We start from the raw sequence: 67,771 nt of genomic DNA, 5'->3' as shown, positions 1-67,771 counted from the left end.
GATTTCTACATGACATTGGCCTTTCGAGAAAATGCCTGTTTGGTTTGGAGACAGGGTCCACCTACCAGGCTGGAGTGCCGTGGGTGCGATCTGGCTCACTGCAATCTCCTTTCCCTGATTCAGGTGGTTCTCCTGCCTCAGCCTCCTGAGTAGCTGGGATTACAGGCGGCCGCCACCACACCCGGCAAATTTTTGTATTTTTCGTTAAGATGGGGTTTCGCCATGTTGGCTAGGCTGGTCTTGAACTCCTGACCACAGGTGATCCACTCGCCTCGGCCTCCCAAAGTGCTGGGATTACAGATGTGAGCCACCATGCCCAGCCTACTGCAGGATTATTATCTTCCAAATTACAGACAAACAAACCGAGGCACAGAGAGGGGCAGTGACTTGCCCCAGGCCACGCAGCAATGGAAGCCAGAGACCTGAGCCTCCAGCTTCCCTTGGCCCCACGAGCAAAAGCTTGCGTGTGGGAATCGTGTCTCTGTCTTGCGGAGGAAAACAGGAGGGAAGTTAATATGCGGGGCTCAGGGAATCACCTGGAAAAGATGCCGGCTTGCTGGGGGGATGTGGGAGAGAGAGAGACACCCCAAACCCACGTCCACGTCCAGAAGATGGGGGTGAGAGACCCACGAGGGTGCAGGCGTGGGCTGGGGCTGGTCCTAGCTCTGTCTGGGAGGGGAAGTCAAGGCAGGCTTGGTCAGAAGCCACCCAGACATGAGGCATGAGGATGGCTTGGTCCCGTCCTGGTTTTAGGGGTCCTCTCTTGGGTTTCCAGCCACCAAGGAGATGGGTGTTACTTTAGCTGGGTCTTGGCTGCCTGAGCAGGAAGGGCCTCTTCTGAGGTCTCCCCTGCCCTCCCCGCAGGGCACCCCATAAACGAGACAGGATTCATGGAAAGCTTGGAGGTTGCACCTGGTTCATGTCAGGCACTCAGAGCATTGCACAGGGAACGGGCGGCTCTCCTGGACGGGGACTCTGAGGCCCACAGGACAATAGTTTCACCTGCCTTTGCTGCAGGAGAGAATGGGAAATCAGTCCCCACGGGAGAGTCCCACAGCCTAGAGCCCCCCTCACCCTCCAGCTGCCTTGAAACCAGGCATGGAGAGAGGGATGCCTCACAGTCCCTGACGGGCCTCTGTTCTGCCCCCGAAGGGCAGGGAAATAAAGGAACCTTAGTCCTAGGTTCAAACGGGGGAACCGGGGTCCAGAGCCCGACACTGGGCTGTGGCGAGTGGGAGGCTGCTCTTGGCTGGGACTTGTGCACTCTGGTTCCGTCCACCTCCTTCCTGAAAAAACACGAGCTTCTCCCTGTGCCTTCCTGGGTGGGTGGGGTTTGAGCCTTCACGCCCACTGTGCCTCAGTTTCCCCACCTGTCGCCTCTCCGTGCCTCGGCTTCCCCATCTGTTGCCGCTCTGTGCCTCAATCTCCCCATCTGTCAGTGAGGACTGGCGCGGGCTAAAGCACTTTATTAATCTCACTTCCAAAGCCAAGACTCCCGGGTTTTTCTGGGAGCCCTCAGAGACAGGCAGGGCAGACGTGGGACCCTGTCAGCAGCACCCAGACTCCCCGACAGGCCAATTCCAGAAGGCACAGCGGGGACCCATGTCTTATTTCTTCCCTGGCCTGAGGCTGGGGAAGGAGTTTCTCAACGGCCCAGCTTTGCCCACTCTTCTCAGCCCCCACCTGTCCCTAGCTGGGGTCTCAGAGCGGCTTCCCTCCATTCTCTGCCCCTCGCTCGACCCATCTGTAAAATGGGTTCATTAACAGGATCCACCCAGCTCGCAGGGCTGGCCCTCAGTGTGAAAGGAGGCAACACACACAGCGCCTGGGACAGCGCTGGGAACAGCATGGGTGCTGCAGAAGTGTGGCCTATCACACGTCACTAGTGGCGTGGAATTCTCTCAGGGTTGGCTTCCCCTGGGGACCCCAGCAGCCCCTCATCCCTCAGCCCTGCCCCCTGTTGCTCCCATGGGAGTAAGAACAAAATCTGAAGTTTGTTATTAAATCGGTTCCATTTTTATTGGATTTGAACCAAATACAGCAGGATGAGGGGTGGGAGACTGAGGGGTCTTGGTTCATGTTGGGATGGGGTGGGGAGCTCAGGGGGCTGGGAAATCCTAATATACGGATGCTCTGTGAACCCTAACATGACCGAGAATGCACCCCCTCCTGTCTTTGATAGGCTAAAGGCACTTGGATATCAATTTTGGGGAGGCCCTTGGGGTTGTCATGGTAAGCAGAGTCAGGCAGGTGCGAAGAAAATAATTGGTTGTGCCCAATTCAGGGGTGGCGGTTGGGGTTACAGGAACTTCACCCTCACTCATGTCGAGCCCCCTGGACCATCTCTACACCGTGGTGCAGGCCTGGGCCCTCCGGCCACAGCTCAGGGAGAATGGGCCGGCATCACCTTCCAGCTCTGTCTGAAACCTTTGCTCAAACCCTCCAGGGCTGAGCCGGCTTTCTCTCTGTTTCTCTCTGACTGATCTCAGAGCAGTCTTGAGGGATCCAGGATCCAAGTCAAGCCATCAGGCCCATCTGCAGGACTGGCCTCTAAATACAGGGTAATAGGTTTGACCCTCAGACCCATTTTACAGATGAGGACACTGATGGTCTAGGTGATCTTCAGTCACCAGCTGAGATCGTACAGCTGGGCAGCAGCAGAGCTGCTCTTGAGCCCTTCCTGCAAAGTCCTGGAGGGTCTGTCCTAACCTCTCGGTTGGCAGCCAAGCCCTTTCTGACTGAGGTTTTGGCCCAACAATGGTTCCTGTCCCTGCCCCCAGCAATGTCCTAACTGTCCTCTGGAGGATGTGGAGGGGGAGGGGCAAGAACTGGCTATGAGGAGGCCAGGTCACAGATGGTCCCTATGGTCCCTGTCTAGTGTCTGAATCCTTCTGCAAAACCTCAGCTCCTCCTTGTTTACCCCCCGTGACGGGGAGCTCACCATCTGCAGAGCAACAGGGCGGTGACTTCGGGGAAGCTTTTCCTTGACCTGAGCTGCAGTCAGCCTGTGACCCCAGCTTTGGTCCTAGATCTGCCCGACCACTGCAGGTGCAGAGACCAAGGTTCTTCCATCACCTTCTTCCAAGGACCCGGGTCCAGGCCTTCCTGCAGGGTGAAGCCCTTGTTTCGGCCTTGTTCTTGTCACTGCCTCTGCAATCCACATAGCAGGGACCCCCCGGGAACCCCCTGTGCTCTTTGGTCTTGTTCCCCACCTGAGCCATGAGTCAGCAGAGCCGGGCATGATGGGGCCACGCTCAGGGCTTGTCTGAGGCTGGCTCAGGGGTCAATGCGTACCTAGAGGCAAAGGTCCCTCCAGTATACCCATTTAGAGGGACACTCAGGACCCCAGAAGCCATGGTCCTGGGCCGGGGCCAGGGTGGCTACCTCTCCCTTGTGGGGTGGCCCTTTCTTGCCAACTGTTCTGAGAAGCAAGTGGCAGCGGAGGGAGGTGGAGGGCTGGGGCAATGGCTCCTCCTTGCGGACAGCCCTGCTGGGCTGTGGGGAGGACAGAAGACAGGGCGTGGGGCCCCTGACTGTAACCACTGTGTGTGCTGGGTCCTCAGCAGACCTGAGCCCAGGCCCTGAGGTCGGCTGGGAGATGCTCAGCTGAGCAGGTGCTGGGGTGGGCTGTGTGTCCCAGGTGTGAGTTGTGTCTCAGTTGTGAGTTGTGCCTGTCTCAGGTGTGAACTGAGCATGTCCCAGGTGTGAGCTGTGCTCTCACGAGAGCCCTGCCTGCCTCTGTGGTCAGTTCTGGTGCCCAGGGCCTGGTTTTAGTGTCGGCTGGGTGTGAGGTGTGTGTCTCAGGTGTGGTGAGCTGTGTGTGTCCCAGGTGTGAGCTCTGTGTTCTGGGTGTGAGCTGAGTGTGTCCTGGGTGTCAGCTGTGTGTTCTGGGTGTGAGCTGTGCCTGTCCCAGGTGTGAGCTGAGTACATCCCAGGTGTGAGCTGTGTGTTCCAGTGTGAAGCTGAGTGTGTCCCAGGTGTGAGCTGTGTGTTCTGGGTGTGAGCTGTGTGTCCCGGGTGTGAACTGTGTCCCGGGTGTGAGCTGTGTGTTCTGGGTGTGAGCTGTACCTGTCCCAGGTGTGAGCTGTGTGTCCTGGGTGTGAGCTGTGTGTCCCGGGTGTGAGCTGTGTGTCCCGGTTGTGAGCTGTGTATTCTGGGTGTGAGCTGTGCCTGTCTCAGGTGTGAGCTGTGTCCCAGGTGTGAGCTGTGTCTCGAGTGTGAGCTATGCCTGTCCCAGGTGTGAGCTGTGTCCCAGGTGTGAGCTGTGTCTCAAGTGTGAGCTGTGCCTGTCCCGGGTGAGAACTTTGCTCTCATGAGAGCCCTGCCTGCCCCTGTGGTCAGCTCTGGCGCTCCGGGTCTGGTTTTAGTGTCGGCTGGGTGTGAGGTGTGTTCCACCTGTGTGATTGGGTTCCAGGTGTGAGTGTGTCTCTGGGTGTGAGGTGCAGGAGGCCCAGGTGTGAGCAATGCAGACTTTCTGCGCACCCTCCCCTTGGGGCTGTAGGGCCCTTTGTGGGTCTTGGGTGTCCACCGTCTCCCTGGTGTGATCTGTGGGTAAAGGGCTGGGGGAGCGGAAGCCCAGGGCTTGGGGGCAGCAGACTTGTGCCTCCTGGGTGTGAATTGCGGGCCCTGAGGATCTTGGGGTCTCTCAGCACCCCCAGTCATTCCAGGTTGGTAGATGGGAGCCCATCACCCCACCTTGCAGCCCGCACCCCCACCGCCAACTCAGCCACCATAGCAGGGACAGGAAGACGGGTTGAAACCTTTAGAAAACGCTTGAGAAACTGCAAAAAGACGCATGCTGATGAAAAACAGTCCTGCGGTTGGGCGTCTACAAAAAAAGGGGAAGTTGTGCCAGGGGAGCCGCCGTGCAGCCGCCCCCGCCCCCTCCGGAAAATGCATAGGTGGACACGCGAGCGGCCGGCCCGCGAGGGGTGGGAGGGGAGGGCCCGCCCCTGGGGACCCCTCAGATCATCTTCATGTTGAACTTGCGCGCGCCGCCCTGGCCCGCCGCGGCGGCCGGCCCATCCACCTTGCGGAAGGAGTACTCCACCGAGAAATTGTTCTTGTGCTGCCCGCGGCCGCGGCTCCACACGAACAGCAGCACGAAGCAGAAGAGGACCACGCCCAGGAAGGTGATGCAGCCCATGGCGGTGGACACCAGGATGGTGGTGAGGTCCAGCGGCGCGCGCAGGGCCGCCAGCGTCTCGTTGTGGGCCTCGCCCGGGGTCCGGTTGGCGGCCGGCTCGGGGCGCACGGTCAGCGTGGCGAAGTACGTGTCGTTGCCGCCCGCGTTGCTGGCCACGCACGTGTAGGTGCCGCTGTCCTGCGGCCGCGCGTCCTGGATCTCCAGCGTCCCCCCGGGGAGCACGTGCGCCCGGCCTGCGCTGGTGGCAGTCACTGGCCGGTGCTGGGGGGTCACCCAGGCCACCGTGGGCGCCGGCTCGCCCTCGGCGCGGCAGAGGAAGCGGACGTCTTCTCCCGCGGTGGCCGTGACGCGCTGCAGCCGCCGCTCCCGGATCTTGGGTTTGCGGCACACGAAGTACTCGAACAGCACGGAGTCCGGCAGGTTTCGCAGCGCGTCGCCGCGCACCTCGGCCGGGGTGGCGCAGGCCGGCAGCCGCCCGTCGAAGTTGAGGGTCTTGCGACGCTGCACGATCCACAGCAGGCGACAGTCGCAGGCCAGGGGGTTCCCGTCCACGCGCAGCGTCTCCAGCGTGTTCACCGAGTGGAAGGTGCTCTCCTCCAACGTGGAGAGCAGGTTGTTGGAGAGGTTGAGCAGGCGGATCTGGCGCAGGCCCAGGAAGGCCTGAGGCTCCACCACGGCCAGCAGGGCCCCGGCCAGGTGCAGCTCGCGCAGGCGGACCAGGTCCCGGAACGACCCCCGCGGCACCGTGCTGATGGGGTTGTGCGACAGATTGAGGCAGGTGAGGTGCGCCTGGTGCCGCAGCGCGGCGGCCGGCACGGCAGTGATGTTGGTGTGGGTGACTGACAGCGACGTCAGGTTCAGGCCCCGCAGGCTGCCCGCGGCCACCTCCTCCAGCAGCGGCCAGTTGTCAATCTCCAGGTGCAGCAGCCCGGGTAGCCTGCGGAAGTTCTGGTCCTCCAGGGCGGCGATGGCCAGGTGGCGCAGCCGCAGGGCGCCCAGGCCGCGCAGGTGGCCCAGCGACTCCCCGGACAGAGCCGTGAGGTTGCAGCGCTCCAGGGTCAGCTCCTCCAGGGCCAGCAGCCCCGCGAAGGCGCGGCGCGAGATGAACACCAGGTCGTTGTCACCCACCTCCAGCCGGCGCAGGCTGTGCAGGTCCTGGAACGTGTAGTCCAGCAGGATGACCAGCTTGTTCTCGCTCAGGTCCAGCAACGTGAGGTTGTCCAGGCGCGTGAAGACCCCGGGCGGGATGAGCTTCAGCTGGTTGCCACGGAGACGCAGGACGCGCAGGCGCGGCAGGTTGGCGAAGGCGCCGGGCTCCACGTGCGCGATGGCGTTCTCGCTCAGGTCCAGCTCCTCCAGCGCGGGCAGCGCGGCCAGGTCGCCCGGGTTCAGGCAGCGGATGCGGTTGCGGCTGAGCTCCAGCAGGCGCGTCTCGGCCGGGATGCCTTCGGGCACGGCGGTCAGGCGGCGGCGCGTGCAGGCTACGGCGCGGGTCTGCGCGGTGCACTCGCAGCGGGCCGGGCAGCCTCCAGCCGGGGGCGGTGCCGCAGGCAGCAGGAGCAGGGGCAGGCTCAGGACGCACAGCCAGCAGGTCATGGTGCGGAGCGTGGGCCTAGGGCCGCGCCACCATCCTCCTGCGCACCTGCGGGCGGGTGAGGAGCGGGCAGCGTTAGCACCGTTAGCACCGTTAGCACCGGGTTCCCCTCCGCGGCGCCTCCGCACCCAGCCCACCCCTAACGCGCCCCAGCACAGCGGCTGGCGCCTGTAATCCCAGCATTTTGGGAGGCTGAGATGGAATAATTGCTTGAGTTCAAGAGTTCCAGACCAGCCTGCGCAACATAGCAAGACTCCCATCTCTGCAAAAAAAATAAAAGATGAGCCGCATGTGGTGGTGTAGGCCTGTGGTCCCAGTTACTCAGGAGGCTGAGGCAGGAGGATCACTTGGGCCCAGGAGGTGGAGGCTGCTGCAGTGAGCTATGCTCGTGCCACTGCACTCCAGCCTGGGCAACACAGTGAGACCCCTGTCTCTACAAAAAATAATAATAATAATAAAAATTAGCTGGTTTGCAAGTAATTGTGAAATATTAAGAAGTTTACCCAGGCATGGTGGCCTGCACCTGTGGTCCCAGCTACTCAGGAGGCTGAGCCAGGAGGATTCCTAGAGCCCAGGGGGTCAAGGCCACAGTGAGTTGTGATTGTGCCACTGCGCTCCAGCCTGGGAGACAAGAGGGACAGAGGAAGACCCCCCCCCCAAAAAAAAAAAGAGCAGCACGATGATCCACCGTGTGGCTGCAATTCCAGTCTCCTGGAGTTTTGTTTTGTTTTTGCTTGTTTGTTTTTTTGAGATGGAGTCTCGCTCTGTCATCCAGGCTGGAGTGCAGTGGCTTGATCTCGGCTCACTGAAACCTCCACCTCCCGGGTTCAAGAGATTCTCCTGCTTCAGCCTCCCATATAGCTGGGATTACAGGTGCCTGCCACCACGCCTGGATAATTTTTGTGTTTTTAGTAGAGACGGGGTTTCACCATATTGGCCAGGTTGGTCTCAAACTCCTGACCTCAGGTGATCCACCCGCCTTGGCCTCCCAAAGTGCTGGGATTACAGGTGTGAGCCACCACGCCCGCCCACTCCTGGGTGTCTTCACACAAGAGAATGGAACACACAGTGCACGGAAAACCTGGGAACATTCACAGCCGCATCTGTAACCGCCAAACAGTGGGAAAGGCTGGAGTGTGCACCAAGGAATGGATGGGTCAGCACAGTGCAGCCGGCCACACACGAACACGACTCAGCCACCAAAGGGAGCCAGGCTCTGACCCAGGCCACAGTGAGGATGCACCTTGAGGATGCCATGCTCAGTGAGAGATGTGACAAAAGGCCACATTGTGTGATCCTCTTTCTTTCTTTTTCCCTTTCTTTCTTTCTTCCTTTTTCTTTCTTTCTCTTTTCTTTCTTTTTCTTTCCTTTCTTTTTCTTTCTCTTTCTTTTCTTATCTTTCCTTCCTTCCTTCCCGCCCTCCCTCCCTTCTTCCTTCTTCCCTCCCCTCCCCTTCTCTTTCCTTCCTTCCCTCCCTCCTTCTTTTTTTCTTTCTTCTTTCTTTTTCTTTCTTTTCTTTCTTTTCTTCTCTCTCTTTCCTTCCTTCCTTCCCGCCCTCCCTCCCTCCTTCCTTCCCTCCCTCCCTCTCTCTTTCCTTCCTCTCTCCCTCCCTTTCTCCCTCCCTCCCTCTCTCTTTTCCCTCTCTTTCTTTCTTTCTTTCTTTCTTTCTTTCTTTCTTTCTTTCTTTCTTTCTTTCTTTCTTTCAAGACGGAGTCTTGCTCAGTTGCTCAGGCTGGAGTGCAGTGGCTGTGATCTCAGCTCACTGCAAACTCCACCTCCTGGGTTCATGCCATTCTCCTGCCTCAGCCTCCCAAGTACCTGGGACTACAGGCGCCTGCCACCACACCCAGCTAATTTTCGTATTTTTAGTAGAGACTGGGTTTCGCGGTGTTGGCCAGGCTTGTCTTGAACTCCTGATGTTAAGTGATCCACCCGCCTTGACCTCCCAAAGTGTGGGGATTACAGGCTTGAGCCATCGCGCCCGTCCGTGTGATCTCATTTCTATGAAATATCCAGGACAGGCCCATCCACAGACAGGGAGATGACATTTGATCTCAGACCCTGTTGTGGGTGGAACTGTGTTCCTGCAAAAGATATGTTCAAGGCCAGGCACGGTGGCTCACACCTGTAATCCCAGCACTTTGGGAGGCCGAGGTGGTGGATCACCTGAGGTCAGGAGTTCGAGACCAGCCTGGGCAACATGGGGAAACTCTGTCTCAACTAAAAATACAAAAATCAGCTGGGCGTGGTGGTGTGCATCTATAGTCCTAACTGGGGGGTCTGGGGTGGGAAGATCACTTGATCCCAGGAGTTGAGGCTTCAGTGAGCCGTGATCACACCACTGCACTCCAGCCCCTGGGCAACAGAGTGAGACTGTCTCAAGTGGGGGGTAAAAAAAAAGGTATGTTCAAGTCCTACCCTCCGTGCCCACTGTGCACGGGACCTCGTTTGGAATCAGGGTCTTTACAGATGCACTCAAGTTTAGATGAGACTGTGGTGGGTTACAGTGAGCCTTTTCCAACGACTCCTGTCCTGACAACAACAGGGAGACTTGGCCACACACCTAGCCCCTTACAGGGGAAATACAGCCGTGTGAAGACGGAGGTAGAGGCTAGGGTGACACAGCCACAAGCCAGGGATTGCTGAGAGCCCCGGGAAGCTGGGAGAGGCAGGAAGAACGCTCACCGGAAGCTTCCAGAGGGCCCCAGCCCTGCGGACACCTTGATTTTGGACTTCTGCCTCCAGAGCTGGGAGAGCGTATGTTTCGGTTGTTTTAAGCTCCCTGGGTTTGCGGCGCCTTGTTGTGGCAGGAAACAGGCCGACCCAAAAGTTGAATAGAACAGAGCCCGTGGTTTTCTGGAGGGAGGGTGTGTGGGCTGGGGGAACAGCCAGTGGAAGGGCCCTGAGGTGTGGCGGACATCTGCAGAAGCTAAGGGAGAGGGTAGAGCGGGGCGGGGAGCTGGGCCTCTGGGTGGGGGGCAGATGGCATGGAGCCATGGTGGCCCAGAGGAACAGGTACCAATGCTCCGTGGGTCCCGATGGCTGTGCGTCCTGGGCTCTTCCCATCTCTCCTGGGAGCCTGCTGCACCCCTACCAACTCCTCTTGGCTGCAGCCCGGATTCTGGGGGCTGGGGTGGCAGGTGGAGGTGGGGTTGGAGGGAGCGGGAGGACGGAGCTGGAGCTACCAGGCGGCACTGCCCAGCCCCTTCTGCTTGGCTGCTTCGCCCGCCAGCCAGCCGGCTATTTTTGGCATCTTAGCAGCTGAGCCCCGCTAGGCATCCCCCCAGGCCCCTTGGCCCAAACCAGGCCGTGTGTCTCTTCACGGTTCCCATTGGCCGTCGATCCTCATCTGCTAAATATCTGCGAAGGCAGCTCCTGCCTTCCCAGCGCCTTTCAAGAATTTAAGCGGAGAGCGAACAGACGCGGAGCCCCGGGAGACTGCTTAATGTCAGAGATGAATCGTACGTAAGTGAGGACAGTTTGTATCTTGCAGCTGTAATTCATTAAGATGAGGTCGGCCGGGCGCGGTGGCTCAAGCCTGTAATCCCAGCACTTTGGGAGGCCGAGGCGGGTGGATCACGAGGTCAGGAGATCGAGACCATCCTGGCTAACATGGTGAAACCCCGTCTCTACTAAAAATACAAAAAACTAGCCGGGCGTGGTGGCGGGCGCCTGTAGTCCCAGCTACTCGGAGGCTGAGGCGGGAGAATGGTGTAAACCCGGGAGGCAGAGCTTGCAGTGAGCCGAGATCGCGCCACTGCACTCCAGCCTGGGCGACAGAGCGAGACTCCGTCTCAAAAAAAAAAAAAAAAAAAAGATGAGGTCACGCAGGAGTAGGGGGAGCCCTATTTCAATGACTGGTGTCTTTATAAGAGGGAAATTTGGACACAGAGACACAGGCGAAGGCCAAGTCACCACACAGGCAGAGACTGGAGTGATTCATCCACAAGTCAAGTGACACCAGGGATGGCCAGCTACCACTGGAAGCTGGAAGAGTCAGAAAGGGTCTCCCCGAAAGCCCCCAAAGGAAGTTGGACCTGCCTGAGCTTGGACTTCCAGACTCCAGAACTGTGAGAGAAGAAGCTCCTCTTGCCAGGCGTGGTGGCTCACGCCCGTCATCCCGGAACTTCGGGAGACCGAGGCGGGCGGATCACTTGAGGCCAGGAGTTCGAGAGCAGCCTGACCAACATGGAGAAACCCTGTCTCTACTAAAAAAAATACAAAAATTAGCCAGACGTGGTGATGGGCACCTGTAATCCCAGCTCCTTGGGAGGCTGAGGGAGGAGAATCGCTTGAACCCGGGAGGCGGAGGTTGCGGTGAGCCGAGATCGCGCCACTGCACTCCAGCCTGGGCGACAAGAGGGGAGACTCCGTCTGAATAAATAAATACATAAAGTGAAACGCCAGACTGAATTCTGGATTTAGGTGGACACGGACACGTATATACAGATGCCAAAACTGGGTGTTCACAGGCCGCGTGGAACAGCAGGGAGCTTGGCAGGAAGGAAGGTGTCACAGGCGAGAATGCGGTCCCACCGAGAGAAAAGCGAGGGGTCTCTGGTTTCCAGGAGGCCTTGGTCCTCCTGCCTCCAGCTTGGGAACACAGGGAACTGGAGGGAGGGAGGGAGGGAGGGAGGGAGCGAGAGAGGGGGCATGGCCCCTCCCCCGCTCCCCAGAATCCTGTTTAATCCCAACCTGGACAATTTACAGGGAAGGCAACCCTTCCCTCCAGCAAGCTCCCTCCCAGCGCTGTTTTCTGGGTCATTTTCTCCCGAGCTGCCGCCCTGCCGACAGCACACTCAGGGGCTGTGTCACAGGAGGGGACGAGAGCGCTAGGGCAGTGATGGCACTATCTGTCCCCCGCGCCGTACCTCCCCGCTTACTGTCCACTCCACAGTGTTTATAAAACCACTGGTGAAATCCTGCCCACGGACTGGGCGCAGTGGCTCACACCTGTCATCCCAGCCCACAGGCCGGGCACAGTGGCTCACGCCTGTCATCCCAGCACTTCAGGAGGCCGAGGCAGGGGGATCACTGGAGCCCAGGAGGTCCAAGGATGCAGTGAGCTGAGATCGCACTGCTGCGCCATAGATTGGCCAACACAGCGAGATCCTGTCTTTGTTCCTTTTTTTTTTTTTTTTTCCTTTTTTTGAGACAGGGTCTCGCTCTTGTCGCCTGGGCTGGAATGCAGTGGCATGATCTCAGCTCACTACAACCTCCACCTCCTGGGTTCAGGTGATTCTCCTGCCTCGACCTCCCGAGTAGCTGGGGTTACAGGCACCCGCCACCACACCCGGCTAATTTTTGTATTTTTAGTAGAGACGGGGTTTCACCATGTGATCCAGGTTGGTCTCGAAGTCCTGACTTCAAATGATCCATCCGCCTCGGCCACTCAAAGTGCTGGGATTACAGGTGTGAGCCTCTGCGCCTGGCTGCAAGACCCTGTTTTATTTATTTTTATTTATTTATTTATTTTTTGAGACGGAGTCTTGCTCTGTCGCCCAGGCTGGAGTGCAGTGGCGCGATCTCGGCTCACTGCAAGCTCCGCCTCCCGGGTTCACGCCATTCTCCTGCGTCAGCCTCCCGAGTAGCTGGGATGACAAGCACGCGCTGCCAGGTCTGGCTAATTTTTGTATTTTTGGTAGAGGCGGGGTTTCACCATGTTGGTCAGGCTGGTCTCGAACTCCTGACCTTGTGATCCGCCCGCCTCGGCCTCCCAAAGTACTGGGATTACAGGCGTGAGCCACCATGCCCGGCCCAATAATTTTTTTTTAAAGCAGTTCCCACAAAGCACAGATAAGGGCAAAATCAGGAAGTTTCCTAGAGAGATGACAGGTCTGGAATCGCCAGGTCACAGTCACACTGATCCAGTGGCAGAAGTGCCGGCGGGAGGCCTCAATTCGGATAAGCTGTGTGACCTCTGTTGAGAAGCCTACCCTCTCTGGGCCGCGCCTGTCACGGCACAGGCACAAGAGCCCTCCGGGGCACCCTCCAAGCTCTGGCTCTATAATTACTCCTGGGATGAGAGGACAGATGATCCCTCGCGCCCGGCAGGGGCCACTCAAGCGGTGACCTAGTTTTACAACCCTGACTGCCCCCCTCAATGGCCTGGCCCTATCATTTCCTCTGCGGGGTGCTGCTGGGGAGGCGGGAGGGGGGATCTGGTGGCTGGACTCAAGCTTCTGACATGTCCCCTAAGGGTCTGGTGCTCCCCAACTTGGGAGCAAGAACTGGTTCCTGGAGAGGGGACCTGGGAGACTCGATTCTGTCTACACGGCCTGCCTCTGCTCACCGTGTGCCCTGAACGCATCTGGTTGAGCTCCCTGGTCTCTTTTTATTTTTATTTTTTGGGATGGAGTCTCGCTCTGTCGCCCAGGCTGGAGTGCAGTGGCCGGATCTCAGCTCACTGCAAGCTCCGCCTCCCGGGTTTACGCCATTCTCCTGCCTCAGCCTCCCGAGTAGCTGGGACCACAGGCGCCCGCCGCCTCGCCCGGCTAGTTTTTTGTATTTTTTAGTAGAGACAGGGTTTCACCGTGTTAGCCAGGATGGTCTTGATCTCCTGACCTTGTGATCCTCCCGTCTCGGCCTCCCAAAGTGCTGGGATTACAGGCTTGAGCCACCGCGCCCGGCCTAGTTTTGTGTTTTTAATAGAGATGGTTTCACCCTGTTGGCCAGGCTGGTCTGGACCTCCTGAGCTCAGGTGATCCGCCTGCCTCGGCCTCCCAAAGTGCTAGTATGACAGGTGTGAGCCACCGCACCCGGCCACCAGGCTGATTCTTTAGGAGCCTCTGTCCCCTCCCTTGTCCTCAGGCTGCAGCCCTGGGGGAGGCAACACTTTCAGGGCTCTCTGTCTCCATCCTCAGAGGTCCCTCGGACCACTCCTCTCCCAGGAAACGGCCACCCACCTGGAGCATCACCTCCCGCCGTCCCAGCATGGAAACCCCATCTGTTCACAGACACCTCCCGATGGTGTGTCCCGGTCACCTGAACTGCCACCCAGGGCCCCAGCCCCATCCCTGACGTCTCCCAGGGCGATCCGCAGAGCCCCAGCGTCACCCCGGCCACACGGAGCCAACCTCAGTTCCACCCTTCCTCTCCCACAGGCCAGACTCCTCCCTTGCCCTGGGCCTCCCGCCACTGCCAGGCCTCTGTCCCCCACCCCGAACTCCCCTCCTTCCAGCCGGGCTCCGGTTCGCCCCCCACATTCAATACGCTCCTCCCGTTCTGGCCTCGGTGTTCCCAGCTGCCAAATGGAAATGGGATGGGGGGTGGATCAGGCCAGCCCCTGCAAACCTGGGCCTCTCTGGGCTCTGTGAATGTTGGGGGCCTGGTCGTTCTCTGGGGTGGGGCTGTCCTGGACCCTGCAGGGTGCTGAGCAGTGTCCCTGGCCTCCACGCACTCCATGCCAGGAGCACCCCCTGTCGAGACAACCACAGATGTCCCCAGACATTACCAAATGTCCCCTGGGAGCAGAATCATCCTGGTTCAGACCCCCTGGGTTAGGGGATTCCACGGACCCCCAAGAGACTCTGCAGCCCACCATCCTCAGCCCTGCTGAGGTCCCAGGAGGCTGCACACGTTGAAATCCATGCCCTGAGTAGGAGGGAGAGAGGAGGTGAATCCCAGGAGCTGGGGACCCCTGCTTTACACCGTCTGCCCTTTCGGAGTTGATCCTGGTGTCTGGTGTGAGCAGGGGACAGATTTAGCATTTTTTAAAAAAATTTAAATAATTAATGCAGGTCTCTCTTGGCACCGTGGACATCTCATGGGGATGATTCTCTGTCCTGGGCACTGCAGGGTGCTGAGCAGCATCCCTGGCCTCCACCCACTCCAAGCCAGGAGCACCCCCTTCCCAGTCGTGACAGGCACAAATGTCCCTGGACACGACTCAGAGTCCCCTGCAGGGCAGAACCTCCCCGAGTGAGTTCTTGCTGTAGAGGATGCTGGCACACAGCCCGCCTCTAGTTCATGCCCCAGGAGGAGCCAGGGTGATTCAGCCTGTTTTACACGGGGAGGTGGAGAGCCAGAGAGGGACGGCAACGTGCTCAGGGCCACACAGCAGGCAGGAAGCAGGTACAAGATGTGATCCCGGGCCTGCACACCCTGTGTTCCTCCCGTGGTTCTGCTAGGGTTTCGGGGGGACCTCACGCCCCATGGGACCTGACTCCTGCCTATCTCGTGCCAGCCTGGCCGAGCCAGGAGGCATCTGGGAGCTCCACGCCTGCCAGGCGGCCCCATCACAAAAGCTGCAGCGTCCCCGAGCCCAGGCCCCAGACTAGCAGATGTTTAAGAGACATGGACGACCCAGCACTTTGGGAGGCCGAGGCGGGCGGATCCCGAGGTCAGGGGATTGAGACCATCCTGGCTAACACGATGAAACCCTGTCTCTACCAAAAATGCAAAAATTAGCGGATGTGGTGGCGGGCACCTGTAGTCCCAGCTACTCGGGAGGCTAAGGGCAGAATAAGCGCTTGAACCAGGAGGCAGAGCTTGCAGCAAGCGAGAGATCGCGCCACTGCCTCCAGCCTGGGTGACAGAGCTGAGACTCCGTCCTGAAAAAAGAAACAGGACAAGGCGGACAGTGGCTCACGCCTGTAATCCCAGCACTTTGGGAGGCGAGGCAGGCAAGATCACCTGAGGTCAGAGAATTGAGACCAGCTACAGTAACATGGTGGGGAAACCTTGTCTCTACCAAAAATACAAAAAATTAGCCAGGCGTGATGGCAGATGCCTGTAATCCCAGCTACTTAGGAGGCTGAGGCAGAAGAATCACTCGAACCCAGGAGGCGAAGGTTGCAGTTAGCTGAGATCGCGCCACTGCACTCCAGCCTGGGCAACAAGAGCGAAAATCCATCTCAAAAAAAAAAAAAAAAAAGAGAGAGAGACACGATGGGAGCCGGGGAGCCCCTAGGCCAGCCTGCACCTGAATTTCCTCAGCCCCAGCCCTGGGCACCCCCTTCCTGGACTGAAGGTGTGGGTCAGTGTGGGGGTTGGGGGTCCTCATCGCCCACAAGGGCCCCGCTGTGTGGCTACTGATTCCTGGTGAAGGCCTTTGCTGACATGAACAGTGCCTCTAGAATCCCAGCGCCTGCTCTAAACAGCTCATAGACCCAGACCCCCCCAACACACAAAGCCCCTTGCAGGACCGGATGAATGTTTGTGAAAACATGAAAAAAGTAGCCCAGCCTGGTGGTGCGCACCTGTGACCTCAACTACTTGGGAGGCTGAGGCAGGAGGATCGCTTGAGCCCAGGAGGTGGAGGCTGCAGTGAGCCACGATCACAATGATCACACCACTGCACTCCAGCCTGGCCAGCAGAACAAGACACTGTCTCAAAAGAAAAGAAGAAAAGAAGAAAAGAGAAAAGAGAAAAGAAAGAGAAGAGAAGAGAAGAGAAGAAAAGAAAAGAAAAGAAAAGAAAAGAGAAAAGAAAGGAAAAGAAAGGAAAAGGTACCAGTTGCCCTTCTGTGAACTGGAAACACAACAGAGAACAGAGGCCAGAAAATCCCCGTCCTTTTATTTTTATTTATTTATTTGTGTTTTTTCTTTCTTTTCTTTTCTTTTCTTTTTTTTTTTTTTTTTTTTTTTTTGAGACAGAGTCTCACTCTGTCACCCAGGCTGGAGTGCAGTGGCACAATCTCGGCTCACTGCAACCTCCGCCTCCTGGGTTAAAGTGATTCTCCTGCCTCAGTCTCCCAAGTAGCGGGGATTACAGACATGCGCCACCGCACCTGGCTAATTTTTGGATTTTTAGTAGAGACGGGGTTTTGCCATGTAGCCCAGGCTGGTCTCGAACTCCTGACCTCAGGTGATCCACCTGCCCCGGCCTCCCAAAGTGCTGGGATGACAGCTGTGAGCCACCGCGCCCGGCCCCCTGTCCTTAAGGAGCTTACATTCTGGTGCGGGTGACACCGTGAAATCAGTGTATGTCACACCAGCTGGTAATAAACGCCACGGAGGTGAGAACAGCTGTGTCCTCGGGTGACGTCACCTCCTCAGCTCTGCGCCCCACCGTCCACAGGCGTGAAGCTGGAGCTGGGGCTGGCCACCGAGAACCTTCCTGCCTCCCCTCCCGAGCAAGGGGCACGCCCCACCAAGCCCGGATGGCCCCTCTGCCCCTGCAGGGTCCTCCGCTCTGGTGGTGGGCTTGGTGAGCTCTGCTGCCTGGCCTCGGGAGTCTGGGGGAGCGCGGCGTCGACCCCTGTGGAGGGAGGACTCCTGTTTCAAGGACAGAGCCTCATTACCATGCACGACCAGCCGCAGCGGAGGCCGCAGAGGCCTTTGGCAGGGGGGCCGGGCCGGTGGCAGGGACTGCGTTGGCGGTGGTGGACAGGAGTGGGGGGTCTGTCCTCAACAGGTGGGGCTGGTCCGTGTGCTGGCCCCTGCCATGCGATCGCACCCAGGACTCTGGTCATCCTTCTAAGCCCCAGCATGTGCCCGGTGCTGCGCGGGTGCTGGAGGCATGGCAGCCTCACGCAGACGCCCGCAGCATCACAGCCTGTGCGCTGCACATCCACGCCCTGTTACAAATGTTCCATTCAACGCCTTCTAGCACATTCACAGATCGTCCGCCGGCACCTCTGGTTCCAGAACATTCCATCGCCCCCAAAGGGAAGCCCCGTTCCCTTCAGTAGTCACTCCCAGCCCCTCCCCAGCCCGGGCCCGCACGCGTCTGCTTCCTGCCTCTGCGGATTGGCCTGTCCTGGACCTCTCGCATCAATGCAATCGGATCGTCTGTGGTCTCCAGGGACCGGTCTTTCCCTGAACGTCAAGTTGGGGGCACAAACAGGCGAGCATCGCGCAGCCCAGCGAATGGGCAGATCGTCCGAAAAAAGTGCTGAGGAGGGGAGCCAGTAGGGAGCTGTGGGGGCATCTGTTCCGGGCTGTGGCTGTGTTCGACGGGCCCAGGGAAGAGCCCTCTGGGCTGGGACCTTGATGGGGAGCCGGGGTCAGTGGGGTACAGCAAGGCAAGGGGCGATGCTGGCCGGGGGTGTGTTTGCGCTTGGTGGGGTGGGAGCCCTGGCTGGCAACGGCAAAACTACCCCGGGCACTGAACCCTCAGGGAGGTGTCTGGACTTGCGTCCACAGGCAATGGGGAGCCATGGGAGGATAAGGAGCAAGAACATGGTGAGATCTGGGCTGCAGTTGGAAGGTGCGTCCAGCTCTGCACGGTCCAACCCCGGGTCGCCCTGCCTCCCCCAAACCTGGAAAGTCTTGACTCTCGGCCGCACCTCCATCTTGAGAGAGCAGGGCGCTACTACCTCCCTCTGCACCCCGTCACCCACACGCAGAGCTGTGGCCAACGACGGAGCATGGGGAGGCTGAACTGAACACCGGGTGCTGAACCAACGGTCCCTTGTCCACTCCAGAGCCAGGACAAGAACTCAGGGGTCCCCACCTGAATCAGCCACTGACCGCCTTGGGCAGAGACATCGAAGTCTCTGAGCCTCAGTTTCCTCTTCTGCAAAAGGGAACCGCAGGGTTCCCAGTCATCTCCCCGGAATGAGCGAGTGAGAGGTCGAGTGAGGAGGTTCCTTCCAGGGAAATCTCCACTGAGTGCCGGCTGGGGTCAGGAGCCCCAAGTCCTAGGCCCTGGTCTGCTCCTGGCCATGTGTTCACCTCATTCGTTCATTCAACAAGCATTCACAAGCATTCATTCATTCAACAATCATTCATTCATTCAACAATCCATTCATTCATTCAACAAGCATTCATCCAACAAACATTCATTCCTTCTTTCAACAATCATTCTTTCAACAAGCATTCATTCGTTCATTCAACAAGCATTCATTCATTCATTATCAATCATTCATTCATTCAACAACCACTTAAATACAATACCTGTGTGCCAGGCACTGCTTTTAAGAGAAACAGCAGTGAACAAAACAGACAAATCCCTGCATTCTGTTTATGGGCGAGAAACAGAAGAAACAAGGAAAGCCAGCTGTCACACAGCGGGCCATGGTATGGGAGAAAATAAACAGGGAAGGGGGGCTTGGGGTTGGCAGAATGGGGTTGGCAGAATGAAGGCCTCCCCACAGCCAGCCCGTTCTAATCCCCGGAACTGCAGATAAAGCCACCTTACATGGAAAAAGGGCCTCTGCAGATGGGATTAAGTAAGAATTGTGAGATCAGGAGATCATCCCGGATCATCCGGAGGCCCAACATCCTCACAGGGTCCTCACGAGAGGAGGCAGGAGGGTGCAAGTCAGAGACACATTGGCAAAGGCTGCACTGAGGCTATGAAGGGAGAGGGTGGGGCCCTGAGCCAAGGGGTGCGGGTGCCTCTGGGCACTGGGAAAGGCAGGAACCGGATTTTCGCCTGGAGCGCGCAGGAGGGCCCAGCCTTGCCCATGTCCTGTTTTTTTTTTAGACAGAGTCTCACTCTATCACCCAGGCTGGAGTGCAGTGGCACAATCTCGGCTCACTGCAACCTCTGCCTCCCAGGTTCAAGTGATTCTCTTGCCTCAGCCTCCCAAGTAGCTGGAACTACAGGTGCCCGCCATCACGCCCAGCTAATTTTTTGTATTTTTAGTAGAGATGGAGTTTCACTATATTGGCCAGGCTGTTCTCAAACTCCTGACCTCAGGTGATCCACCCGCCTCGGCCTCCCAAAGTGCTGGGATTACGGGTGTGAGCCACCGCACCCGGCCTTATGCCCTGGTTTGATGCCAGTGAGGTCCATTTTGGACTCTGGCCTCCAGAACGGTCAGATGATAAATGTGTGTGGTTCTCAGCCACTGCTGTCACAGCAGCCGGAACTCATCGGGGTCACTGCAGTCTTGAAGAGGGAGGTCGCTCGAGGCCTCCAGGATCTGTGCACCTGCCTTCTGGGGCATGTAAGGCGGGGGACATTGACCTCTCCTTGGGGTCTGAGATCTGCAGCGACCACAGTGCAGGCACCGGCCTTGGGGACCCCCTCCCAAAAACTGCCCCCCACGGCAGGACCTGGGCAATGGATGCCTCTCTTCCCTGTATCCCCAGCTGTCCTTAGATACGGATCCTGGACTCATGATCCTGGAAGCTCTTAGCCCAAGGAGAAGGCAGGGTGTGGCTGGGAGTTGCTGGGGTCCCTCCCTAGAACAGAGGCGGCCCCACCTGCTTGGTGCCTGGTGGGATGGGCAGCTCCCTCCCTCGGCTCCTGGCCAAGTCCCGAAGCCCTTCCAATCCACCTCCTTTATTCTGAGCAGGGCTCTTCCCCTCGGCCCTCTTGCAAGGTTACCTCAAATACATCCTCCCTCCAGTCCCCGCCCAGGGCAAGGGATGCTGACCTCTGCCTCGAGAAAGGCTCTCCTGGAGGCTGACCGAACCCAGAGGCGGCAGGGGTGAGATGCTTGGTAGCGGCCCCCTCTGTCCCCAGGCCCACAGCGACCTCCATCTCCCCCTCTCTGCCCCCTACCACAACCGGGGTGGTGGGAGTAAGAGGAGTGTGGTCTGGATGCGATCCCCATTCGAGCTTCTAAGACAGATATGGGAGGAGGGGGCCCAGCCCTTCACAACGTGCGTCCCTCCAAGGTCTGCTTTTGGGGACACGCTGCCGGTCTCCCAGGACCCCTGCATCCTCTGTCCTAGATCCAGGCCCTCCCGGGGCTTCATCCATGACAATTCATTAAGCCCTAATTAGCTTCCATCTGCTGTTAGTCCCCGTCAACCCCTCGAGGGGCTGGGGGCCTCCCGACCCACTTTCCTTCCCAGCTTGTACACGGGGGCCGTGGACTGCTCTCTGCAGGCGGAGCCTCTAGATCTGGAACCAGTTTTGGAGCACCCGCTGTCTACATCGGCCACTTCACCCACTAGCCCAGCCCTGACGGGGGGGAATAATAAAGTTCATTTTGGAGAGAAGGAGACTGAGGGTCAGAGTGGGCCCCAGCTCACCGCATCACTTAGCTGCAGACAGTCAGCATTTGAACCTGAGTCTGACGCCAGCTCCTACCCACAAAATCCCAGCTCTCCCCTAGAGGGTGGAGGGCGCTCTTTGGAGGCCCGAGATTGACATGCGGTGGTGGGCGGCTCGACGGGGCCCACCCAGGGCAAACTTTGCTCGCAGAGTTCTTCGAGAGGCTCTCTACCTGGTGACGAGATAGTGACTCAGGGGGTGCCGGGGAATGACAGTGCTGTGGGAAGAGACATCAAACTGCCTTCTATTCCCACTCAGCAAGGCACCTTCAGGTCCCGGCTTACCGTGGGGGTGGATGGCTGAGTCTGAGGGGGGCCAGGAAGGGCCCTGAGTATCTGTTTTATGGCGGCAGCACGCCACAGCCGAGGTGGGCAGCATCTCATTTAATCCTGTGTGGGGTGAATCTGAGAGAGGGGACGTCATTTGCCAGAAGTCACCGGTGGAGACCGGACAGGCAGGGCAGGGAAGGCTGAGTTGAACTCTCCTAAGCCCCCATCCCACTGCCCGGCTGCCCCTTTCCTGCCACCCCATATCATCCAGGTGGGGACAGGAGCTGGGTCTACAGGGGAAGCCCATTGGGTTCTTCCCGCTCAGATTCTGTCTCCGACGATGGCTGCTGCTTCGGCTCGGAGAGGAGCCAGGGTAAGGCCATGTCCCGACAGCCCACCCCGCACCAGCCTCCTGATAAAGCCAGCGCCACCCTCCCTGAACCTGTTTCCGGCCTGCGTCCTCCACCTGACCACTCACACCTCACACCTTCTCCATCCTCTCCACGCCACTTGCAGGGAGCCCTCCTGGGTTGCTCTGGTTCTCATAGCTCTGTTGTCCCTGAAGGTTCCCCCCAGCCAAGCCCCAGATCGTCCCTCTGCGAATACCACTGCACAGCAGACGCCCGGTCCCCACCCCCGCCAGAGCAAGGGTGTCTGCAGCCTCACTGCGTCCATGGATTAGCCAGGGACTGCCCGCTAGAATACAGCTTCTGGGGCCCATCACCTCAGAAGTTCTGACTCCTCAGAACTGGGGGGGCCGGGACACCGGCACCATTAGTGCCCCAAGCACACGTTGAGAAACCCAGTTATAAGGTGGTCTCCAGTGTAAGGACGCGGGGCTTTTCTTGTGCCCGGACCAAGGCGAAAGGTGCTGCTCCCCAAAACTTGTTGAATGGGGTTCAAGGCCTCCCCTGGCCAGGCCCCAGAGGCCCGGGAGGTGGGGGCACCCAGGCCCAGCCTCAGGGCATAGAGAGAAGCCCCTACCATTTCTGGTGCTATTCAGACGCAGGCCCCCAGAGCAGAGGACTCAGCCCTGTGCCCCTAGGTCCCTCCCCGCCAGGCTGGGCCGTCAGCTTAAGGGACGGAGCAGGCTCCGGTGCGGACCCCAGACACCCTGTGCGTCTTCCAGCTCCGCACCCCGAGGCTGGACCAGACCCGGCTCGGGAGAGACAGGCAGGAAGGCGCGGGCTGCAGGCTGTATTCGGACGTTCCCCACACCCCAGACCCAACCAGTCCCCCGTTCATCTCCTCCTGGAGAGGAGCGCATCCTCCCAGCGTCCCCACTGCTCCGGGGAGATGCCCACCCGGTTCCGCGCTCCTTGGCGCCCCAGGGGAGGGGCGGGGGGACCCCAGGGTGGGGAGTTCGCCCCCAAAGTTTCCAGGGGGAGCGTCGGGGGCCTGGCAAGCAGCGATGCGCCCGGGAGGGGTGCGCGGGGCAATTTTCCCTGGCTGAGGATGGGGTCGCGGGTTGGGGGCTTCGGGCGGCAGGGGCGCAGGGTGCAGGTGCGGGGTCCCCAGGCCTGCGGGTGCGCCCCACGCCGGGCCACGGCTCGGCCACTCACCTGGGCGGCTCCGCCGCGGACACGGCGCGGGCTGCGGCGCGGGGGCCGCCCGGGCGGGCACGAGCAGCCGCCGCCGCCGCCGCCGCCTCCCGGGCTCCGCCGTGCGCGCCGCCGCCGCGCGCACCCGCCCGCCGGTCTCCTCGGCGCGCCTGGCGGGGGCGCGCGGGGGCTGCGCTGGGCCGCGTGCTCGGCGGTTGGGGCCGCAGGTGTGCGAGGCCACGTGGGCGCAGGTGCGGGGGCGCTGGGAGGGCGAATTTGCGTAACCTCCGCCAGGCACCCTCGCTTCGTGTCCGAGGACCCCCTGTCCCCGGGTGCGCCTGCGGAGATGGCCGTGCAATAAACGCAGGGGCACCCCAAGTGCAGCAGGTTGTGCCGTGTGGAATCTTCTGGAAGCTGCCATCGCCTCCTTTGCCCACCGTCCCCCAGCCCTAGTCCAGGCCGCCACCATCTGCACCTGAACACCTGCCACAGCCCAGCCCTCCAGGCCCATTCCTTATGTTGCCCTCGGAGGAAGCCCCTCAGAGGAAGCTTAGCCGCTGGGCTCCAGAACCTGCTATGGTTCCCTATTGCCGTGAGGGTCCCGTGTGCATCCCATCTACGTTAGGACTTCGTTTTTTCTTTCTTTCTTTTTTTCTTGAGATGGAGTCTTGCTGTGTCGCTCAGGCTGGAGTACAGTGGTGCCATCTTGGCACACTGCAACCTCTGCCTCTTGGGTTCAAACCATTCTCCTGCCTCAGCCTCTGGAGTAGCTGGGATTACAGGCTCCTGCCACCCTACCCAGCTAATTTTTGTATTTTTAGTACAGCTCGGTTTTCACCATGTTGGCCAGGCTGGTCTCAAACTCCTGACCTCAGGTGATCCACCCACCCTAGCCTCCCAAAGTGCTGGGATGATAGGCGTGAGCCACTGCCGGGCCGCCTGCACTGTTCGGTCTGCCACACTGCCTCCTTCCCCCTCGCCTGTCCTCACTCACTCTTTCCCGGGCTCCACCCCTTCAGCCTTCCTCAAACAGGCCAAGTCCCTCCAGTCCCAGGCCCTTGCCTTCACTGTGGCCAGCTTGGACAGCCTTTCTCTCCATCCCTCTGTCCAGCAGCTTGGAACCTCTGTTTGTCTAACGGGCTTGTTCCCCAATGTGCCTTCCGCCTAGCACACACCAAGTGCACCATGAATGCTTGTGGAAAGTTTTTTAACCTTTTTTTGTCTTTTTTTTTTTTTTTTCTTTTTTGAGATGGATTTTCCCTCTTGTCACCCATGCTGGAGTGCAGTGGTGCAGTCTCGGCTCACTGCAATCTCCGCCCCCTGAGTTCAGGCGATTCTCCTGTCTCAGCCTTCCAAGTAGCTGGGATTATAGGCACCTGCCACCATGCCCGGCTAATTTTTGTATTTTTAGGGGAGACGGGGTTTCACCATGTTGACCAGGCTGGTCTCGAACTCCTGACCTCGGGTGATCCACCCACTTCAGCCTCCCAAAGTGCTGGGATTACAGGTGTGAGCTACTATGCCCAGCCCCTTGCTGCATCTTCTAAAAGCCACATTTAGCCTCCCCATCTCACAGATGAGCAAACCAAGGCTGGGAGATGCCATTTCTCCCAAGTGAGGGGCGAGAAGGAGGTCTCGGGAGCCTGTGTGCCTAACCTTGCCCTGTCTGCCCCCTTCACCCACCCCACAGTCCTCCCCACCCGCTGTGTAATCCCAGTGGCTTTGGAGGTGGCCTGGCATTCGCGCAGCCACCTGTGACTCAAGCAGGCTCTGTTCCCAGACTGTCGCGTTGGCTGGAAGCCCAGAAACTGCATCCCTGGAGGCTGCAGGCCAGGCCCCCCCACCACGGGATGATGTGGGGGGCAGGTACGGTTCACTTCCTGGCCCCAGAGAGGTCCAGAAGGACTTCATGACCCCCCACGCTCTCCCCACCAGCTGGCCCTGGGCTACTGCACATTGTGAACCCAGTGGGGGAGGTCTCCTTCTCTCTCTGATCCTGTTTCTCTCTGTGTAAAGTGACGCTCCTGATAGCTGGCTCTCAGGGCTCTTGTAGGAAGGCATTCATTGAGCACCTACTGTATACCCGGCCAAGGGCTGGAGGGAGGATTCTAAGCTCAAGGGGGATATCTTCGGACAGAGGGAGCCGATGCCTGAAATATGAAATCATCACAAAGTGGCGTGCAAGAGGCAGTAGAGACACCGGGTCCCGAACCGAAGCCGGGATCCAGGGAGGCCTCCCGGAGGAGGGGATGCTTGCTGTGAGTCCTGCAGGGTAAGGGATGCCAGCTGGGGTCCAGTCTAGGCCCTGCCTGTGTAACCGTGGGGTGTGTCCCTCCAGCCTCAGTCTCCACCTCTGCAAAATGGAGATCAGAGCAGTTCCCATCTTCTTCCGGGGCTGCAGAGACTCTGCAGTGGCTCTGCCTGGTTTGTGGCCAGTGCTCCTGAGCCCTTGGCGGTGGAGATTGGGCCAGGCTCCTACCGCAGGGCCTTAGCACGGGCTGTTCCCTCTGCCTAGAATGCCCTTCCCCCAGACCTCTGCCCCGCCTGCCCCTTCCCCCTCTTCACTCGCGTCTCCACCTCCACCCTCTGTCTATCCCTCTCTCCCGGCCTACGTGACACATGCCTGCTAAGATGTCCTATAATTTGCTGATGTGCCCCGTACAAGGTCTACCCTCCTTTTTTTCTTTTTTTTGAGACGGAGTCTCGCTCTGTCACCCAGGCTGGAGTGCAGTGGCCGGATCTCAGCTCACTGCAAGCTCCGCCTCCCGGGTTCACGCCATTCTCCTGCCTCAGCCTCGCGAGTAGCTGGGACTACAGGCGCCCGCCACCTCGCCCGGCTAGGTTTTGTATTTTTTTTTTAGTAGAGACGGAGTTTCACCGTGTTAGCCAGGATGGTCTCGATCTCCTGACCTCGTGATCCGCCCGTCTCGGCCTCCCAAAGTGCTGGGATTACAGGCTTGAGCCACCGCACCCGGCCTACCCTCCTTTTTTATCATGGTCTCCAGTACCGGCACACAAGAGGCCTCCAATAAATGCTGGTTGAACAGATGGATGATCCAGTGGCATTGAAGATGGTGGAGTTTGTTCCCAGAGCAGGCGTTTCTGGGGGGCTGAGTGGGGAAGCGGCCCCCCAATCCTGGTTTCCCTGGAAATGTCTACCGCTTCCAGAAACCACTGCCTCATTTTTTTTTTAGATGGAGTCTGGCTCTGTCACCCAGGCTGGAGTGCAGTGGTGCGATCTCAGCTCATTGCAGCCTCCACCTCCCGGGTTCAAGCGATTCTCCTGCCTCGGCCTCCTGAGTAGCTGGGATTACAGGCATCAGCCACCATGCCCAGGTAATTTTTGTATTTTTGGTAGAGACAGGGTTTCACCATGTTGGCCAGGCTGCTCTCAAACTCCTGACCTCAAGCAGTCTGCCCACCTTGGCCTCCCAAAGTGCTGGGATTACAGGCGTGAGCCACCTCGCCTAGCTCTTTTTTAAGGCAGGGTCTCACTCTGTCACTCAGGCTGGAGTACAGTGGTGCAGTCATAGCTCACTGCAGCCTTGACCTCCTGGGCTCAAGTGATCCTCCTACCTCAGCCTCCCAAGAAGGTGGGGCTACAGGTGAGCACCACCACACCCAGCTAAGTTTTAATTTTTTTGTAGAGACAGGGTCTCACTATGTTGCCGGGGCTGGTCTTTTTTTTTTTTTTTTTGAGACGGAGTCTTGCTCTTTCACCCAGGCTGGAGTGCAGTGGCCGGATCTCAGCTCACTGCAAGCTCCTCCTCTCGGGTTCACGCCATTCTCCTGCCTCAGCCTCCTGAGTAGCTGGGACTACAGGCACCCGCCACTTCGCCCGGCTAGTTTTTTTTTTGTATTTTTAGTAGAGACGGGGTTTCACCATATTAGCCAGGATGGTCTCGATCTCCTGACCTCATGATCCGCCCGTCTCGGCCTCCCAAAGTGCTGGGATTACAGGCTTGAGCCACCGTGCCCGGCCTCCGGGGCTGGTCTTGAACTCCTAGCCTAAAGTGATCTTCTCTCCTTGGCCTCCCCAAGTGCTGGTATTACGGGTGTGAGCCACTGTGCCCAGCCCAGTCTTGTAATATTATGTGTCCATTTATTCCTTCCCAAAATGATGAGGGATTAGTTATTATTATTATATATTTTTAAGAGACAGGGTCTCATTCTGTCACCCAGGCTGGAGTGCAGTGGCATGATCACGGCTCACTGCAGCCTCGAACTCCTGGGCTGAAGTGACCCTCCTGCCTCAGCCTCCCAAGTAGCTGGGACCACAAGCATGTGCCACCACACCTGGCTAATTTTTAAATTAGCTTTTTAAATTTTTTGTAAGACAGTTTCACTCTGTTTGCCCAGGCTGGAGTGCAGTGGTACAATCTTGGCTCACTGCAACCTCTGCCTCCTGGGTTCAAGCAATTATCCTGCCTCAGCCTCCCGAGTAGCTGGGACTACAGGCACATGCCACCACACCCATTTAATTTTTGTATTTTTAGTAGAGATGGTGTTTCTCCATGTTGGCCAGGCTGGTCTAGAACTCCTGACCTCAAGTGATCCGCTCACCTTGGCCTCGCAGTGTGCTGGGATTACAGGTGTGAGCCACCGAGCCTGGCCCTGATTAACTTTTAATTAACAGGGTCTTGCTATTTTGCCCAGGCTGGAGTGCAGTGGTGCAATCATAGCTCACTGCAGTCCCGAACTCCTGGCCTCAAGTGATCCTCCCATCTCAGCCTCCCAAAGTGCTGGGATTACACATGTGAGTCACTGTGCCTGGCCTGGATTCATTATTATTCCCACTTTACAGATGAGAATTTGGGGGCTCAGAGAGGTTAGGTCACTAGCCTCAGGTCACACAGCATCCGCCTGCTGAAGCCGGGGCTTGACCTCAGGCATCTGGAGCCCAAGGCTCCAGGACTCTACACGTTTGCCTCTTAGCAGCCAAGGACTCTATCCCCAGTTACAGAGGGAGCCCCCTTGTCTGGGGCCACACGGGAGGCTCCCAGGCCACCTGCCTCTGCAGCCTCCCTCCCTGGGGCATGACTGCCACTCCTACCCGCACCTGGTCCTGTCCCTCACGCTGGAGAGGGCGAGCGAGAGGAGGAGGGCTTTTAATTTTAGAAATGATTCCTGCCGCAGAAGAGTTCCTGCTGGTTTTCCCAGGCAAGACAGCACAGGACAGGAGACCCCTCGGCCCTACCACGCCCCTCCCCAGAAGGCCACTCCCCTCTGCGGGCCGCTTCCTCCCCGCCCCCAGCCTCTCCCACGGCTTCCCCATCTGGAGCCGCCCTCTCCGCCCAGGTGGTGAGTCTCCATGGCAACATCCCGTCACAGGTGGTCGTAACCTTAGCAACCAGGTGCTCCCGCCCCACTGCCTGGGAGGCTCAAAGCTGCGCCTGCATCCCCCTCCCACGCTCTCCCTGCGCCCCGGGGCAGCTCTCCATGAGGAACTGAGGGAGATGCATCCCGCCAGGGTTGCTGGGCCCAGAGACTTGAGGGACACCCCAAGGTCACCCAGCAGCTGAGAGGCTGGGCCTGGGGTGCTCCACGGGACGTCAAACCCACCTCTCTTGTCCTGCTGGATGCAAAAGAACCTGCACTTCTCAGCATCTCCTGGGCACCTACTAGGTGCTGGGTCCATGCAGGCTCAGACACGGTCACTACCCTCAGGAGGCTTCCACTCAGGACAGGGGGTGGGGAGACACCGACCAAGGACAGGAAGGGGACAATGCCTGGAATCCCAGCACTTTGGGAGGGAGAGGCAGGAGGACCGCTTGAGCCCAGGAATTCGAAACCAGCCTGGGCAACACAGTGAGACCCTCATCTCAAAAAAAGAAAAAAAATTAGTTGGACGTGGTGGTGCATGCCTGGCCTGTAGCCCCAGCTACTTAGGAGGCTGAGGTGGGAGGATCGCTTGAGGCCAGGAGGTTGAGATTGCAGTGAGCCAGGATCTTACCACTGCATTCCAGTCTGGGTGACTGAGCAAGACCCTGTCTCAAAAAATATATATGCATATTGGCCAGGTGCACTGGCTCACACCTGTAATCCCAGCACTTTGGAAGGCCAAGGCAGATGGATCGATTGACGTCAAAAGTTTGAGACCAGTCTGGCCAACGCGATGAAAGTACAAAATTTAGCTGTCCCCACAAATAAGTGACCCCCAGAGTAAGTTCTAGGTTTAGAATGAAGTTTATCCATCTGCCATTAAAAAAAAAAAAAAAATCTCGGCCCGGCGCAGTGGCTCACACCTGTAATCCCAGCGCTTTGGGAAGCTGAGGTGGGTGGATCACCTGAGCTCAGGAGTTTGAGACCATCCTGGTCAACATGATGAAACCCCGTCTCCACTAAAAACACAGAAATTAGCTGGGCATGGTGGCAGCCGCCTGTAATCCCAGCTACGAGGGAGACTGAGGTAGGAGAATCACTTGAACCCAGGAGGCGGAGGTTGCAGTGAGCTGAGATCGCACCACTGCACTCCAACCTGGGGGATAGAATGAGACTCTATCTCAAAAAAAAACCCACCAGAACTCTCCTCTGATATACATGGAAATTAATTGCCCATATCAGATTCTGAAGGAAACTCTTGCTTATATTCACTTTTTTTTTTTTTTTTTTTAGTTGGAGTCTTGCTCTGTCCCCCAGGCTGGAGTGCAGTGGCGCGATCTCCAGCTCACTGTAAGCTATTTTTTTTTTTTTTTTTTTTGAGGCAGAGTCTCGCTCTGTCACTCAGGCTGGAGTGCAACGGCACAATCATGGCTCACTGCAAGCTCCGCCTCCTGGGTTCAAGCAATTCTCCTGCCTCAGCCTCCTGAGTAGCTAGGATTACAGGCGTGCACCAACATGCCCAGTTAATTTTTTTGTTTTTAGTAGAGAGGGGGTTTTCACCATGTTGGCCAGGATGGTATTGAACTCCTGACCTCATGATCCACCCACCTCAGCCTTCCAAAGTGCTGGGATTACCAGCGTGAGCCACCGTGCCTGGCTTAGCCTTTTATTATGGAAAATTTTATACACAAACAAAGGCTTAGAGAATCACGCAATGAACCCCCATAAAGCCATCCCCTAAGTATGATGCATCTTGTTCCATAAGTCCCTCTCCACCCTCCCCAACAGACTATGTCAAAGCAAATCCCAGATGCGAAGTAATTTCATCCATAAATATTTGCATTTCTAAAATACAACGACTTAAAAAAACACAGCCAACAATTCCATTATCATTTTTTAAGAAAATGGACAGTAGTTTCTTAATATGCTCAAATATCCAGCCAGTGTCCAATTTCCCTGACTGCCTTCTAAAATTTTTTCACACTTTGTTCAGTTCAGAATCCAAATAAGGTCCATTTATTGCAGTTGGTTGATATGTCTGTCTGTCTGTCTCTCTCTCTCTCTCTCTCTCTCTCTCTCTCTCTTTCTCTGTGTCTCATTTTTTTTCTGGAGACAGGGTCTCACTTTGTCACCCAGGCTGGAATGCTGGAATGCAGTGGTGCAGTCATAGCTCACTGTAGCCTTGAACTCCTGGGCTCAGGTGATCCCCCTGTCTCAGCCTCCTGAGTACCTGGGACCCCAGGTGCATGCCACCATGCCCATTAATTTTTTTCTTTCTTTCTTTTTTTTTGGTAGAGACAGGGTCTTGCTGTGTTGCCCAGGCTGGTTTTGAACTCCTGGGTTTAAGTGATCCTCCTGCCTCAGCTTCCAAAAGTGCTGGGATTACAGGCATGAGCCACTGAACCACCACTCCTGGCCTTAGTTATTCCTTACTGCTGTTTGTCTTATATGTTATTTTTCTGTCTTATCACACTGTGTGGAACCTCCAGTACAATGTTGAAAAGAACCAGTGGAACTGGACATCCTTCCCTTGTTTCTGGTCTTAGGGGGAGAGCACTCAGTCCTTCACCACTGAGGATGGCAGCTGTGGGGTTTTTATAGACACTTTTTATCTGGTTGAGGATATTCCATTCTATTCCTAGTTGCATGCTTTAAATCTGCATGAATGCTGAATTTTGTCCAAGTGAGAGCTGAATGTTCTGCATCTACTGAGAAGAGCATATGGTTTTCCTCCCTTATGCTAATCATGTTGATTCTTAGGTATTAAACCAACCTTGCATTCCTGGGATAAGCCCCACTTGCTGGTCATGATGGAGAATCCCTTTTATAGATAGCTGGATTCAATTTGTTAATATTAAGGATTTGTGCATTGATATTCATGAGGGATATTGGCCTACGATTTTCTATAATGTGTTTTGGTTATGCTGGCCTCATAAAACATGTAGGGAAATGTTCCCTTCTCCTCTAGTTTCTGAAAGAGTTTGGGTAGGATTGGTGCTGTTTGTTCTTTAAAAGCTTCAGGATCAATTCTGTTGTTGTTGTTGTTGTTGTTTTCCAGAGAGGAAGTCTCTATGTTGCCCAGGCTGGCCTTGGACTCTTGGGCTCAAGCCATCTTCCTGCCTCAGCCTCCGAAAGCACTGGGATTTCAGGCATGAGCCACTGTGCCTGGCCTGGAAACAATTCTGAAGGTAGAGTTGTCAGCATTTGCTGATGGCTGGGACGTGGGAGGCAAGAGAAACAGGGGGAAAGGGCACCCTAGGGTGTAAGCTTGAATCAAGGAGCTGTTTCCTTGGATGCAGAAAGCTGGAGCGGCACCTGGTGGAAGGAGCATTGATTTGGGGTGTGCATTAATTTTGGAGTGCCTCTTTGGTGCTGGGGCAGAGATGAGGTCAGGGAAATGGAAGTCAGAAGCCTTTTCAGCATAAAAGTGGAACCCACGGGCATCTCTGTCTCTGACTTCGTGCCCATTACCCCCAGCTTCCTGTTCCCATACTGCTTCCCGTCTGTGTTCACTGGCCAGCGAGCGGGAACTCTGTCCTCTGTCAGGCACTGGAACCCTAGCGGCCTTGGGCCCGTCATTCCTGGGTGAATCCTGACCCCTGCTGGCTCTGGTCAGCACGGCTGAGGCCAGCTCAGCCAAGGCCAGCATGGCCGTGCAGTGGTCGGGGAGTCCACGGAGCCGGGTCCTGAAGGGAGGTAGAGAGTGTGAGAAACTGGAGGCAGAAGGGCCTGGAGTTCAGACAGACCTAGGCCCGCCCGGAAAGCCCCTGTCTAAAGGGCAAGGTGGGGGAGCCGGGACTTATTCCTGTGGACAGTGGGGTCTTTGGGGAAGCGCAGAGTGGGAAGGACCTGGTGAGATCCCCAGAGCTTGAGCCCTGGCCATGGAGCTGGGACCCCCAGGAGTGTTATTTTTGAGACAGGGTCTCGCTCTGTCACCCAGGCTGCAGTGCAGTGGCACAATCAGATCATCACAGCCTCGGCCTCCTCGGCTCAAGCGATCCTCCCGCCTCCGCCTCCCTAAGTGCTGGGATTACAAGTGTGAGCCACAGCTCCCGGCCCTAGGGGTTTGCTAACCTCTCTCACCCTGGGCGGTCCCCAGGCTCAAACCAGCAATTCCTGAACCCTAGGAGCTCTCCTCGTGGGCACAGCTTCTTCTGGTTACAAACCTTCCCTTCATATCCATGTCCTCGTCTAAGTCCAGGCAGGAAATCGAGACCCAGAAACAGGTGGCGATGGGCAGCATGGGCCTCTGTGGCAGAAGGTCCCATCCTACACAGCACTGTCCGGGTCCTTGCACGGGTGTTCTAGAGGTGCAGGGAGGCCTCTCTTCGGTCGTTCAAGGCAGGCATGGACCTGCGGCGTGAGGCCGATGGTGACTTGCTTTCTCCCAGCTCCTGGGGCCATGGCGTGTTCATTCCCTTTTCTTTTCTTTCTTTTTTTTTTTTTTTTTTGAGGCGGAGTCTTGCTCTGTTGCCCCAGTTGGAGTGCAATGGCGTGATCTCAGCTCAGTGCAACCTCTGTCTCCCAGGTTCAAATGATTCTCCTGCCTCAGTCTCCTGAGTAGCTGGGATTACAGGCGCCTGCCACCACGCCCAGATAATTTTTGGACTTTACTAAAAGTCCAAAAGAGATGGGGTTTTGCTATGATGGCCAGGCTGGTCTGGAACTCCTGGCCTCAGGGGATCCGCCCACCTTGGTCTCCCAAAGTGGTGGGATTACAGGCGTGAGCCACCGTGCCCAGCCTCATTCCCTTTTCTCTTTGCCTCTCTTAGGCACTGGGACTTAATATCCGTGCCCACAAGATGGGGGTGGCTGGGAGTCCCGGTGGCTTGGGGCAGAGGAAAGGCATGGTGGGGGAGACGGAGCAGCAGGCAGCCCACTTCCTAGGCTAGGATTCTGGCTGTGTTACCCTGTGCAAACTGCTTAACCTCTCTGGGCCTCAGCCACCTCATCCGTGAATGAGAATAAAAAAGGACCTGCCTGAGGGTTTGGGGGAGGGTTCTGTGAAGCAGAGCTACCTTGGAGAAGGCAGCGGGGTCAGGGAGGTGCCAGACTGACCATTAGCAATGTCCAGCTCCCGTCCTCCTTTGGAAGCCTGCAGAACCTGCAGTGAGGTGGTGCCCTGAGGATCTCTGGCTGGTGTCGGGGCGAGACGGGCCCATCTGTCTTATCCGCCAATGTCTCCCACAGTGGGGCCTCCGAGGACAAGACCCGAGGGCTCTCGGCCAGCACCTGGAAGCCGTGGGCCGTGGTGACCGTGGGCACAGGCAGCAAAGCTGGTTCCCGGGCCAATGGCCGCAGCCCCACACTGTGATCCGAGGGCTGCGCTGACCATGGGCAGGGAGTTGAAAGGGTGAGTCTGGGCCAGGGTCAGGGGCAGCCTGCAGACGGCACGGCGGGCTGGCTGGCGGGACCCGCTGGGGCTGGGGATTTGTCCGGGGCAGGAGGGCAGAGGCCTGGGGGGATCCAGTGTCTCAAGCCGGGCTGGCCGCTGTGTCCTCATTTCTCTGCCGGTTCCCTCTCTACGTCTCCGCCGCTGTTTCTGCCTCTCCCTGTCTCCAGATCTCTCTGTGCCTCCCTATCTGTAACCGGGTTTTTCTTCTCTGACTCTTTGTAAAATATTAAATTTTCAATGTAATGTGGAATATAAAATATTAAATATTAAATTTCTCCTTTTAAAATATTAAAAGCAGGCCAGGTGCAGTGGCGTGCACCTGTCATCCCAGCACTTTGGAAAGCTGAGGTGGGAGGATTCCTTGAGCCCAGGAGGTCAAGGCTGCAATGAGCTGTGCTCACACCACAGCACTCCGGCCTGGGCCACAGAGCGAGACCCTGTCTCTTTTTTTTTTTTTTTTTTTGAGACGGAGTCTCGCTCTGTTGCTCAGGCTGGAGTGCAGTGGCGCAATCTCGGCTCACTGCAAGCTCCGCCTCCCGGGTTCACGCCATTCTCCTGCCTCAGCCTCCCGAGTAGCTGGGACTACAGGCGCCCACAACCGCGCCCGGCTAATTTTTTGTATTTTTAGTAGAGACGGGGTTTCACCGTGGTCTCGATCTCCTGACCTTGTGATCCGCCCGCCTCGGCCTCCCAAAGTGCTGGGATTACAGGCGTGAGCCACCGCGCCCGGCCGAGACCCTGTCTCTTAAAAATAAATACATAGATACAATTAAAAGTGGCTTTGTAGTTGGCTGGAGGTCCTGGACTCCTCCAGCAGATCCTCTAGTGATGGGCAGCTGGGTTACTTCTAGTCTTTTCCAAGCAGCTCAGAGTGGCTCTCTGGGGTAGAAATGGTTGAGAGGAACAGGCTCATTCTGGTCTATTATCTGGGGAGTTCTGTCTGTGTCCCCAGGAAGCTGACCTCTCCCTCTCCCGGCCTGCACAGCATTCTGTTACTGTCTTCGGGCCTCATTTCAAAGCTTCGTGCCCTGGGCTGGGCATGGTGGCTCATGTCTGTAATCCCAGCACTTTGGGAGGCTGAGCCAGGAGGATCACCTGAGGTCAGGAGTTCGAGATGAGCCTGGCCAACATGGTGACACCCATTTCCACTAAAAATACATAGCCGGGCATGGTGGCAGGCACCTGTAATCCCAGCTACTTGGGAGGCTGAGGCAACAGAATCGCTTGAACCAGGGAGGTGGAGGTTGCAGTGAGCTGAGATCGTGCCACTACACTCTAGCCTGGACAATAGAGTCAGACTCCATCTCAAAAAAAAAAAAAAAAAAAAAAAAAAGCTTCATGCCCTGAACTGTATCCCCACATGACTGTAGCCGAGTGCCCAGCCGCGGAGTGGTTACTCAACACCTTTTTCAACACTTAAGAGGGAAGGAATTGGATTTCAGAGAGGTTGGGACACCTTCCCTAAGCCACACAGCATGTGGTAGGAGGAGCCTTGAGCCCAGGGCTTTGTGGCTGCAGAGGGCTTTGCAAACTTCATCAGCTCACTAGGAAGTGACAGAGTGGGCAGAGAGCAGTCTGCAGTGTGGGGGGCTGTTTTGAGGGGTGCAGCGGTGGGCAGGCCTTGCTTCCTTGGAGAAACCATGGGGCTGGAACACTGGACTTCCTTCCTCTCCTGCCTCCCTGCCATTCCTGGAGGTTCTAACGAGACCAGTTAGCCTCTAAGGCCTTGACACCTTCTCCCACCGGTGGCTGAGGCCTCTGGGCCACTGGGACCCCGGGTTTCAGCCTTTACATCTGGCTCAGACAGGGCAGGCAGGTGTGCCGCGTGAACAGCCTGTGGGTCTCCGGGGCGGTCGGCTCTCGTGTCAGGGTTGTGTTTCTCCATCGTGCGACCTCTGGGCTCTGAATCTTGATTCCCCCACCTGTCAAAAGGACGTGGGGAACTGGTCCCCTCATTTCAAAGCTTCGTGCCCTGGGCTGGGCATGGTGGCTCACATCTGTAATCTCAGCAATTGGGGAGGCCGAGGCGGGTGGATCACTTGAGGTCAGGAGTTCGAGACCAGCCTGGCCAACATGACGAAAGCCCGTCTCTACTAAAAATACAAAAATTAGCTGGGTGTGGTGGCGGGTGCCTGTAATCCCAGCTACTCGGGAGGCTGAGGAAGGAGAATTACTTGAGCCAGGAAGGCAGAGGTTGCAGTCAGCTGAGATCATGCCTCTGCACTCCAGCCTGGGTGACAGAGTGAGACTACATCTTAAAAAAAAAGCCAAGCCTGGTAGTGGTCACCTGTAATCCCAGCTACTCAGGAGGCTGAGGCAGGAGAATCACTTCAACCTGGGAGGCGGAGGCTGCAGTGAGCTGAGATTGCGACATTGCACTCCAATCTGAGCAACAAAGAATGAAAAAAAAGAAAAAAATATATGGCCGGGCGCGGTGGCTCAAGCCTGTAATCCCAGCACTTTGGGAGGCGGGCGGGTGGATCCGCGAGGTCAGGAGATCGAGACCATCCTGGCTAACGGTGAAACCCGTCTCTACTAAAAATCCTAAAAACTAGCCGAAGGGGGAGGTGGCTGAGCGCCTGTAGTCCCAGCTACTCGGGGAGGAGGCTGAGAGCAGGAAGAATGGTACGTAAACCCGAGGCCGGAGCTTGCAGTGAGCTGAGATCCGACCACAACCTCAGCCTGAAGCGACAGAGCGGGCACTCGTCTCAAAAAAAAAAAAAAAAAAAAAAAGAAAAAAAAAAAATATATAAAATATATATATATTTCTCAAAAGAAAAAAATATATACATTTTTTCTAGAGATGGGATCTCCCTATTTTGCCCAGGCTGGTCTTGAACTCCAGGGATCAAAGAGATCCTCCTGCCTCATCCTCCCAAAGTGCTGGGATTCTAGGTGAGAGCCATTGTACCCAACCTCAGGACACGCTGTGAGCAGGGAAGGAACCCAGAGGGGGCTGGCTGTAGGTGACCAGTCCACCTCACAAGGGGGGCAGCAGTGGGGGCAGGTGTTAGCAGCATGGGTTGTGGGGTCCAGCCTCCTGATGCACCCGGCTCCTGAGGCACCCACCCTCCTGATACACCCACCCTCCTGATGTACCCACCCTCCTGATGCACCCACCCTCCTGATACACCCCACCCTCCTGATACACCCACTTTGTTTACCCCACCCTCCTGATACACCCCACTCTCCTGGTACACCCCACCCTCCTGGTACACCAACCCTCCTGATACACCCCACCCTCTGATGCCCTGCCCTCACCAGTGCACCCACCCTCACAGTACACCCACCCACCCACCATTCCACCATTCCATTCCTGTTCCACCCTCCACCCTCCACCCTGTTCCATTCCTTCCACCCTCCATTCCTCCATTCCATTCCCTGTTCCACCCTCCACCACTCCTGTTCTGATTGCCACCCTCCTGGTCCATTGCTGTCTCAGGGGTTGGCCTGGGGTTCCACAAGCCCCTCATCGGACTGAGGCTCCTGACTTGCCTGTCCCAGCCTTGCCTGTACCTGCCTTGGTCACCTGTGAACCCTCACCCCCAGGAGGGACCATGGCTGGTATTTGATGAGCTCCAGGGTCTGAGTCCAATCTCCAGGAATACAGGTTTCCTCAGAAGGTCAAGGGAAAAGCAAGATTCTGGGGCTCAGACACAATGAGGTTTGCAGTTTTATTAAGAAAACAAAAGTTCAACCTATACAAAAAGGAAAGCACTTCCGTTGCAGCAGGCAGCACCGTGGTGGGAGTGGTGGCCAACTCTGTGGGGAACCGAGCTGCTCCGGCCTGTCCTGCAGCCCTGGCCCGGCTAGGCGTCCTGCTGCTGGATGAAGGGGTTGGGGATGGCCTCCATGCCGTCCTGCGGGCAGATCAGCACCACAGACGTGCCCCGGCACACCACGAGGCCTAGCTGCCGGGTGTCCTCCGTGAGCTTGTACTGGTCGTCAGGGTCTGGGAAGGAGCAGACAGAGAGGGCTGAGGGAGCTCCAGGAGGCCTCTGAGAATTCCCACCGACACAAGACCCTCGCTCCGCCCTCCCCACCTGCACCCTGCGGGTGCCATGAGCATGTGGGGACCCCAGAGGGGGTGCACTCTGTGGGGCAGGTCCCCGGCTCCCATGGCTCAGACCCACAGCCCCTAGAGACCAGCGACAGCTCCACAGACAGCAGCCACAGCCTGCCCTCACTCCACAAACCACAGGAACAGGGAGGCCTGAGCGACAGCCGGCTACCCTGGGTCTCGGAGCTCACTGGAGCCCAGGCACCAGGGCCGGGGACCAGGTTATCAGATGGCCAGCCAGAATACAGGCACCCCGGGCCTCCTGGTCTCTGCAGGGTTCCTGGAACCCTAGGGGGCCAATTTTCACCCTATAAGAGGCTGGGGGCTGGGTGCAGTGGCTCACGCCTGTAATCCCAGCACTTTGGGAGGCCGAGGCGGGTGGATCACGAGGTCAGGAGATTCAAGACCATCCTGGCTAACACGGTGAAACCCCATCTCTACTAAAAATACAAAAAAATTGGCCGGGCGCAGTGGGCTCAAGCCTGTAATCCCAGCACTTTGGGAGGCGAGGCAGGCGGATCTGAGTCAGGAGATTGAGACCATCCTAGCTAACACGGTGAAACCCCTTCTCTACTAAAAAATACAAAACACCCAGGCTGAGGTGGCTGAGCCTGTAGTCAGTGCGGAGGAGGCTGAGGCAGGAGAATGTGGGTGTAAGCCAGGGCCCGGAGCTTGCAGTGAGAGCTGAGATCTGACCACTGCACTTTCCAACCTAGGCTGACAGAGCTAGACTCCGTCTCAGAAAGAAAAAAAAAAAAAAAAAAGAGGCTGGGCTGGGTGCAGTGGCTCACGCCTATAATCCCAGCACTTTGAGAGGCTGAGGTGGGCAGATCACGAGGTCAAGAAATTGAGACCATCCTGGCCAACATGGTGAAACTTGGCCTCTATTAAAAATACAACTCAGAATTAGCTGGAGGTGTGGTGGCAGAGCCTGTAGTCCCCAGCTACTCGGGAGGCTGAGGCAGGAGGAAGTAGCAGACAGGAGGCGGAGATTACAGTGAGCTGAGATGGCGCCACTGCACTCCAGCCTGGTGACAGTGAGATACTGTCTCAAAAAAAAAAAAAAAAAGAAGAGGCTGTTCATGTGGGTGGGACCCACGTGGGGATCATGTGGGCTGGCACCCCAGGGCAGCACCAGCAAGCCCAAGACAAGCTCTGAAGAGGCTGACGGCGATGAAAACTCCTCACTACTGTGGTTGTGTGGTGGTGGGGGCATGGGAGAACCACGGGGCCCAGGTTTTTAACATTTTTGTTTTAGAGACCAGGTCTTGCTCTGTCGCTCAGGCTGGAGTGCAGTAGCGTCATCCCAGCTCACAGCCCCAACCTCCTGGGCTCAAGCAATCCTCCTGCCTTCGCCTCCTGAGTAGCTGGGGCCATAGGCACATGCACCGTCATGCCTGGCTAATTCATTTTTTTGTTTGTTTTTTTGTAGAGACAGGGTCCCACTATGTTGCCCAGGCTGGTCTCAAATTCCTGGGCTCAAGTGATCCTCCTGTCCCGGCCTCCCAAAGTGCAGGGATTACAGGCATGAGCCACCGTGGCCAGCTCCAAGAATAAATCTTGTGTCAGTATCAATGGGTCCGAGGGGTAAGACTGTCTCTTTCTAAGTCCTGGCCTCCTCCCGATGCCTGGGCCGGGCTGGGGACGTGCAGCAAGGAGCTTCTGGGGGGGAGAGTCTGAGGACCTGGCGGCCTCACTGGGGAGGAGAGCGAGCAGGGGCAGGGAAATGAGGGAGGGTTCTCTGGGGAGGGGATGGGGGCCCTGCGTTCATAGTGGGGATTAACAAGGCAGAAGAGGAGAGGGGCCCGAGAGGGGTCCCACAGCAAGGCTGCTCTCGGTTGGGCGCCACAGCTCACACCTGAAACCCCAGCACTTTGGGAGGCTGAAGCAGGGGGATGGCGTGAGCCCAGGAGTTTGAGACCAGCCTGGGCAACACAGTGAGACCTCAGCTTATCTCTTTTTTTTGGAGACGGAGTCTCACTCTGTTACTCAGGCTGGAGTGCAGTTGCACCATCTCGGCTCACTGCAGCTTCCGCCTCCCGGGTTCAAGTGATTCTCCTGCCTCCGCCTCCCGAGCAGCTGGGATTACAGGTGTGAGCCACCGTGCCCGGCCCCTCGCGACACCAGTTTAACAAAAACTGAAATAATACAACATTTAAAAAGCCTGTCCTCTAACTGTGCTGCGATCATTTTAAGTGCCCTGTCAGTATGTAGAGACCAGTGGGGAAGCTTCCCCGTCTCTCCAGGCCCCACAACAATGGAGTTTCCAGCTTTGTGAGGACGTCCAGGAACGGTGAGCGCTCAGCCCGTCCATCGGCCAACACAAGGCTTCACGTTGGTGCCTCAGAGTGAGGTTTTGTGGGTTTCAGAGAGGAAGAGGCAGCAGGCAGCCCCATGGCCGCCTCCCTTGCCCTGCTGCCCCCTCACCCCACTGCCCTCCTCATCCCGCTGCCCGCCTCAGCCACCGCCCCACTCACCTCGCATGTACTCAATGGTGCCGTCCAGCACGAGGTTGAGGAGTGGGTCGAAGCCCTTCAGGATTCCACTGGCTTGGAGAAATCACCGGGGGAGAGAAATGAGAAGGCATGAGATCCATCTTGGGTACAGGGCCTGCCCCAGCGTGGCCCAGGCATGGGGCTCACTGCTTCAGGGATGGAGGACTGAGGGTGGGGAGGGCTCCCGGGAGGGGCTGGTGACAGGCGCCTCCAGAGTGACCCCCACCATGGGCAGCCGACTGTGTCTGCAGGGGGCTAGAGGACAAACACTTCTGGCCGTGTGGGCCACAGGGTGCCGGTCACAGCTGCTGGCTCGGGCTGCCTGGGCGGAAGCAGCTTCGGTGATGAGTCCACGTGTGGCTGAGCCGTGGCCAGTCAGCTTGACACACAGGCACTGAAACGGGAATTTCATATCATTTCCACATCGTGAGACAGTCTTCTTTTGATCCCTTTCCAGCTATTTAAAAGTCATAAAAACAATTCTCGGCTCAAAAGCAGTAGCAAAACAGGCCACGGCACATGCATGCGGTGGAACCACCAGCCGGGAAGAGGAGCGAGGCTGGCGCAGGCCACGGTGCGGATGTGCCTGAGGACGCGCCTGAGGACGTCACGCTCGGTGAGAGACGCCAGCCACAGAAGGCCGCGCAGCGTGTGATCCCGTTTCTATGAAAGGTCCAGGACAGGCCAATCCGCAGAGACAGGGAGGGGATGTGTGGGTGCCGGGGAGGCGACAGGCAGTGACAGCTGATGGGGACAGGGCTTCCTCTAGGTGAGATGGAGTGCTCTGCTGTGACAGCGGTGATGACTGCGCTGCCTGACCCGTGCTGGGTCCCTCAGTGAGTTCACGGAATACAGAAGGACAAATCCCAGCCCTGCAGCTCAGGGCTTGCGGGGAGCGGGCAAGAGAGATGCTCTGAGACCCGGGTGCAAAGGCTTTGGGGGCTGAGGCAGTTGCTGTGGCTTCTCTCTCCACGCTGCCTGCCCCACCCCCCAAGCCTCGCCGCCTTAGGTCACAACTTGCCACCTTGGGTTAGGGCTCTCTGACCCGGTGGTGACCTCTGCCATCTGATCCTGCTCCGCAGTGTCTGGTGACACTGAGAAGGGTGAAGGGGGAGCTGCGTGTCCTCAGCAGAGGCCAGCCCACCCTCCCTGTCCGGGACTCCCCTCCTCTCCCCCGCAGGCTCCTCCAGCCCAGGCCCAGGAGCGGTTCCGCCTCTGCGCTCACTGAGGGGCGTCCCACAGCCACCCCCTCCCTACCCTCCTTCTTACCCCTGTCATCTTTCAGGTGCTTCCTCCAGACACCAACCCACACCCCTTAGGGTGCTGCCCTCTGCATGCCCCCCACCAATCTCAGGAAGCAGGCACCCCAGGCATTATTCTGCCTGCCTATCTTCTCCCAAGGCAGGGCTGTGAGCCTGTCCTTGGCCATTCTGCGCTGCGAACTACGACCAGAGGCGAAAGTGGCCCACCGCTCATCTCTGTATGCCAAAGTTTCACTGGCCCACCAGCACACTCGCCCGCTCAGGCACTGACCAGGGCGGCTCTCCTGCTCTGCAGGCATAGCTCACTGGTTGTGACAAGAGACCATCTGGGCTGCAAAGCTGAAGATATTTGCTGTCTGGCCTTCTACAGAGAAGGTCTGCCCGCCTGCATACAGGCTTTAGCTCCTACCTCCACGGCTCCCTCTCTCTGCGCTCAAGTCCCTCCCCTGCAAAATGAAACTCGTCACCTATGAGATGGGGTCAGACGCAGCGGTTCAGGTCCTTGGCACCAGCCTGACCAGTGAGCCAGCCCTCCTCACGGGGACAGATGTGAGCACTGAGGTAGGTAGGTCTCTAACCAAGGTTCCCCTCCCCGGGGTGTGGGCTCGGGTCTGTGACTCTGAGGGGACATGACGTCACTCCTGCACTTAGGTTATGCAGCTGTTTAAGCCCCTGAACCAGCTGACTTTGAGCCAATCTAGAGGGAAACACCCTGGGTGAGCCTGACCGTATCAGGTGAGTCCTTCAGGGAGCAAACCCTTTCTCTGCTGTGTGTGTGCGTGTGTGTGATTTATTTATTTTTAGACGGAGTCTCGCTCTGTCTCCCAGACTGGAGTGCAGTGGCGCGATCTCAGCTCACTGCAACCTCTGCCTCCTGGGTTCAAGAGATTCTCCTGCCTCAACCTCCTGAGTTGCTGGGATTACAGGTGTGTGCCACCACGCCCAGCTAATTTTTTTGTATTTTTCGTAGAGATGGGGTTTCACGAAACCCCATGTTGGTCAGGCTGGTCTCGATCTCCTGATCGTATGATCCGCCTGCCTCAGCCTCCCAAAGTGCTGGGGTTACAGGCGTGAGTCCCCGCGCCCCGCCAAGAGCTGCAGCATGCTTCCTGCCCTCTGAGAGCTCGCCCTGTCTTCACTAGATTCCATGGAAGAGTCGCAGGCAGAGGCAAGCATCAGGTTAACATGCACGAAACCGCAAACGGTGACAGGTGCTACCAGGATCCTAGAACGATGGGGGGCCTGACGCCAGGGTCAGGGAGGGCTTCCCAGAGCAAGCACCTGTGGAACTTGTGCTTTTGCCGCCCTTTGCAGTCATAATCAGAAGTATGGATTCGGATTTTACTCCAAAACAACGGGGAGCCTCAGAGGTTTTCAGCAGGGAGCAAGAAGCCTCCATTTCTTTTTCATTAGGTGCCTCTGGCCGCTGAGTGGAGACTGACCTTAGTAGCTGTGATTCCCAATCACAGCTTGGGGGTCGGGGGGCGATCCTATCCCCAGAGAACACTAAGCAATGTCTGAGGCTATTTAGGTTGTCACAACTTGGTGGAGGCCAGGGATGCTGCTCAGCACCCTGCAGTGCCCCAGGACGGCCCCACTCCAGAGAATCCGGCCCCAAATGTGTCCACACTGCTGTGCGGGAGAGACCTTGACTTAGAGGGAGGAAGAGGAGAAGCCGGGAGATCTGTGGGGATCTGGGGCAGTCCTTGGACACACAGGACTGCTCGGGAGGCCAAGCCGGAAATCCCAATACCGGCTGCGCCACTGTGACTTTGGGTTACGTTTGTTTCCCGCTCCTTGCCCCAGTTTCCCCGCCTGCAAAATGGCCATACCAGTTCCTACCTCCCGGCGTAATTCGGAAGCCTGCACAAGGTAGTCGGCTTCAAGCGTGTAAAGAGGCGCCTCTGCGGCGGCTCACGCCTGTCATCCCAGCACTTTGGGAGGCCGAGACGGGCGAATCACTTGAGGTCAGAAGTTTGAGACCAGTCTGGCCAACATGGTGAAACCCCGTCTCTACTAGAAATACAAAAATTAGCCAGGAGTGGTGGCGCCTGTAGCCCCAGCCACGCAGGAGGCTGAGGCAGGAGAATCGCTCGAACCCGGGAGGCGGAGGTTGCAGTGAGCTGAGATCGCACCACTTGCACTCCAGACTGGGCGACAGAGCGAGACTGCGTCTCAAAATAAATACATAACTAAAAATAAATAAAAGAGGCGCCTCTGCATGCATCCTCATCACCTCTGTTGCTGAGTTTATTTTAAAATTTTAAAGGGGGGGTGCCAACGGCGGGAGCCGCCTCACCTTCGCGTCCTCCCTGAAACTTCACCCGGATCGTCTTGTCGATGTACTTGGACAAGTCCAAGATGCTCTCCTTTTTCTTCTTCTCCTTATCCTGCGGGGAAAGCAGAGCGCATGAGGCCTGGAGCGCGGCCCGAGCCCCACGCCCCCCGGCTCCGGATTCCGCCGCGCGCTCACCGCCATCTTGTCGCGCCGTGCGCCTCTTCGCAGACACCGCCCCGTGCCCTTTGACCTCTCCCCCCCCCCCCCAAGCGCATGCGCGGCGCATGCGTGGCCCGGGGTCTCGGGGCGTTGCTGGGAAACATCTGCCGACGGTTGCGGTGGGCACCGGCCGACATGGCGGCGGTGGCGGCGGCTGCGCTGGCGCGGCTTGTGGCGGCCTTTCTGCTCCTCGCGGCCCAGGTGAGCGCGGCACCGGTCCCGACGGCACCGCAGGCTGCGGCCCTTCGGCCTCTCGGCCCCGGGGCTACGCGCAGAAACGACCCCTCTTGGCTCGTCTTGGGGGTCCAGCCTCGGGGATCCGCGGTCCCCTCGTTGTCGGCCGGCGGTGCCCGGGCCCGGCCGTGACCTTGCGGGGCTGTCCCCGGCTTCTCTCCCTTCCCCGCCTCGGAGGCCCTCCGCCGCTGCAGCGCCCTTCACTTCCCACCGGGCCTGAAGTTTGTGCCCCCTCCATCTCCCGGTTCTGCTTGTCTGTTTCGGGGTCTCCAGCCGCCGCGGGGGACGCCTCTCTCCCGCTCTGTGGCCTTGGGCAGGCGGCTGCCCACCCCGCTCCGAGCCTCAGTTTCCCTTTAAGCGGAACGGGCCGGTGCTAAGCTAACCTCACCCTAGGGGGTGCGGTGGGGGAACCCAGAGGCGTCCCGCGTGTCCCCCAGTGACTGGCCAGCATCCTGGAGCGGCCAAGAGCCCAGCCCTGCACTGGGGTCGTATCCCCGCTCCATCTTTTACTCCGTGACCTTGGACGAGGGAATTCCCTGCTTTGAGCGTCAGTTGCTCGTCTGGAGAAGGGGGGTCGACTATGGTGTGGATTCTGGAGATGCTACCCAGGGTGACCAGCGCCTAGGGCCAGCACGCCTTCCTTATGTTCATTGTGTATCCTTTGATGTAGAGTGTCAGGTTCTAGCGGGGACAGTCTACGAGATCGCACTGTCGTAACTGCATCTTTTATTTTCTTAATTCCAAATCTTCTCTCTTTCCTGAGTTTGGTGGCTCAGGGAATGGAACCCGGGGCAGCCTCACAAATGCGGCCCTTAACCTTCACTCCTCTCTCAGAGTTCTCTTAAGGCGTCGCTGCCACCGGGCTCCTTCTTAGCCTCCACTCCTCCAGCCCCACCGCCATCCCCCTGCTGTGGCTGCCTTTGTCCCCCACATCCCCAGTCCATCCTCGACACAGCAGGAGTGACCCTTTCAAAGTGTGTCAGACCATGTCGCATCTGGATGAACGGGCTGTCCAGTTGTGACCTGGCGCCAGGGAAGCCTGCAGCTCATTGCAGGAGCTTCGTTGTCTAGTCTTTTCTCTTACCCTGAAACGCCCGTGGTCTCTGCAAGGCTGGAGGGCCCTCTCAGAAGCTTTCCGCGAACCGCACCTCCACCCCCAGCTGCCCTGTCAGCCCCCTGGACTCCCCCCCATTCTGTGGCCAGGGACCTAGAGACCCCAGACATTTGGAAGGAGGAGGAAAGCCAAAGGTGGAAGAAAGATAGAAAGATCACAGAACGCTGTGGAGGGAGGGACTCAGTTTGCCTGGGAAGGCTTTTCCGAAGCAGGTGTGTTTTTTTTTTTTTTTTTTTTTTTTTTTTGAGACAGAGTCTCGCTGTCGCCCAGGCTGGAGTGCGGTGGCGTGATCTCAGCTCACTGCAACCTCTACCTCCCGGTTCAAGCAATTCTCCCACCTCAGCCTCTTGAATAGCTGGGATTACAGGTGCACGCCACCACGCCTGGCTATTTTTTTTTTTTTTTTAAGTAGAGACGAGGTTTAACCACATTGGTCAGGCTGGTCTGAAACTTCTGACCTCAGGTGATCCACCTACCTCGGCCTCCCAAAGTATAGGGATGACAGGCGTGAGCCACCATGCCCAGCCCCGAAGTAGGTGTTCTGAGCCATGAGTAGGAGTTTGCCGGGTCGGCAGGAGGGGAAGGGTGTTGGAAGCACCAGAAGCAGCATGAGCGGGGGCTGGGAGGTGTGAGAGCTAGCGGGTTATTTGGGGTTGGCAAGGGGTGGGCTGTGGCTGGAGTCTAGGGTGGAACAATGCTGGAAGGGAGGATTTACACCCTGAAAGATGTCAGCAGCAAGGAGGTCCTGGGGGGTGGGCTGTGGATGGACGCTGGGGCAGGGGCACACAGGAGCGGGGAGTGGTGCGAGTGGCCCCAGGCAGAGTGAAGGCAGAGCATTTGGCCTCTTAGGCTGGATGACAGGCCGCCTGGTGGAAACCAGGTTGTGGAAGGCTCTCTGTGCTGGGGTACATGGACTTTAACCTGGGGGGGCTGAGGAGTGTGAGCTTTATCTGGAAGGTGGGGAGTCAAAGGACGTGTCAGAGGGACGTGAGAGAGCAGGTGCTCCTGGCCTTCCCAGAACCTTGGTTGTAAATACACCCTGAGAGGCCTGTCCCTTTTGGGGGCGGTGCTTCGCGGCAGTGGAAATTTGAGTCCGATTGCCCAGAATGAGACTAGCTCTCTGGGCAGAAGCCTGCTTGGTGACAGTCCTCAACTCGCTTGCTACCATTCTGTGACCCCGAGCAAGGAAGTGACCTCCCCAATGAGACGCCTCCCCTCCCCCACCCCATGGAGCCCATTCCTCAGCAGATCTCAGCTGGAGCTGGTGGCCCTCGCTGGACCCGGCCTGGCTCCTGGAACTCCTGAGTTCCCAGAAGGGAGGCTCTCCCGGCTTGGACTCACTGGCCTGTTTCAAAGGCTCTTGACGTGGATGCTTTCACAGTCACTTCAAAGCAGGGTTTCTAAGCCTAGAAGTTTCTAAACCATTGTGCAGTGGCGAAGCATCTGCGCTGCGATTTGTGAAGGATTTGGAGGTCAAGGCCTGGGCTTTGAGCCTGTCCTTGTAGCCCGAGCTTTTTCTGCTCCTCCAAATTTCGGTGGGCCTGACTAAAACTCAGGGCCCTCAGAGCTGTGGCCGTTGGACTAATTGTTCCCAGTTTCTTTTTTTTTTTTTTTTTTTTTTTTTTTGAGACGGAGTCTCGCTCTGTCGCCCCCGCTGGAGTGCAGTGGCCGGATCTCAGCTCACTGCAAGCTCCGCCTCCCGGGTTTACGCCATTCTCCTGCCTCAGCCTCCAGAGTAGCTGGGACTACAGGCGCCGCCACCTTGCCCGGCTAGTTTTTTGTATTTTTTAGTAGAGACGGGGTTTCACCGTGTTAGCCAGGATGGTCTCGATCTCCTGACCTCGTGATCCACCCGTCTCGGCCTCCCAAAGTGCTGGGATTACAGGCTTGAGCCACCGCGCCCGGCCAAGTTCCCAATTTCTTTAACTCAGCAGATGAGGAAACTTCCTGGTGAGATGCCGCTGCGTTCTCTGGCCTTTGATGGAAGCATAGGCTTGTTTTTTTAACAGAAAACCAGTTTTGCGAATTGTGGAGAGGAAAATGCATGAATGTGCTTTTGTGCTTTTAAATGACCCTTTTAGAGAGAAGCAGAGAAGCAGTTCTGTCGGTTCCCATTTTACACAAAAGACACTTTTCACCAAAGTCCCTGACCCCATAGAACAGAGCTTGGCAGGTGTTTTCTGGGAGGGGCTAGACAGTAGTTTTGCTGGGCTCTGTGGCCCACGTGGCCCGTGGTGCGGATGCTTGGTTTCTCCTGTTGTACCTCCAGAGCCAGAGACTCTTCCTTAGGAATGGGCTTGGCTGTGTTCCAATAAAACTTTATTTACAAACACAGACGGTGGGCCGGACTATGGATTCTTGGCCTCTGCCGTGACCCATAACATCCCTCCTGGAGTAGGCGCGAGGGGTTCTGAACACTGCGGGGCTGTGTTGGAAGGGGCACCCTCCGGGCTCGGCACCGGGGCCAGACTAAGGGTTGCTCTCAGGGAAGGCAGTCTGGTGGGCAGAACTGGAAAGAAAGGGCTCCTGACTCTGCCTCGGCTCTGGGGGAGGTCACACGGGAGGTGCTTGGAGTTGGGCTGGGGCAGGTGTGGGAAGGAAGCAGCATTAGCCAAGTGCTATGAGATCCCCAGTCGATTGCGGGGACTGGGGCTCCATGGGCTTTCACCATGCTGCCACCCCGAGGTCGCCAGGGCCTTGATCAAGATGCTCCCAGACCAGGCCGGAGCCCTTGTGTGATTTCAGTGAGGGCCCAGCTGTTGGAGAGCCAGTCTGTGCCCGTGTGCTGGGGTTGGTGTCTGGCATCAGGGACCGTTGGGACCTTTAGCCAAGCCAGAGCTCCCCTTCCCCAGCCCCAGCTTGGCAGAGCTGCTTCTGCATTGTGGGCCCTTGTGGCGTTGTGGCATTGGCCTTCTCGGTGCACGGCTCAGTCCCCCTCCAGATATGTTGCCATCCTGTTCCTGATGAGGTGAATGGCTGTAGCCTGTTTGTTTCCATGGCAGGTCCCCTGGGGACCAGGGGGTGTGGCTGGCTGTCTGGGAGGTTTACAACCTGGCAGGAGCCCTGCAGCTCCGGAAGGCCTGGCCCAGGAGCCTGCAGTGTGCAGAGTGCCCTGGGCACTCCTGAGAACAGGTGGGCCTAGGGTGCGGGGGTGGGTCTCCTTGGTCCCTGGCACATGGCTTTTCTCCTGGGACCCCTCCACCCTGTGCAGGCCGGGCTCCCCTGGGGGCCCACACTGAGGGTCTGCAGTGTGACGCAGCAGCTGGGACCTGGGCCCCGTCCCTGTGGGACCCTCTGGTGACTGGTGTCCTCACGAGATGGAGATGTCCTTGTCAGCTGCTGGGTGGGGGCCCTGGGCAGGGGAGCAGGAGGAAGGTGGGGATGGTAGGTGTGGGTGGCTGGACTGGGCTCTGCTGGGAGAACCGTGGCTCTGCTTAGGCCAGAGCCCCTCAGTGTCTGCAGTGGTCCCCGCGGTGGGAAGTGTGGTGAGCAGCACCAGCTTCCTGCATGTGGAATTGCGTCTTTCCTCATAGCTCCATCCTACTCTGTTAAGCACTGGATTGAGGAGGCGGGGGTCAGCCCTTCTGGTCCAGGCCCGTCTACTCCGAGACCCTCCTGGGAGGCGTCCAGGACTTTAGGGCCCGGTCCTGCCCCTTACTTCATTTTGAGAGCATGGCAAGGGCCTGGGCCCGCTCTGTCCCGGTGCGGTGGGCCACCGCCCCTGCTCCTCTTGGCCGGCTTTGGCCACTCATCCCCGTTCTGTGTGAGGGGCTCCTGCCAGAGGATCCGGACCTTCTCCCTGTGGCCCTCTCTGAGCTGCTGCTGCTGCAGGCTGGAGAGCACGAACTTGAAGTCCTGACTGGCTGTTCCTTCTCCCTCCCGGGAAGGAGGAGGTGCTGTGCTGGACTCTGCTGGTTTGGGGCTTCACGGGGAACACGACGCTGTCTGTCCTGCTGGTGGCAGCCTGACCTGTGGCAAACCTCAGCCTGTCCCACTCAGGACCCAGTGCCCGTAGGCCCCTTGGCTCAGCTGCTTCCTGCTATTCTTCAGCAGGAGCTGAGGGATGCCGGCCGACCTGGGATCCATCCCCCGGTCTGGGACCCATTATGTGCCTGGACCCCCTTGTGCCCCTGGAGTGCCAGTCGACAGGCAGTGCTCATGGGGCTGTGGGTCAAAGGCCACCCAGACCTGGGGGGTGTGGAGGCTTGTTCAGGCCTCCCGCCCAAGCCCAGGGCCAGGTCCGCTCGGGCCCTGCCCTTCTTCCCTGCTGAGGGCTCTGCCTTCGGCTGTGCTTCTCCCACCGTGCCCACTGGTCCTGGGAGGTCCAGGAGGTGATGCGATCCCTGGTTTTTGGTGCAGAAACTCGGGAGCCACAGAGAGGTGACCTGACACACTCATGGTCACCAGCCTGGGGCCTCCTGAGGAAGGTGAGCTGGTCTGCGTCTTTGCTATAAACCATGTACCGTCACATCCCTGTCTGTCCTATCGAGACGGGGAGGCATCCCAGACGACCTCGTGAACACGGGCGCCCTTCCTGGAGGCATCCTCGTCTCCTCGGGCCTGTTTCCCGTGGGGCGGTGTAGCCCCACGCGTCCCGTGCTGTGGCTCTGATCGCCGGCCTTGTCCCGCAGGTGGCCTGTGAGTACGGCATGGTGCACGTGGTCTCCGAGGCTGGGGGCCCCAGAGGCAAAGACTACTGCATCCTCTACAACCCGCAGTGGGCCCATCTGCCGCATGACCTCAGCAAGGCGGTAAGTACCCGCCAGCTGGGTACCGCCGTCGGGGGGAATGCGTGGGCCCCAGGGCTCTAGAGACTCATCCAGCCAGGGCTGCAGGAAAGATCCAGAGGCGAGAGGCAGGCCATGGCCAGGTCTGGGGGACTCTTGGGTAGCCCCTAGTTCCCCTGGGCCTCCCCAACCCTGGTCATCAATGCAGGCTGTCCATAGGGCCTTGGGATGCAAACCTAGAGGCACCGGCTCAGCCCCATGTGGTGGACAAGGGTCTCTATTGCTCCATGCTGGGCTCCCCATCTGGTGGGCCCGGACAGAGGGGTCCTTGGAGGAGTGACAGCAGAGGGCACAGTGGGGTCTCGGGGACGAGACCTGTTCCTTTCACCATCTTCCCGACTGGGGCACTAACACCTGCTGCTGGGTGGGTCCCTCCCTCCCCCAGAGGCCCCACCTCCTTTCCCACTGCATCCTTCAGGCCCTGCCCCCTTCTCACTGCATCCTTCAGGCCCCACCCTCTTTTCCACTGCATCCCTCAGGCCCTGCCCCCTTCTCACTGCATCCTTCAGGCCCCGCCCTCTTTCCCACTGCATCCCTGAGGCCCTGCCCCCTTTCTCACTGCATCCTTCAGGCCCCACCCTCTTTTCCACTGCATTCCTCAGGCCCTGCCTCCTTTCCCACCGTGTTCCTCAGGCCCTGCCTCCTTTCCCACTGTGTCCCTCAGGCCCCGCCTCCTTTCCCACTGCATCCTTCAGGCCCCACCTCCTTTCCCACTGAGTCCCTCAGGCCCCGCCTCCTTTCCCACTGAGTCCCTCAGGTCCTGCCTCCTTTCCCACTGCACCCCTCAAGCCCTGCCTCCTTTCCCACTGCATTGCTCAGGCCCCACCTCTCCTGCTGAGTCCTTCAGGCCCCGCCTCCTTTCCCACTGTGTCCCTCAGACCCTGCCTCCCTCAGGCCCCACCTCCTTTCCCACTGCTTCCCTCAGGCCCTGCATCCTTTCCCACTGTGTCCCGCCCCCTTCTGGATCCCTCGAGGCCTGTCGGCCAAGAGGTGCTAGCGTCTTCCTGTCTGCTTTGTTCATAGTGTGTGCGTGAGCACGTGTGTAATTGGTACGTGCCTGCACATGCGTACGTGTCTGAGTGCATGTTTATGTGAGTTTGCGTGAGTGTATGTGTGCATATGCCTGAGTGTGTGTGTGTGAGCACATGTGTAATAGACACGTGCATGGACATGTATGTACCTTAGTGCGTGTGTGGGTGTGTCAGCACACGTGTGCATGTGAGCGTGTGTAATAGGTGTGTGGGGGCATGTGCATGGGTCTGAGTGTGTATGTCTGTATGCACGTGTGTGTGAGCGTGCATGCAGTAGGTTTCTGTATGGGTGTGTGAGTGCGTGTGTGTACAGGTGTATGTAAGCATGTAACCACGTAATAGGTATGTTTGTGGATATGTGCATGTGTCTGTGCACACATGCGTGTGTAATAGGTGTATGTATGTGTGTGTATGTGTGCATAATAGGTTTGTGTGTGGATGTGCCTGTGTATTTGAGTTCGTGTGTGCATGAGTGTGTGCGTGTGAGCTCATGTGTCGTAGGTATGTGCACGTGTCTGAGTGCGTTTGTGTGAATTCGTGTGGTGTGTGTGCATGCGTGTGTGTGTAATAGGTGTGTGTGCCCGAGCAGGAGTGCACAGGTGTGTGCTTTCCTGTGCACGTGTGTGCCGTGTGCTCTGGGCTATGTGTGTGTGCACGTGTGTGTGCGTGTGTAATAGGTATGTGTGTGCTTGAGCGTGAGTGCGCATGTGTGTGCTTGCGTCTGCGTGTGTGTACCGTGTGCTTCGGCCTGGCTGTGTATGTGTGCACGTGCATGTGTGTGCGCTCCATCCTGGCAGTGGGTGTGTGCGTGTGTGTGTGCATGTGTGCGTGTGTGTGTCATGTGCTCCGGCCTGGCTGTAGGTGTGTGCTCCAGCCTGGCTGTGGGTGTGCGTGTGTGTGGGTGCACCGGCCTGGCTGTGTGCGCATGTGTGCGTGCGCACGTGTGTCTTGGCTTCCTTCCTGGGCTGTGAGGTCGCTGAGAGTCGGGGCCTTGTTCTCCGCACACTGGAACCCCTCCCGTTTCTCACAGATGCCTGGCCGTGGTGGGGCTGTGGTGGGGACCCACTTGGTCTTGCTGAGTGAACTGTGATGGCTCACAGGGTGGCTCAGGTGTCAGGGGACAGCCTTGTCTGTGAGGACTCCAGCCCTGCTCAGATAAGGCAGCCCAACCCGTCGCCCAGCGCCCTGCTGTGGGAACCACCGTAGGGATGGCTCTGCCTAGGTGGGGCCAAGGCCATGCGGGGCTTTAGGCGAGAGCTGAGATCTAACTCAGCGCAGGCTTCGGGTGGGAGAAGGGGCAGCTGGGTCCTCCTGGTGACTCACATCACGTGAGACGAAACCGTGCCCTGGCCTTTCCAGTCTTTCCTGCAGTTGCGCAACTGGACGGCCTCCCTGCTCTGCTCCGCAGCGGACCTCCCTGCCCACGGCTTTGGCAACCAGATCCCGCTGGTGGCCCGGGGGAACTGCACCTTCTATGAGAAAGTGAGGCTGGCCCAGGGCAGCGGAGCACGCGGGCTGCTCATTGTCAGCAGGGAGAGGCTGGTACGGCCCTGCGCCCCCACCGCCGAGCCAGCTCTCAGGGGCAGGAGGGGGGTGCAGGAGGCAGCAGCGGCAGGGGCTGGTCTTCTGATTTCTCGCCAAAGGCAGGCCCTCTGTGGGGAGGATCCGGGCTGAGTGGCTGTGGGGAGGATCCGGGCTGAGTGTGGCTGTGGGGAGGGCAGAGATGAGTCTGTTCTTTCTGTGCTGCTGGCCGGGGCCGTGGAACTTTGGCTGTGGTCTTGTTGGGTGCCTGTGCTAGAGCAGCCCCCGGGGTGAGGGAAATCACACTCTCCATAGGGATGGGATTGGGGTGTCTTCTGCGGAGCAGATGGCCTGGCCCTGAACTGGCCCCTTCTGGGGACCCTGGTGCCCTGGCTCTCGAGCCGGTGGGGCTGTGCTCACCTGTGTGGTCCTATCCAGGTGGCCTGAAGCCCAGCCCCTTTTCCGTCTTCTGTGAAACGGGCTGTGGTTGAGAACTGGGGGCCTGGCAAGGCTGGTCACAGCAGGGGACACGCTGACTGCTGGGCTGGGCAGGGTGCACAGCACCCCTGAAGTGTAGTTTTGGGGTAAGAAGAAAATGGAGTGCAGGAATTCCCTCACAGCCCTGCCCGTGGCTCTGGGCTGCCCCCGCCAGCGTTGCAGCCTGAGCCTGGCCACCTAGGGAGGCCTGGGGCAGGGTCTCAGGGCTGAGGCCAGAGCAGGCCGGGCAGAGCCAAGGGTGTCATCCCCGTCTGCACGTGCTGCCGTCGTCATTGAGAGAGGCCCTCAGTGGGTGCGGGGATCAAGGTGGCCTAGTGGGCAGGCGTGGGCTGTGACAAGTGTCACTCAGGACGTGTGTGTGCGGTTAGGGAGTCCCACGACTGAGGGAGGGATTGGCTGTCTTAGGCCCGGGGCCCTGTTGTCGGGTGAAGAAGTCTTGATGCCCTTGGGCCTCCCTGTCCTTGGGTCCTCCTGGGAGGCCGGAGGCTGTCAGGTGCAGAGGGGGAGCAGACAGGCGCCCCCAGCCTGGCCTGAGCCTCAAGTGAGGGTCCCAGGAGAGGAGGCAATGGGCACAGAGCTGGGGGCCCACCCATTGCTGCGGGTGATGCCTGCCGCTCCCTCCTCTGGGCCCCCAGGTCCCCCCGGGGGGCAATAAGACGCAATATGATGAGATTGGCATTCCTGTGGCCCTGCTCAGCTACAAAGACATGTTGGACATCTTCAGGGTAGGTCTGCCGCTGCTCAGACGCGCGCTCCCGAGGAGATGGGGCGGGGGCTTTGGGCTGGCTGCCGGGGGGGTTTGTGCCGGGGTGGTGGGTGAGGCGTGGCCCCTGCAGGCCAGGGTCTCCAGCCCCAGCCCCATAGCCCACCGCTGCACGCCACCTGTGGCTGGCGGGTGGCTCTGATGCCTGCCCCTGGTGTGTTCCTTGAGGCAGCGTTTCGGCCGCATGGTGAGGGTGGCGCTGTACGCGCCTCATGAGCCAGTGCTGGACTACAACATGGTCATCATCTTCATCATGGCCGTGGGCACTGTCGCCATCGGCGGCTACTGGGCCGGGAGTCGGGACGTGAAGAAGTGAGTTTTGCGCCGTGCATGGGCTGTGATGGGTGGGCGGGCGTCTCTGACGCAGCCTGGGACGGCCAGTCTTCCCGTCCGGAACAGCAGTGAGCGCTTTGGCCTGGGCAGGCACAGCTCGTCCCGTGGAGCCCTTCCTTTCTTCCTCAGGAGGTCCTGGGACAGAATCAGGCTCTTTTCCTGCTGGGGTGGGCTCCGGGGACCCGGTGGGTGTGCGGGGCTGGGCAGGTGTGGATGTGGCAGGTATGGGCGTGGCAGGTGCAGGGTGGGCAGGTGGCTGGGGCTAGCTCCCCTCTCCTGCCCAGCCGCCTCGGTCTGGGAAGGCCCCATGTCCAGGGCTCTTTATGCAGAACCCGCACAGCAGCCTCTGGCCCGGCCTAGTGGCCGCCCCAGCTCAACCCAGGGACGGGAGCCCGGCCACCCTCTGCTGTGTGGTCTCCTCTGCCCTGGGGACGTTTGGGGCAGTTCCTTGCACTTCAGTCCCCCCCGGGTCCCCTCCTGCTCCCGGGTTTTCTGCCGCATTCCCCCGGGGTGGCTGTGGACTCCTGGGCCCCGTGTAGGCCAGCCAGCCCCAGCGCCCCGTGACCCCATGGTGTCTCCCAAGAAGGTACATGAAGCACAAGCGCGACGACGGGCCCGAGAAGCAGGAGGACGAGGCGGTGGACGTGACGCCAGTGATGACCTGCGTGTTCGTGGTGATGTGCTGCTCCATGCTGGTGCTGCTCTACTACTTCTATGACCTCCTCGGTGCGCGGCCCCGGGCGGGTGGGCCGCGGTGTGGAGATGCAGCCGGCCCTGAGGGTGGGAGGGTGGTGTGCGGGCCTGGCCCCTGGCCTCACGGCCCTGCCCCTGCAGTGTACGTGGTCATCGGGATCTTCTGCCTGGCCTCCGCCACCGGCCTGTACAGCTGCCTGGCGCCCTGTGTGCGGCGGCTGCCCTTCGGCAAGTGCAGGTGAGGCTGCCTCACTGGCCCCGACGTGCCTGACTCTGTGCGGTGATGACCACGGCCCCTTTGCCGCCCCATAGCCCCCCATGGTGCAGTGTAGCTCAGAGTCTACAGCAGGCGCTTCCTCAGCGCTTGCCTGTGGTTCCAAGGCCCAGGAGCAGGGCAGAGTCCGGGCGAGCTATCAACGGAGCCCGCCAGCAGCCAGGCACCGGGGTGGCGGGGGGAGGGTGCTGTTGTCCCCAGAACCCTGCCCAGGTGGCCCCAGAACCCTGCCCAGGTGGCAGGCTGGCCGGGGCATGGGAGGGCGCCAGGGTTCTCCCGGGAACCCAGAAGGTTTCCCACAGCGCAGAGCTGGCCTGGCTCTTACGGGTAAAGGGAGCTCCGGGGGCGTCTCCAGCAAGATCAGACCTGGGTCTAGGAAGCGGGGCTTGCCCAGGGCAGACCTTTGTGGGTTGCTGTCCCTGGGTGTGTCGGGTGAGGGGTGCAGCGCAGGCGAGGGGGCTCTGTGGGTGCAGCCAGTGGCCCCCCAGCACCTGTCTGGGCCAGGATCTGCCCTGCCCTTGGGGTGCCTACTGTTGTCATTGTGCGGGGATGTGGAGTTTTTTTTTTTTTTTTTTTTTTTGAGACGGAGTCTCGCGCTGTGGCCCAGGCTGGAGTGCAGTGGCGCGATCTTGGCTCACTACAAGCTCCGCCTCCCGGGTTCCCGCCATTCTCCTGCCTCAGCCTCCCGAGTAGCTGGGACTACAGGCGCCCGCCACCTCGCCCGGCTAATTTTTTTTTTTTTATTTTTTAGTAGAGACGGGGTTTCACCGTGTTAGCCAGGATGGTCTCGATCTCCTGACCTCGTGATCCGCCCGTCTCGGCCTCCCAAAGTGCTGGGATTACAGGCTTGAGCCACCGCGCCCGGCCGGGGGATGTGGAGTTTAATGAGGACAGAGTGGGGGCTGCCACTCTGGAGGGGGTTGCCTGGGCAGGGCGCGAGGGTGGTGGGCAGTGGGATGATGCCGGGGGCTGGTGGGCTTGGCTCTGACTGCCCCGTGCCCCCCAGGATCCCCAACAACAGCCTGCCCTACTTCCACAAGCGCCCGCAGGCCCGCATGCTGCTCCTGGCGCTCTTCTGCGTGGCTGTCAGCGTAGTGTGGGGTGTCTTCCGCAATGAGGACCAGTAAGTGCTGCCTCCCCCGGGCCCCGGCGGGCGGTGGCATCCTCAGATGCTCCTTCCCACAGGGCTCCTGGGGCCCTGACTCTCTGCCCTCCCTGGAGGCTGCCCCAGCCTGGAGCCGCTTCAGGACCATGTTATGAAAAGCCCTGGCCCCAGGCTGCCCTGATGGGGCCGTGGGGTCGTTTCACCTGGGTTTGTCCGGGTGCCATGGGAACCCTGACTGGAATCTGGGAAGAGAGGCCAGAGCCTCTGTGGCCGGGAGCCATGTCCTCCAGCAGGCCTGGATGGGACTCCTGTGCAGGGCATCACTGCCCAGAGCCAGTCTTTCCCCCACTGTCCCCGTCTCTGGCACCAACGTGCGCACTGCAGGCCCGAGGACCAGGGTGTGGGCTCCAGGGCAGCCGATCCTCTTGGTCATGCCTGCCACGGCCTCTGAGCAGTGATGGAGGTGGGGCAGGCACTGCTCCCTCCTTGCTCAGCTCCCACGCGGCCTGGACTTGTGGCTGCCTCCTGCCGTCTGGGCCTCCTTGACGAGGCCGAGCGCCTGGCACTGTGTTGGGAGGACGGAGCTGGCCTGTCCCCGCCTGGCTCCCGCCACCGTCACTGATACTGTCTGGCGCTTCTTCTCGGCTTTTTCCCGAGGCAGCCAAGTGCGCTTGGCTTTGGTGTGTATTGGAGCCGCGGCACGTTTAACTGGCAGAAGGAAGACGTGAAAATATTTTGAATCCTTTGTACACAAAGGGAAAATGAATCCTTTCAGTTATTTCCAAGCCAGGAAACTCATTCCGTCACGTGAAGTTAGAGCAGGCCGCAGTCAGCTGGGCGCAGGGGCTCACGGCTGGGATCCCAACATTTGGGAGGCCAAGGCAGGACCATCACTTTACCCAGGAGTTCAAGACCAGCCTGGGCAACAAGCGAGAGCCCCTCTCTATTTAAGAAATAACATAAAATCAGAAAAAATAACTGGCCACAGTTCTCTGGGTGCTTGTGGCGTGTGGCGCCTGGAATCGACTGTTCCAGCGTCTCCATGGAGGCCTCTGTTCTTAGCAGCCGCCCTGCCCGGGGGATGTTTTTATCCCATTTTCAAATGAACCTTTGATGTCTGAGACGCTGAGGAACGCTGGGCAGCTCGTCCAGCAAGTGGCAGGCAGAGCCTCCATGGGGGCAGGGGCCAGCGGGACGCTGGGGCTTCATGGGGCTGGGAGAGAGTCAAGGTTGCGGCTGGCTGCAGGGCTGTGGCCTTGTTCAGGAGGCGGGTCTGTGCTTTGCTCCAGGGCACCAACTGCATGGCAGCCCCACCCACTGTGGACCCAGAGGTTCTGCAAGGCAACTTGGTGTGGCACAAGTTTTACTTTAATAAACAGTTTGGGCGCGGTGGCTCGTGCCTGTCATCCCAGCACTTTGGGAGGCCAAGGCGGGCAGATCACTTGAGGTCAGGAGTTTGAGACCAACCTGGCCAACGTGACAACCCCATCTCTACCAAAAATGCAAAAAAAATCTGCCTGGCATTGTGGTGGGCGCCTGTGATCCCAGCTCCTCAGGAGGCTGAAGCAGAATTGTTGAACCTGGGAGGCAGAGGCTGCAGTGAGTCAAGATCGTGCCACCAAACTCCAGCCTGGGCGACCGAGTGAGACTTCATCTCAAAAACAAAAACAGCTGGGAGGGGTCAGTGCCCGCGCCCCCCTGCACATGCCGCCTCCAGCCTGGCACCCACCATCCGGGGACAGGGACTGAGGGGACGCAGCCGGCCAGGCCTGTGTCCACCGTCCTGGCTGCAGAGTGCTGGGCTCCTCTACCTGCTTCTGCAGGGGGGCCCTGGGGTGGGGCCTGTGCCGCCCGCCCTGCTGGAGTTGTAACAGCAGGGGTCCTCCCACAGGTCTGGCGTCCTCAGGGTCGCCCCCTGGGCAGGTGGAAGTGCAGCAGGGCCGCCTGCTGGCTGAGAGCGAAGGCCCTGTGTGTGGCTCGTGGGAGGCGGCGTCCTGGGCGGTCAGCCGGCCTCCACCCCAGCAGGGGTGCTGCTGTGTCTTGCAGGTGGGCCTGGGTCCTCCAGGACGCCCTGGGCATCGCCTTCTGCCTCTACATGCTGAAGACCATCCGTCTGCCCACCTTCAAGGTGAGCGCGGGGAGGGTGCGGCTACGGGGCAGCGTGGGTGGCGGGGGGCCTTCCCCCCAGCCTGGCCCACGTGGGGCTGTGGTCCTTGCAGGTCTGTGCTCCTGCTCACTGCCCTGGCTACGGCCACCTAGGCCTGTTGTGAAGGGTGGGGCTTGAAGATTGGGTCCCAAAACCCCTGCCGAGGCGGCCTGGGTGGGTGACTGCGGGGCGGTGGTCCCGGCAGGGGCAACTCATATGTCTGCATGAGGTGGTGGGGAGAGCGGTGGAATAGGGCTGAAGGAACTGGCCTCCGTGGTACCGGGAGCACGGGGGTGTCGTCAAGCCCCAGGCGGCCACATTCCCGTGAGGGCCCCACGGGACCCAAAGCGAGCGGCATTTGAATGCTTGGGACGGCCCCCTGTATCCCCAGAGCCGGCCCGGTGTGGCATGGGCCTCCACCCTCTGCCCCTCCTTCCTGTTACACGGAGACTCTGAAAGCCTAACTTTTGTCCTTAAATCCCGACCTCATGTTGCTTCCAGAGCTGCTCCTGCATGCCCAGCACTGGTTTCCTCTCAAGGGTTCCTTTAAAGGCTTCCTCCCGGCCTGGCTTCAGTTGTTCCGTGGTTTGCATTTACAGCAGCAGAAATTTTTCATTCTTTTTGTACCATTACGCTTTTTCTTGACTATAACGACGACTCCTTGGTTTTACCTTTGATATCTTTGCTTCCTTGCTTTGATTCGACTTTGCCTTTCATTTATCTCGACATTTCCTGTTTTCGCTTTATCCGATTACTCTATTTCTTGGCTTTATCTCGATTACCTATTTCCTGCTTTATCCGGATTACCTTGCCTCTCATTTCTTTATCTCATACTATTTCTTTGTTTCCCTGATCCGTCACCTCCGGCCCTCACCATCCCTGTCACCCCCGCCCCCTCGGCCCCCATCCCATCACCACCCCGGCCCTCAGCCTCCCATCCCATCACCCTGCTCCCCCGCCCCCATCCCATCACCCCGCTCCCCGCCCCCATCCCATCACCCCCGCCTCCTCACTCAACCCCTTCTGCAGCAGTGGGAGCAGCATCATGGTGGAGGTGGCCACGGGGCCCTCGGACTCAGCTACCCGTGAGAAGGTGCGTCCTCTGACCGCAGGGCCTCAGGTTGCCATGGGCCAAGGTGTTGTGCGGAGAGGGATAGGGCTCGAGGCGTCCCACGGCCGGATGAGGGTCCTGGAGGACATTGTCCTCTTCCCGTCTTTGCAGCTGCCCATGGTCCTGAAGGTGCCCAGGCTGAACTCCTCGCCTCTGGCTCTGTGTGACCGGCCCTTCTCCCTGCTGGGTTTCGGAGACATTTTGGTGCCAGGTACTGAGGCGGGTGGGGCACGGTTCCTGCTGTGGGGCAAGGCCCTGGGTGACTGAGGTTTGCCCTTGGGAGTGAGCGGCCTGCGCACCGTTGGCTGCAGACAAAGCCCTGAGGGTCAGGGTCGGGCAGGTTGGGGCCGTTGAGGCCTGTTTGCCTGCGCAGCGAGGGCATTGTCCGGGTGGGGTAGGGACTGCTTTGGGTGCTAGGGAGCAGGGAAGGCCTCCCGATGGCAGACAGCCTCACCCCATCCTGCTCAGGGTTGCGCAGGGGTCCTTGCTGGGGCCTGGGTCCCAGTGAGCTCATGTTGCTCTGAAGGCAGAGACTGTACCCTCTCAGCCTCAGTGTCCCCAGGGTCCTGCCAGGTGTGTCTGCCTGGGCTTTGCTCTCACTGTGATCTCAGTTTACCCACAGAGTCATGGCAGCCCTGTCCTGAGCAAGCGTGTGGCCTGTCTGTGAAATGACAGCAGCCACTGGGCAGCGAGAGGCCCACGGCGCCCACAAGTGCTCAGGCACCCGCCTGCTCCCAGGGAGCGCCCACTCCGAGGCTCTGTGGGCCCAGGTGAGCCTCCTCTGTGTGCCTCCCCCAGGGCTGCTGGTGGCCTACTGCCACAGGTTCGACATCCAGGTACAGTCCTCCAGAGTATACTTCGTGGCCTGCACCATCGGTAAGTGCCTCGGTTGAGCCCATGCTGGCCACTCCGGCTCCAGCCCCGCCCTGTCTCAGCCTCTGTCCTGGCCCTGACCCCAACCCCAACCCTAACTCCAACTCTAACACCATAACCATGACACCCTAGTCCTAAACCGTAACACCCTAACCCTAACCCCCGGCCGCTCTGGGAGCTGGGCTCGGATGGCTGGGCCTGTGCCTGGGCCTGTGCCTCCTTCCCCCTCTTTCTCATTCTCCCTGGCTTCCATTGTTCTGTTCTGTCCTTTTCCTTTTCTTTCCTGTTTTCCTCTTTTTGTCTTTTTTTTCTTTGCTTTGTCTTCTACTGTTTCGGTTGTTATGAAAGTGTTTATACAAAGTGCCGTTTTCTGTTGACCGACATTGTTTTAAGAAATGTCCCCCCACCACAGCTGACCCTAAGAAGCTGTGGTGCTTTCTGGTTCACGGGCACGAGGGTGAGCCACCTCTGCCGAGCCACGCCCTCGACCCAGCCCTCCACGTGGCTCCCTAACGTCCACTCCCAGGGCCAGGAGAGCTCAGGCTGGCCTGCAGTGCCCTTTGGTTGGTGGTGGTCCCCGCACCCCTGCTTCCTGCAGCTGCAGGTGACCCTGGCTTTCCCCTTGCCCCATTTTACCGTCTTCATGATCATCCTTTAAAATCACGGCTGAGGCCGGGCCCAGGGGCTCATGTCTGTGATCCCAGCACTCTGGGAGGCTGAGGTGGGGGGATTGCTTGAGCCCAGGAGTTCAAAACCAGCCTGGGCAACATAGTAAGACCCTGTGTCTGCAGAAGAATACAAAAATTAGCCAGGCATGGTGACATGTGCCTGTAGCCCCAGCTCCTCGGGAAGCTGAGGTGGGAGGATCACTTGAGCCTGGGAGTTCAAGGCTGCAGTGAGTCATGATCGGGCCACTGCACTCCAGCCTGGGCAACAGAGTGAGACCCTGTCTTGAAAAAATAATAATAAAATGAAAGAAAAAATAAAAACACAGCAGCAGAGATTTCTCTCTCCTGAAGCATAATTTGTCAAGTTGTCCCTGTAATTCCTGAGATCGAAGCCACTGAGAGTTTATAGGCGCCAGACCTCTCCGTTTGTCTCTGCGTCTGTCGATGGTGGCTGATGGACACGTGGATGGTCTAAAATGGACCAATAGGGACGCTCCCTGTGGCATGGTGTCAGAAATACAGAGATGAGTGTTAGAAAAAGTGCCAGGAGCAGTGTGCTTGCTGGACACAGCGGCTCTTTTTAAAGAATGTTCTAGTAAAAAGTTAATTTTCTCAGAGCTTTATTTTGAAATTTTAAATGACAGTTGCAGGGTTGGTACAGAGAACTCCTGTGTGCCCCGTTCTCAGAGGGACTGGTCATTTCCTCACATTCGCTTGATTCCGTTCTCTCTCTCTCTCTCCACACACTCACGCGCTCTCCCATGTACTCCACTTGGCCCTCCCTAGCCATGGGTTCCGCAGCTGTGGATTCCACCAGCTGTGGGTTGAAAATATTTGGGGAGAAGAAATTGCATCTGTACTGAACATACCCGGATTTTTTGGGCCGGTATTCCCTAAGCAGTGCCGTGGGACAGCCACCGCCCGCAGTGACGTCGTGTTTGTGTTTGTAGGAACCTACAGGGATTTATGGTTCGGCAGGACGTGTGTGGGTTCTAGGCAGACACTGCACCAGTTTACGTCAGGGACGTGAGCAAGGGGGGTCCTGGCAGCCCTCCCCTGCGGGTGCCAAGGGTGGCCATGTGCACGTTTGTGTACTTACACACACACGTATGTAAATCACAGGCTGTGTTCTCAGGGGACTGGGGCACCGCGCCAGTGGGGGGACACCGTGCCCCTTGACCCCAGACCTTTCACTGGGCGTCTCCTGAGAACATACTTGATGCGCCCCCAGCTCGGTGTCCAAGGGTTTTCTGGTCAGGCACAGGTTCCCCTTCGGCGGATTTTCTCATTAGAGGTTCATAGAAACTGCATCCTGGACATGTCTTGCAGCCCCGTCCGCTATCACGTCTGCCTCCCGCTGTCCTGCAGCTGCCCGAAGCCTGCCCCTGCCTGTCCCTCTCCTTGCCCTGCCCCTTCCATGTCCTCGGTGACCCTGATGCCCCTCACTGGCCCCGCTGGGGCAGGGTGGGAGTGCGGCCCAGGAGGTGCCGGAAGGATCCATGTACTTCGAGGAGCCTGTGGCCCTGCTGGCTGAACCCCTGCTCTACCTCTCCCGTCCTTGCACCCCCCTGCCCTCCACCGCGCCCAGCCCGCTCGCATTCTTCCCAGGGAAGTGGCTGGTGGCCCCGGCCTGCCCGGCTGAGGTGATGCCTCCTCTGTCCCCACAGCCTATGGCGTTGGCCTCCTGGTGACGTTCGTGGCGTTGGCCCTGATGCAGCGTGGCCAGCCCGCTCTCCTCTACCTGGTGCCCTGCACGCTGGTGACAAGCTGCGCCGTGGCACTCTGGCGCCGGGAGCTGGGCGTGTTCTGGACGGGCAGCGGCTTTGCGGTGAATACCCGTTTGCTCTGACTGTGAGAAATAGTCGCCTAGTGAGCCGTAACTAGAGTTCAAGTTGAGTGAGGCCTCCAGCCACAGCAGCCCCGCGGCCGCGACGGGGTCAGGGTCCCGGCAGCGTCTGCTTTGGGTGTCGTGCGCGTGTGGCGCCGGTGGACGGACATGCTGGGTGGGACCCGGGGGTGCCCTGTCCTTGCTAAAGTTGCTTCCCCCAAAACGGTCACTGGCGCCCCACTTGTGTGGGCATTGGGCATCCGTCGTCTCTCCTGCTGAGCGCGAGGCGCCCGACTGGGAGTGGGGCCGCAGAGCCCTGTGCAAGGGGAGCAGGCTGGCCCTGGCTGTGGAAGCCCTGTCCCCTGTCCCCTGTCCCCTGTCCCCCTCGGCGAGGCAGGGGGCGGCTGGCGAGGGTTAACCGTGCGCGTTGCAGGGAAGGCTTAACGCCACGTCCATTCTGCTTTTGTGATTTTTGTAAACGAGAAGTGGGTGGGACCCCCCTTCCAATGGGCTGTGGGGAGCTTAACCAAGAGGGGTGACTTCCTGGGTTCCCGAGACTCAGGCACATTGTGCCCGAGAGCTGCCCCCACCCCTCCGGGCAGTGCCTCTCGGAGGCCATGATCACCCAGGGAGCAGCCCCGTGCCGCAGGGCAATCCTCAGGCTGTTGGGCATCGGTGCAGCTCCGCCCGGAGCCGGCCTCCCTCTGCGGGTGACGCCGCGCTTCTCAGTGGTGCCCGCCGCGCGGGGCGGTCCTGCTTCATGTTTTTGTGGAAGTTAAACCACACCCATCCTGCTGCACTGGTGTGATGCATTGGGTCGAGCTGTGGTTCCAGGGCCAAGCCGGGCTCATGGGTCCCACAGATGGGACCATGGCCTGAGACCAGGCCCGAGGGAGAGGTCTCCTGGGGCCAGCACCCCCACCCCAAAGGTTTCCCCATTCTGATGGGTATTTCAGAAAGTTCAGGAGAAGCCGAGGACCAGGCCCCAGGGCCAAGAGACGGAGAGTCCGGGCTTCTTTTTGGAGGGGCTTTGCACAGCTCTCAGCCTCTGCTGGCCTTGGGTTCCCCTCCCGCGGCCCCTGTGCGGATGGACGGGGTCCTGGGTGCCCATGGGCCATGGAGCCGGCCCCCTCCTTGGGACACCTCTGCTTGTCCCAAGCCTGGGTCCAGAGCCCCTGGGGATGGCGCCGCATTTTAACCCTGCCCCTGTGGCCTGCGGGTGCTGGGTGTCGTGGCCCCTACGAGGGCCCTCCTCCGGGTCCCTGTCTTCTCACCTCTGCCTCCCTTCTCCTGTAGAAAGTCCTACCTCCATCTCCGTGGGCCCCAGCGCCAGCCGACAGCCCGCAGCCTCCCAAAGACTCGGCCACACCGCTGTCCCCGCAGCCACCCGGCAAAGAATTAGCCACGCCTCCCCAGCCTGCTGAGCAGCCCCCCGAACCATGTGTGCCCGAGGAGATGGGGGCTGGAGCCCCCACGCGGGAGCCTGGGAGTCCGGCTGAACCCGAGGGCCGGGACCAGGCCCAGCCGTGCCCGGTAGCCCAGCCTGGCGCCTTGGCCTAGGGGAGGGGTGAGACGCTCGCTGCCGTGCCCGCCATACCAAGATGTTGGGGCTGCCTGGCGCCCGCTGGAGACAGACGGACAGACGCCTGTCCCCGGCACTGAGGCCTGTGCTGTCCCCACCCGCCCCAACATGGTGCTCATCCTTGCCGAGACCCCCGTGGTCCGTGCCCGCGCCCAGCCCAGCTGCCCCGGCTGCACGCCTGCTGCTCCAAGCTCGCCCGGCTGCCACAAGCCCTCTGCGGGTCCGTCCTCCTCCCCACTGGAGTCCGTCCTCGCAGGCCCTGCCCGGCCTCTCTGCAGACCCTCAAGCGCCGTCTGCATGAGTGAGCAGGCGTGGGTGGACTCTGGCCGCAGACACACTTGGTGCTCACCGGCCGCTTCGACCTTCAGGTGACCTTCCTCCCCACGGCATCCTGTTCTCGGGCGGAGGAGCAGCTTTGTCTCCCAGAAGGCATCGCTTTTCCCTCTCGAGCAGATCGGAGCCCCTGGGAGGTTTGGAAGCCACCTCCAAGCCTAGGACACGGCCTGGTGGCCGGGGCGGCATCTGGACCCTGACGCTGGCTGACACAGGCCTGTGGGGCAGGGTTTCGGGGCGTGAACGAGGCTGGCAGTGAGTGAACAAGCCGTTCCCCTGGCTCGGGCCCCGCCCTGCCCTCAGCTGGAGGCACCTGGCCGTGCCTGCACACTCCCTGTTTTAATAAACAGTTGCAACTTCTAGAAGTCCTGCTGGTGCCACCTGGTGGGGTGGACATCTCAGACTGCCCTTCTGACTAGCAGGGGTAGGCGCCAGGCAGGCTGGGTCAGGGCCTCGGGGGTCCCTGGGGCCCTGGGAGGGAGGGACTGGGCCGCGGGAGGTCCCGGCTGCTCCTGGCACCCAACCTCGCTCCCCGCGCGGGCCCTGTGTTGCTTTTCCGCCGAGAGGGGCTTGGGCCTGGGTTCTCCCTGTGGCAGCGGCATTGGTGCGTGGTTCTTAACCCTCTGGACCCAGCATCTAGGAGCTTCTGGAACCCACGAGGACATCTGCCGCTGGCGTGGTCTACTCACTGATGAGGTTCTCCTGACTCCGGGGCAGAGACGTCCATGCAGGAACTGACTGAGGCGTGGCCCCAGGCCCTGGCATCCTCTGCTCGCTGACCAAGGTGTGGCCCCAGGCCCTGGCATCCTCCCCTCGCTGCACGTGGTCACTTGCGAAGCAGCGCTCCCTGTGGCCGCAGCGACAGAGCCTGCACCCTGGCTGTCTGCGGCGCCAGGGCCCCGGCTCCCGCCTGCCACCCGCCCTGTCCACACAGCCTCCAGACTCGGGTCCAGAATCTGTTTCTGTCAAGTCAGTCACCCCCAGCTGCACACGGGGACTGCTGAGCGCTGCGCTCTCACGGGTCTGTTCCCGTCAGAGGGTGGCGGGGTGAGCCCCGATCCCTTCCAGAAAATACCAGCTTCCCAGGGAGTAATGGCACCTTCACTGAAGCCATTTTGTACATGGGGACAGGGTGGGGACCTCTCTTTTTTGGTGTTGGACGTTGGACCATTGGGGAGGGGTTCAGAGGCGGCGGTCCTGTCCTTGACTCCGTCTGTCCATGTGGCCTTGCTGCCGTTCAGTCTGATCATTAAACACAGCTTTTGATACACGTGGCCCGGCCTCTGCCTCTGCAGTGCGTGGCTTGGAACATCTGCTCCGTGCAGGTCCCGGTGAACAGAACTGAGAGCTGGCAGGCCGCCTGGCTGTCCTGCAGAGGATGGATGGGAATGGCCACCGCAGGGCCGGCCAGTGCTGTGAGGTGCCCAGTGTCCCTCCCGTGGGCTCTGCGGGCCGCGTGGTCCCCGTCACGCTTCTCAGCTCTGCCACTGTTGCTGGAAAGCATCACAGATCATGTGTAAAATGGGCCAAAATGCTTTTTAAAAATTAAAATAGAGATGGGGTCTTGCAGTGTTGCTGAGGCTGGTCTCGAACTGCTGGGCTCAGGTGAACCTCCCGCCTTGGCCTCCCAAAGCGCTGCAGTGACAGGCGTGAGCCACCACGCCCGGCCCCCAGATGGTTGTGTTGCCAGACCCTGTAACTGGAATTGTATAGCATTTTCACATCTCAAAATAGTTTATTATTATTTTTTTCTCTTTAAAAATGCAAAGAGCTGTCTTAGCCGCTTCGGGGCAAGGTTTGGTTTCCAGCTGCTGCTCACTGACCCCGGGCCTGTGGAAATGTGGGTGATGGATGCGGGTTTGTGTGTGGGCCGAGGAGCTAGTGAGCCCTGAGCATCTGCCCGGCATCAGGGACTGTGTGTGTGTTGTTCTAGTCTCACCAAATTCTCCACTACATTAGAGAAAGTGAGTCCCAGGCTGGGCACGGTGGCTCACGCCTGTCACCCCAGCACTTCGGGAGGCTGAGGCTGGAGGATTGCTTGAGCCTAGGAGTTTAAGACCAGCCTGGGCAACGTAGCAAGACCCCCTCTCTACAAAAATTACCTGGGTATGGTGGCACACACCGGTGGTCCCAGCTGTTCTGGAGGCTGGGGTGGGAAAATTACTTGAGCCCAGGAGGTCAAGGCTGCAGTGAGCTGTGATCACACCACCGCACTCCAGCCTGGGCGACAGAGCGAGATCCTGTCTCAAAAAAAAAAAAACAACAAAAAAAACCCCAGCAAGCCTCTGAGACTGCGTGACTGTAAGGGATCAGAGACGTGGATTCCTGCAGGCCCTGAGCCAAGCCACAACTGCCTGGCAGTGTGACGCCCTTGGCCTTAATGTGAAACAGGGTAAGGACGCAGTGGGAGATGGAGGCTCAGGCCTTACCACTCATAGCAAAGCTGAATTCAAACCCACTGGGGACGGGACGGCTTAATCATGGAAAGCAAATTCCAGAATACTTGAAGTCACAAGTATGTTTCGGTTTTTTGACCTGAGCAGTTCATCGATGCACTCCAGAAGGAGCACCCCGGATGGCCTTTCCACAGGGGAAGTCACTGCTCAGAGACCACCTAGCAATGGTTCTGAACACTCCTCCCCTGCATGCCTCTAGTGGTGATTCGTCCTGTCCAGGAAAAGAAAAACTCGCTATGTCATTAGCTCCGGTGGACTTGAGCCCCAGGGCTGAAGGTTACAGTCGGGACTCAGTGCCTGGAGCCCTGGGCTGACACCACCTCCACCTGTGACCGCCTGCGGTCGTGGGCAAGTCCCTCCGCCTCCAACTCCCTGTCGTCTGGAAAGTGGGTTAGTCATTTGTACCCACTGCAAGGCACGGCGGCCGGAATGCCACCAAATCAGCCGTCTGGTTGGACGCTTAGAAGCACTCGTGACTTTTGTGTTAGTGACACACTTGGTTCGGGAAGACAGAGAGCTCCTGCCAGGCTCAGCAGGTGTCCAAGCCCGGGGGTGTGTACACACCGTGACTGTCTGGGCCACACCCCCAGGATGTCGGGTAGAGCTGGGGAAATGGAAACAGCCTGCTCCTTGGCACTGGGGAGGATATTTTGTTTCTTTTCGGGGGGAGCACACCTCTGTCTTTCAGTTTCCATTCCATTGATCTTCTTTCCCTTTGGCTTCCATTTTATCCACCATTTATCCTTCCACCATCCACCACCACCATTTATCCATTTCCATGCCTTCATCCACCATTTATCCATCTATTCATCCATTTACCACCATTCCACCATTCAGTTTCCATTCCATCCATCCACCCTCCATCCATTTATCTAACCATCTATACACCCATTCACCCATTTATCCATCCATCCATCTACCCATTCACCTGTCCACCCACTCA

At 58.8% G+C, this 67,771-nt stretch overlaps 3 protein-coding genes across 3 annotated transcripts; 1 reads left to right on the top strand and 2 right to left on the bottom strand.

Moving 5' to 3' along the window:
• Window positions 1-1,997: 1,997 nt before the first annotated feature.
• On the bottom strand, window positions 1,998-7,000 carry LINGO3 (leucine rich repeat and Ig domain containing 3). Its single transcript, XM_021930512.2, has one exon. It carries the CDS (start codon window positions 6,998-7,000, stop codon window positions 4,964-4,966), a length of 2,037 nt encoding a protein of 678 aa, XP_021786204.2. The 3' UTR covers window positions 1,998-4,963.
• Window positions 7,001-36,824: 29,824 nt separating this feature from the next.
• LSM7 (LSM7 homolog, U6 small nuclear RNA and mRNA degradation associated) lies at window positions 36,825-43,512 on the bottom strand. Its single transcript, XM_003914619.3, has 4 exons — window positions 43,455-43,512; window positions 43,281-43,371; window positions 39,702-39,773; window positions 36,825-37,116 (listed from the first exon to the last, which is right to left on the bottom strand). Exons 1-4 carry the CDS (start codon window positions 43,458-43,460, stop codon window positions 36,974-36,976), a joined length of 312 nt encoding a protein of 103 aa, XP_003914668.1. The 5' UTR covers window positions 43,461-43,512; the 3' UTR covers window positions 36,825-36,973.
• SPPL2B (signal peptide peptidase like 2B) lies at window positions 43,459-65,646 on the top strand. The gene is made up of 15 exons (XM_031659082.1): window positions 43,459-43,679; window positions 49,458-49,577; window positions 52,004-52,186; window positions 53,299-53,388; window positions 53,599-53,738; window positions 54,343-54,485; window positions 54,594-54,690; window positions 55,733-55,849; window positions 57,878-58,104; window positions 58,369-58,378; window positions 58,908-59,070; window positions 59,200-59,299; window positions 59,887-59,964; window positions 62,297-62,457; window positions 63,754-65,646. Exons 1-15 carry the CDS (start codon window positions 43,533-43,535, stop codon window positions 64,015-64,017), a joined length of 2,040 nt encoding a protein of 679 aa, XP_031514942.1. The 5' UTR covers window positions 43,459-43,532; the 3' UTR covers window positions 64,018-65,646.
• The last annotated feature ends 2,125 nt before the right edge of the window (window positions 65,647-67,771 follow it).

The sequence above is a fragment of the Papio anubis genome, chromosome 20, assembly GCF_008728515.1.
Source record: "Papio anubis isolate 15944 chromosome 20, Panubis1.0, whole genome shotgun sequence".
NCBI classification, from domain to species: Eukaryota; Metazoa; Chordata; class Mammalia; order Primates; family Cercopithecidae; genus Papio; species Papio anubis.
Note: the sequence above shows the minus strand (reverse complement) of the source record. Positions and strands in the feature narration are given on the sequence as shown.

Coding starts and splice junctions, on each gene's coding strand:
- LINGO3 (XM_021930512.2), bottom strand. CDS start 7,000: ATGGGAGTCTTGCTATGTTGCGCAGGCTGGTCTGGAACTCTTGAACTC.
- LSM7 (XM_003914619.3), bottom strand. Junction 39,774..43,280: donor GTTTCAGGGAGGACGCGAAG/GTGAGGCGGCTC, acceptor GATTTCTCCAAG/CCAGTGGAATCCTGAAGGGC. Junction 37,117..39,701: donor CACCATTGAGTACATGCGAG/GTGAGTGGGGCG, acceptor GCTCCTTCCCAG/ACCCTGACGACCAGTACAAG.
- SPPL2B (XM_031659082.1), top strand. CDS start 43,533: ATGCGCGGCGCATGCGTGGCCCGGGGTCTCGGGGCGTTGCTGGGAAAC. Junction 49,578..52,003: donor CGCATGACCTCAGCAAGGCG/GTAAGTACCCGC, acceptor TGGCCTTTCCAG/TCTTTCCTGCAGTTGCGCAA. Junction 54,486..54,593: donor CTACTTCTATGACCTCCTCG/GTGCGCGGCCCC, acceptor CTGCCCCTGCAG/TGTACGTGGTCATCGGGATC.